Consider the following 72,089-nt stretch of genomic DNA (forward strand, 5'->3'; position numbering starts at 1 on the left):
AGTTAATGAACACTTACCTGAGACAATCAGACTCCCCCTGAGGATCATTTAAACTTTGCTGTACCTTAGGAAATAAGTATAGAAATTGTGGGACTGGCTCCTTTACCTTCAGATGATAACAAATGATCTGAAGTAGGCAGACTTCATTTGTCTGCAACCTGTGGGTATCGGATCCGACCTCGGATCCGAGCAAAGCTTTAGGCTCCGAGCTCCTAGCTCCTCCCTCTTACCCATAACCCCTTGCCAAGCCCTGACTGACCTCAGATTTTCCAGAGCTCCTAGTACAGATAAGCTGTTTTTGACAGAAAAATTTTCAAAAACTTTAACTTTTTTAATTTTATTAGTTAGAAGCGATTGTGTTAGGCTTTCCTCTCTCTTTATTTTAAACTTTTCACGGGTTTGTTTGTGTGTGTGTGTGTTTGTTTGAGGCCTGTTAGGGCTTAAAATGTCTGAAGCCCATAAGGCTGTTTTCTCCAAATGTACCAAGTGTGGTCATAAGCTGTCCCCAGCGGATGGCCTTGAACACCTGTCATCTGGTTGTACCATTTGTGCAGGGCTGGTGCTGGCGGGACTTCTCCTCCAGATTACTCAGCAAGCAGTTGCTGTGGGCTCTCCTCCTCCGGCTGGGACTCAACCTCCCTCTAAAATGCCGGAGGAGAGAGTCTTCTAGGAGAGAGAGACCTCCATCTCCTCCCCTGTGCCTTCTAGCTTTCCTCCTCCTCGGCTCCACTCCCTCGGTTCTCTCCTGGGGTGGCCTCCACCAGATCCACATTCTCCATGAGTGAAGCAGATATGGACCGGATGATGAGGAAATTCATCCAGGCCCAAATGCAAATGGGAGTGCTCTAGCCCCCATCCGGGAGGGCCGACCCCTTTTTCCCCTTTGGCTCCTTCTCCGACCCATACCATGGGTGGGCAGAGTTGGATCTGGGTCGGATCCGATCTGAGCGAGGACCAAGCCTCGGGTCGAGGAGCTGGTGTGGATCCCGATCCGTGCATCGGATCCAGTGGGGTCAGCTCGGGGTTTAGAAGCTGGCTCCCCTCCGGGACGAGTGGAAAGGGCACTGTTTTGGACTACGGACCCTCCATCACTCCCTTGCAGTTGGGCCCGATGTCCCAAGTAGTTCCCTTGGAACATCCAGCTGCGGAAGAGTACTCCTCGGACAGCCCGGAGGCACATGGACTCCCGAGTCCGTTACTGAAGACACAGACTTGGATGAAGGGAGGGCTCCCAAGGTCACCCCTGAAGGCGTCTCATTTGGAGACATTATGGAAATGTTGAGGATCGGGGGTGGTCTGCCCCAAGGCCTCCTCAGGCGAGTCTGTGTTCTTGGCCCATCTACCTCTTGGGTGTCCCCTCCTGCCGACCCTCTGGTGGACCTTATATCCATCAGGCGTGGAAGGATCCGGACACCGTTGAGCCTGTACCTATCCTTTCCACTCACTGGAGCAAAGGCCCCCAGTAGATGCCATGATGATGGCTGCAGCCACTAAGAGGGAGTTGGCCCAGGAGAGTCCCTCTATGCATCCTCCGGGCAAGGAGTCCCGCTCGATGGATCAGTTTTCAGTTCAGCAACCTTCTCTTTGAGAGCTGAACTACATGGCACACGTCATCAGGATGCAGCGGGATCTGATTAAAGAATACGCTGCATCTCCCCAGAGTCCATGTCGGTGAGGATAAACAAGTATACTCCACCCGAATGGCCACTCTCAGATCAGTTTGAATACATCTATGCGGCTGCTTTCTCACGCTACTGAGGGCAGGCCTAGTCATGAGGCGACAGGCCTGGCTCCGCCACTGTGATTTTGCAGAGCCCTTCAGATGGTTCTGCCTTGTTTGGCAAGACTGTTCAAACATTAGTCCAGAGTCCGCTTCTCAGCTCCCCAGAGGTCCTTCTCAAGAACCAAAAGGGACAGAAGAAGATGTGGTTCGCAGTCCCAACCTGCTCCGGATAACCAGTCCTTCCGTGGCAGAGAGAGGCAGGGGCTCCTAGCAACTTTGGGTCCAGAGAACCTTTCTCTGATAGGCCCAGCAGCCCTGAAGGGTTGCCTGGCTGTCCATCTCTGGAGGCAGTGGGGGGTGCCGAGGCACCTGACTTCTTGGGAGTCCATCACAACAGACCGTTGGGTGCTTCGTGTAATATCCAGAGGTTATACAATTCCCTGTACAAGGTTCCCAGATCAGCCTCCCAAATGTTCCACTGGACAGCTGCTAGAAAAAGAGCTATCCAGTGCATCCCCAGATCAAACCGGGTCAGGGTTTTACTCCAGGTTCTTTTAGTGCCAAAGAAACGGGGACTTAAGACCGATCTTAGATCTTTCCCTGCTGAACCTGTCAGTAACCAAGCAAAAGTTCGGATGGTCACCTTCAATCTATACTCCCCTCTTGAGGAGAGCGACTGGATGTGCTCCATCGACCTCCTACCACATTCGCATGGACAAATGGTCCAGGAGGTTTCTTCGCTTCCGGCTGGGAGCCAGTCATTATCAGTTCAGGGCACTTCCCTTTGGTCTCACCTCAGCCCCCAGGGTGTTCACCAAGGTCTTAGCTGTTGTAGCGGGCCACCTGAGGCTCCAGGGATTACAGGTCTTTCCGTACCTGGACGACTGGCTCCTGACAGCATCATCAAGGCATCTTCTGTGTTCAGCCAGGGACTACTTTCTTCGACTAGCCCCAAGGTTGGGCATCACTGTCAACTGGGAGAAATCTTTGCTGCACCCCACACAAGTTATAGATTTCATAGGAGGAAGGCTAAACACCAGGTCAATGCGAGCCTTCCTCACTCCAGACAGAATTGCCAACCTGAAGTGTCATGTAGCAGTGGTCCTGCAACCATTTCAGACTGCAGCTTCGGTCCTGAGGGCCCTAGGTTCGATGGCGGCAGCTATCCCGCTTCTTATTCATGCGCGCCTCGCCCGCATGCGGGTTCTTCAATGGACCCTTCAGGTTCAGTGGTCCCCTCTCAGTTCCCCTCTCAACTCTCCGATAGCGGTCAGCAAAGCGTGCAAGGATTCCCTTCTTTGGTGGCTTCTGTCTCCGGAGCCCCTGACAGGGAGACCTGCTGCTTTTCCCGAGCCACAGTGACCACGGACGCTTCCTGCCTCGGGTGGGGGCATTCTGCGGAAAGATTGTCCAAGGCACGTGGAACCCCACAGAGGCGTCGTTGCATATAAATGTCCTGGAAATGAGGGCGGTGCTCCTAGCGTTGCAAGCACTTCACCACGTTCTTCCTTCAGGGACTATTGCGATTCAGACAGACAACATGTCGGTAGTCTGGTACATCAACAAACAGGGAGGAACCAGGTCCTATCCCTTTGTCGAGAGGCCATGAGAGTCTGGGAATGGGCTATTTCACATTCCGGAAAATCCAACATCCTTGCGGACAAACTCAGTCGCACCATTCTGTCACCTCACGAGTGGTCTCTCAATCCTCAGGTAGCGAAGAAGATTTTTGCCATTTGGGGGCAACCCTGTTGCGATCTTTTTGCCTCTCCCTCAAATGCCAACGACAATTTCTTCGCTCTGCTTCCCCACCAGGGAATTCGAGAGATGCGCTGGTGCATGCTTGGCCTCCCGGTCTCCTTTATGCCTACCCTCCACTACCTCTGATGCAGAGGCTTCTGCAGAAAGCCAACAGTTTGGGGAGCAGAATGATTCTCATTGCCCGTTCTGGCCTCGTCAACCCTGGTTCCCCTTTGTATGGTCTCACAAAATCAGTCCACCCTGGATTCTGGATCCGATTCCGGATCTCATCTCCCACCCTCTGGGAATTTCGGTTCCCAATCTACACACCCTGAAATTGACAGCTTGGCTGCTCCAGTTCCATCCTTGATTAGGACTCGGTATCGGTCAAGGCCATTTTAGTGGCAGCTCATAAACCTTCCACCAGGCAGGTTTATCGGAGTAAATGGAAGAGATTCTCTATTTGGGCGGTTCAGAGAACTTTGGATCCTTTCTCAGCACCTATGTCAGCAGTGCTGGATTTTTTAACAGATCTCTTTCATCAAGGGGCAAGTTCTTCCACGATTAAGGTACAATTGGCAGCCATCTCGCATTATCACATTGGTCATGAGACAGCTCCCCTCATGACTGCTAAATTGTGCAAAACCTTTCTCAAAGGGATTTTTTTATTGAGGCCTCCAGTCAAGGAGATTGTACCACCTTGGGATCTATCTTTAGTTCTGCAAGCCCTTACCGCTCCTCCCTTCGAGCCTGCAGCTTCTACAGACCTAAAGTACCTTTCCTGGAAGACTGCCTTCTTAGTAGCTATCACTTCAGCCAGAAGAGTGTCTGAACTTCAGGCTCTTTGTGTCAAGCCGCCTTACCTTTCTTTCTTTCCAGATAGGGTGTGCCTCAGGACCAATCCATCTTTTCTTCCGAAGGTCTCTTCAGAATCTAATATCAACCAGTCAATCAATTTACCTGTGTTTTTTCCCAAGTACTCAAACAAAGGAGAATACAAATTACATTCTTTGGATGTTCATTGACAATTACGATTTTATATTCACAGAACAGCTGGTCACAGGCAATCAGATCAGCCTAAATTTGCTTTGGGTAAAGCAGTGTCTAAAGTCACACTATCTAGGTGGATTGCTAATTGTATTCTGCAGGCTTATGACACTTCAGGTAAACCTGCTCCACAGGGCTCATTCTACTAGGGCAGTCTCGCCTTTAAGTCCCGTGTCATTGGATGATATCTATACCTTTATTTCTCATTATAAAGTGGATGTTGTTTCCAGAGGAAGAGCATCCTTTGGCTCAGCGGTGCTCGGAACATCCTTCCATGAAGATTCAGGTAGCTGGGGACTCTGTCCCACAGGTTGCAGACAAATGAAGTCTGCCTACTTCAGATTTAGAAGTTATGTACTCACCATAACGTTCCATCTGAGTAGGTGACTTCATTTGATGCTCATCCTCTCCATCCCCTGACCTTTATAGTATTTATGCTTTTGTTCGTGTACTGTAGTCAGTATTATTTAGGCAAACTCAATCTGAGGTCAGTCAGGGCTTGGCAAGGGGTTATGGGTAAGAGGGAGGAGCTAGGAGCTCGGAGCCTAAAGCTTTTGAAATGCCGGCTGGGATCGGTTGCATCCAAATGAAGTCACCTACTCAGATGGAACGTTATGGTGAGTACATAACTTCTAATTATCATCAATAACACCCTCATCAATGGCTGTATCAAGAAATGTATCAATTTCAACTTTAAACCATACAGTAGGATCAGTGGGCATAATCATGTAAAATCTACCATCATGATGTTGTCTGTTAGCCGTAGATTCATATTTAGACCAATCCATAACTACTGTGGCCCCTCCTTTGTCCGCCTGAATAATTACCAAGTTTTTATTGTTATAAAGATTCTTTAAAGTTGTCATTTCCTGCAGATTTAAATTGTTAGGTAACAAAGCATCCTGAAAATCACCACCAAAATGCAACTCCTTCAGTATACATTTTTGAAAAATGTCCACGTTTATTTATGGGTGGCATGAAATTTGAAGGATGAAACCTGAAACCAGCCTCATTAGAGCCCCTGGTATCATCTGAATCCCTAAAAAACAATTTAAGATTAAGTAATCTGCAAAAAGACAACAAATCCTCCACAAAACAGTTTTCTGAAACAAAAAAGCCTGGAATGAAATTAAGACCTTTATTCAATATAACATATTTAAGCTCAGATAACACCACAGATGAAATATTTATGACATTATTTGTATCGACTTGGGTTCCAGAAGTTGTAACATGCTCTTAAGCGTTAAACCTGAGGTGACATTTAGTTTGTGTTTGTGTCCCCCACATTTTTTGTTCTCCCTAAAGGGTTAGGGTCCACCCCTGTTTCACTCTCATTAGAGAAGCTACGTTTATGTGCTGGTGATGTTTGGGTATTTGTTAGAAAGGAAAGTTTTACCCCGGGACAGAAACAGAAATGGACAATCTGATTGTCTCAGGTAAGGGTTCATTAACTAAACCAATTTCTGTTTATCTCACTAAATATCTTAAACTGACTGGCTTCTTTGCACTTTAGATGTAACTTCTTTATGCACCAGTATCCCTCAATGGGCTGGTTTGATGGCCTTGGAATTTTGGTTAAATAAATTAGCCCTTTATAGCCCTGGGTTCAACACTTTCCTATTATGTTTAACTGATCATGTATTGACTAAAAATGCCTTTTATTTCAATGGTATTTGTTATCTCCAGATGAAGGGTATGGCTATGGGGGCTGCTTTTGCCCCCATATATGCTAACCTATTCATGGGTTATTTCGAACATGTTATGATCTATCATAATAATCATAATATTTTCATGGTAGAAATTGATAAATGGAGGCATTTCTTGGATGACTGCTGGATGATATGGAAATCAGATATTACATACATGGAAGAATTTTTAGAGTATCTTAATGACAACAAATGGGGAATCCATTTTACAGTTAACTATGACAAGAAGTCTATCTCTTTTTTGGATGTCATGGTAAATAAACAGGAGGATGGTACTCTTACCAGTTCTGTATATGGGAAGCCCTTTCACTCTAGTTCGTTGTTACATGCATTCAGCTATCATCCAAGGCATATTATTAGAAACATTCCGAAATCTCAATGCATGCACATTCAACGTATTTGTTCAAGGGAAGATGATTTATTACGCTATAATGTTGATCTCACTGCTAGATTTATGCAAAGAGGGTACTCCCCAATTCATTTATCATCAGTAAAATCATTGTCAAAAATTGTTGACATACCATCATCATAAGCCTAGGGATGATACCAAGATTAAAGACAAAAAAATGAACGGACAAACTGTTGATAATATAACCAAATGAACCAGGAATCCAGGACACCAGTTGAGAGATGAAAAAACAAAAAACTTTTGGTTACAATAAACAGATTTTTGTTTTTTCATCTCTCAACTGGTGTCCTGGATTCCTGGTTCATTTGGTTATATGATACCAAGATTAGGTTCATAACTACTGTTGGTAGAAATACCCATCTATTGGTTAAACTTGTACAGAGACATTGGGATATTTTACTAGTGGATGAATATCTTGGACAAATACTGGATGACAGGTGTGACTTTTCGTTTCAAAGAGGGGTCACCTTGGGAGGTCACTTTAATTTTTATAAACATGTTTCTTTCTCCAGTATTAAGTCCCAACATACTTTGGATGGTACCACTCTGATGGGGAGTTTCCCTTGTGGTCATTGCAGTTTCTGCAAACGTGGTAAAAACTAAGGAGTTTAGTAGTAAGAATACACCACTGGTTTTTGAAATTAAATCTTTGACTAATTGTAGTAGTGATTGGGTTATTTATTTGGCCATCTATAACTGCTCTGCATTTTAGATTGGACAAACGTCCAGACCAATGAAGCTGCGTATTTCGGAACATCTTAGCAATATGAGAAATAAAGTCATTACCAATGCTCTATATAAGCACACTCTTGTGCATAGTAATGCTTGCTTTTGATTTACTGTCATTGACAAAGCAGGTGGACACAAATTCATTAAAGCCAGATGGCATGAAATGTTAACTAGGAAGGAAAAAGTTTGGATAATTAGACTTGGTGCATTATTTCCACCAGGTCTAAATGAACATCTGTAAAAAGTGATTAATAATTTATGCATCATTTTTGCTTTTTGAATTGATATTTGTTCTGACAGGGCTATTTATTTTTGGTGGAGGGTGTTTATTTAAAAAAAAATTCAAGTGGTTTTTGTTAATCTAATTAATTATTAATCAATTCTTGTATGCCATTGGTTATTTTGTAGTGCTCAAAGAATTTATAAGAGGGTAGCCCTGACCCTTTTCTTCTTTTTTACGTTGATAAAGGTTCTTTTGGGCCAAAATCGGTCTGTTTATAATAAAAGGTATTCATTTCCCCATTTGGTGCTGGCCGTTTGTTTGATGCAATTATTGAATTCCCAAATTATGTCAGTATACGTCAGGAGGGTCTTATGCAAACCGACTGGTGACTTAGTCACGGTCTCAAACTGAATGCAAAGAAATGCATTATTATTCCCTTCAGCAAAAACAATGTCCCTTCACACTATCAAATCAACAACAATACCCTAAGTACCTATGAAGTGGTAAGGGACCTGGCATCTCAAGCTGACTGTGACCTTAACTTTGACCACCATGTGTCTACTGTAGTAAGAAAGGCCTTCTATGCAGCACACTTGATTAGTAAAGGCATTGCCTTGAGAGCAATGGAGGTTATAATCCCTCTATACTCAGCACTAATCAGGCCCATAATTGAGTATAACATCTCATTTGGAGTGTACCATACAAAGCACCCGCAGCAAGTGGAGAGACCTCAGAGGTTTCTAACAAAGAAGATCAAGGGACTCCAGCATGTGCCTTACACAGACCGAGTAATATCTATGTCACTATGTTCTGTATCATATAAACTTCTTAGGGGAGACTTATGTCTGGCTTATAGGGCAATCTCAGACCCAAACCTAATCAACTTGCTACATATCAATAAATCAAACAGGACTAGAGATATCCATTCTAGGGACCTAAATATGGCCTGCAACTTAAATAAGACATGTTGAAGGGAGAGATTTTTCTCACAGCTATTGCCGTGTCTTTGGAATAGACTACCAATTCATGCAAAACAGAACACCTCTATGACACTGTCCAAAAGGAAGATGGGGCACCATAAATTCTTAGCTGAGATATCGCCCACAACCCTCCTGAACATGGGGGGGGGGGGGTCATTACTAAATGTAATCCTGAGTACTGACTAGCGTATCTATGGTATTAAATTGGGATGAAATGGCTAGGCTTGAAATGACCTCCAGGTCAGTAGCCTAGTAAACTCCTATGATCCTCTGCCTCTGCTCCCAAGGCTCATTCTCAAGTTCCAGAAAGAATCTCCAAAACACCTGATTCTGGTACCTTTCTGGCTAAGACAGCACTGGTTTTACTCCTGTTTTACCTATCAAAGGGAAATAACTGGCGAATCCCTCCAAAACCAGATCTAATCACCCAGCAGAAAGGGCAGCTCCTTCATCTCAATCTGATCTCACTCAGTCTAACCCTCTAGATGATAGGATTCTAATCCCTACAAGAATAACTTTTCTGAAGAGATTGTTTGAATCCTACAAACAGCCAGGAAACCTAACACCAGGACATCTTACACAGCCAAGTGGAAGAGATTTTCCATCTGGAGCCTTAAGCACAAACTCCAACTCTTTCTATCGGACACCTCCACAGTATTCCAACACTTGTGTGACTTATTACATTGAGGATTGGCCTACTTTTCCATTAAGGCTCACTTATCTGCCATTAATGCTTGCCTACCTTTGGAGCCCCCTCTTTTGTCCAGGATAGAGGTCAAACCTTTTCTGAGGGGAGTTTTATACCTTAAACCCCCAGGGAAACCTATCATCCCTCCTTAATTTTGTTTAGGGAAAAGCTCACTTTACCATCTTTTAAACCAACTGCTTCAGCTACTGCATTTGAAAAATAGTGCTCTTCCTGGCCTTGACTTTATCCCATAGGGTGGAACTCCATGTTGTCATGGCAGTTTTACTCTTCCTCATCTTCCACAAACACATGGTAAGCCTCAGAGCCAATCCATCCTTCTTGCCAAAATTGGTTAGTGAACTTACCTTCATCCAAGCAATCAATCTGCGGACCATTTTCCCCAACCCTCAGAGTAGGGGGGGAAGAATATTATGCTCTTTAGACATTCACAGACGGTTGAGGTTTTACCTGGACAATACTAAGGATATCAGAAAAAACAGATCAGCTGTTTGTCTCTTTTATGGAGTCAAGGTTAGGACAATGAGTTTCCAATCTATTGCTTCCTGGATCTCAAAGGCTATGTTTTTATGCTACTCTCACCATATAAAGACTTTATCCATGTGGCCAAAAGCAGACAACACTTGAGCAGTGGCTTCATCAGATGCTTTCTACAGGGGGGGTGGATACCAGGTCCAGTTTAGAAGCAGCTACTAGTCATCTGTTCACACTTTCACTAAACACTACAAGCTCAATGCCTTCTCCAGATCCAGGGCAGTGTTTGCCAGAATTATTCTGTCTGGCCTCATGGACTCCTTGTCCACTTTTACCCTTAACCCTGCCACCCTTATTTCACTCTACAGCTCTGAGAATCACCCATCTGTTAAGAATATTGCAACAGTGACTCAGTCAGGACATAGTGCAGTTTTGTAAGAGCTTACCATAACAACATATGTCCTACTGACCACTATTGCAGTATTCCTTATCACCCACTTTATTCCCCTTCTCTTTTCTCCTTATGCCTTTCACACACAGGCACACATTCAATATCCCAGCATTTTACAGCCTTTCTAAGGGGGGATTTGCTTATTGTTTTCATACTAAGCCCCTCCTAGCTGACCTATCTCCTTTTTTGGTTGTCTTCAGGCCACTTCTGTCTTGCAGATAGTCTGCGGATCTCATACATACGTCCGTTTTTATACCCCAATACCTATGAGGTTAGGTCATCATCCAGACATATATCCTAGAAAGGTAAAGCTTCGGTAACCCTGGCCAGACATCAGCAAGCTACAACCTGTCTATTAACAATACTGCAACAGTGATCAGTAGGAGATTTACTGTTATGGTAAGTTCTTACAAAGCTGTACTTTTTCTCTGAACTGAGGAGACAGTGTGATGTACTACAAATGGGTGTACCAAATTCCTCTCCCATCCCTCCTGTACTGCCAGCCCCAGAGAATGTATTGAATATTGTCTGTAATCATCCTAATACCAGCCATCAGTCCCTAAAAACACATTAGCCATGTAAGGTACCACAGGCTAATGAATTTCTTTTACCTCACCTTATGTCTGATCCAGTTGCCATTTCAACTGTGTCCCATGCTGGCATTAGGCTGGCCCTCAATACTGACCCTTCAACTGCTGATAAAAAAGGTAAAATATTGTTTTTTTAATTTCTCCAAATCTTTTGGGTTTCTAATACCATGTCGGGATTGTGGACCCCATTCCTAAGTCATAGTATGATTAAAGTTCATGAAATTAGTATTGTTTCACTCTTTGATGTCAGCCAATAGTGCTCTTCTCAGCACCAGCAACGTGCCCAACAATGACTCCTTCTGCAGTTCGTATAGAGTTACATGTATTGGTAGCGTATCTAAATAGGATTGTAGACTCTTTTTTATAAGACCAATTGCTCTTACTACTATTGGAACTATCTGGGTCTCTTTCTTCCACATTGCTCTCATTTCTGCTTGCAGATCCTGATATTTTATAACTTTGTGTCTCTCTGTATGCAGTACACTGTAGTCACTGGGTGTGGTGATTTCAATGATCAATGCTACTTTTGTATTCTTTTCTTCGACTACTATATCCAGTTTTCTAGCATCTGTCTTTTGAATTGTTGGTAATGGATGATCCCGTGTGATGTAGACTTCATTATTTTCTATGATGCTTTGTGGTTCATGTTTCCAGTGCTCTTCAGCCACTTCAAAACCATAATGTTTGCACAATCCCCAGTGCAACAGTCTCGCCACATCATAATACCTTTTGGTATACAGACCTTCTGCCATTAGTATGTCACAACCAGCAACAAGATGTGTGACTCTTTCCAGTTTGGTTTTACAAAACCTACATTTGTCTGTTTCTCCCACATGGTCAATGGACTTTGTAAACCAGCGTGTACATAGACCAGTGTCTTCAACCGCCAGTATTAACCTTCCATCTCTTGGTTTGAATTCACCTCTCCTTAACCATTCCTGATCAACATGAGGTTCTTCCAGAAGTTTTCTATACTTGCAACTATATTTATGAGTTTTCCACATTTCTTGCCTTTTCATCTGGTCCTTTGCCTTATATTCTTTCTTTTGTTTTTTTTTTTTTTGGCATATTCAGTTGCTGCCTGATTTTTATCTACTTCTAGTTTGATTTCCATTCCTGCTTGATGCCGATATGCTTCTGCTAGGTTAAGCAGAGAAGTCATCTTAGATTTATTCTCCTCATATTTCAAAATTTTCACTATGTTTGGGTCTTGTGAGGTTAGCAGATATCAAACAATCAACTGAAAATATCCACAAACCAGGTAACCAAAGGGAAGAAGAACAGCAAAGTCCTTTGTAGAAAACACTCCTTTATTGAATAAAACCACAGTAGTTAAGCGCTTTCATCTCTCATAGGGACTTCTTCAGAACAATACCATCAAGATTTCCCAGCATTCATATACAGTAGCTTCTTCAACCAGCCTTGCAATTTTCCTTTCCTGCTGATGTTTATACTATTGAATGTTTGACAAAATTTCTTGGAACCAGGAGATGGATGTGCCACAAATGCCAATGGTCTGTGCTGTGTAAACGTCTCACCAAACAAAAAAAAAACAGAGTAAAGCAGTCCAAAAAAGTAGAATGATGAGATGACACCAGGCTCTCAGCATAAAATTAACAATCTTTTATTTTAAAACAACATAAGCACTTTCACAGCTCTTGGTGCTTCTTCAGATGGTAAAGGAGTGTTTTCTACAGAGGACTTTGCTGTTCTTCCTCCCTTTGGTTACCAGGTCAGCAGATATGTGTGGAGTCCTATGAATGCAGATCTATACATGTAATCAGTTTCAAGCATGAAGCATCCTTCATGTTTTAATATCTAATTTATCCAACACATTTTGGGGTCAATCAATCACTCCAAAACTGTAAGTTAGGACAGGAAGGGCAAATTGGTTTATAGCTTGGATTTTATTTCTAGACATCAGTGCTGTTTTCAGGATTAATTTTAGTCTTCTGAAGTATTCCTTACTGTTTTATACACATTTGTTCATGTTTTATTGCTGATCCTTCATCAGTTCCCAAGTATTTATACACTGCCTCTTGCTCAAGATCGTTTATATCACATTCTTGTCCCAAACTGATGTTTTCCTGGTGTTGCAGTTTTCTTGCTTTAAAGGTTGCTTTTGCACATTTGTCAAGACCAAATGACATTCTAATATCTGAAAAAGTTTTGACAACCTGCAGCTGTACTTTCAGTTCCTCATCTGATGAGCTATACAGTTCTAAATCATTGACAAAAAGAAGATGAGAAGTCTTTAGACTTTGTTGTTTTCTAGGAGCCAAATTAAAGCCATGACCTAAGCTGTTAAGTAGACAGCTTAATGAGTTAAGGGCAAGGCAGAATAGCAATGGTGAATTTTTATCCCTGAAATAGTAATTTGTCCTTTTTCATGATTTAATTGCAGTGGTCTGCCACTGTTTCATGGTCACTGTAACATAGTCGATCAGTATAGGGTGTATCATATACATTTTAAGCATTCTTCTATCCATGAATGTGGAATACTATCAAATGCTTTTTTGTAGTCAATCCATGCCATACTTCGATTCTTCCCCTTTTTACAGTTCTCCATTACGACTTTAACAACAAATGATCCTTTGTTCCATATGACTTTCTTTTATTGCCATTTTGCTCTACTGCCATTATTGAGTTTTCTTCTAAAAGACTATAAACTCTGTTGGCATCAATTCCAGTGTATAGTTTATACGTCGTTGTAAGGCAAGTTATTGGTCTATAATTTTTGGGGTAGCTTGCAGGTTCACTCTTAAGTAGGAGCATTGTTTTTCTTGTTGTTAACCAGGTTGATGTCTGTTTGGGATACTTATATAAATAGTTCTTACTCATGGCTAAGTCTTCGTGGAAAGATGTTAATACTTTTAACCAAAAGTTAGGTACTACATCTGGGGCTGGGGTTTTCCAATTAGAGGCTTTTCTTAACTTTGTTTCAAACTGTATGGCTGCTATTTCATCCCATTTCATATCCTGTATGTTTAAACTTATTCTTTCTTTTACTTCTTTTATCCATTTAGCATCTTTGTTGTGTTCCATAGGATTTTCTTAGATACTTCTCCAAAATGCATCTATTTCTTCTTTTTGTTTTGCAGTTTTTCAATTCCTTTTACCTTGTTTCCCTATTCTCTATAAAACTTTTTTTTGGGTCATCAATAAATTGCTTATTTTGTATTTTTCCTTTATATTTATCTGTGTATCTTCTAAGTTTTTCTGCGTGTGCTGAAATTTTTAGTTTATTTGTGATAGTGCATGATAGAGCCTGGTCTGTTTTAATATTGTGCATTGCTTTTATCATGTCTCTTAGTATATTTGTTGATCTATTCCCTCTTCTATAGTCTTCTAACAGTGACACTTCTTGTCTTAACTGCTGTATAGTTTTCTCTATTCGATACTTCCATGATGGTATTCGATTTCTCCCCTTCATTTGCCTCACTACCCTGTGTTCTTGTGATAGACCTTTATCAATTATTAGTTTAGCTGCAATGTAATATATCCTGTTTACTTCTGTTATATCACATGGATCTCTATGGTCAGTCCTAATTACTGTGTTCATTTGTTTTATCAGACTTCTAACTTTTGGGGTTTTATTGACCTTCTGCAGTCAATTTCCTTCATTGATCTTAATATATCTATCTATGTTCATAAAATCAAGCAACTCTTCCCTTAGTTCATTTTCTTCCAGACTGAGGGCACATCCTTTGTTTTCCACTTCCTGCGGGCATTCTATAGAGAGTTCTATAGCATCTTCCTGTGGCACCTTCTCCTCAATTTCATCCTGTGTCAACCTTTGCTCTGTCATATAGAAACTCGCTGGCCTATCACTCCTCAACATTGGCTGCATCAGAGTTTCATGTTCCTTCCCTTTGGCCTGTTTGGGTAAGAGAATATTTTCCTCTTTCACTTCAGCTTTCAGAATTCTTCATTACCTGGCATATATGGACAGTCTGAAGAAATTGGCTTATACTCTTCCTACAGAAGAAAGCACTTTTTTTGATCCAGTCTGTTTCTACCATTTCTCAGGTACTTAAACATGCTTTGAACAGTGTTTATGATTGTGCAGGCAGTGTGTTTAGGGTCAATGCTGCAGTGTTGAGAAGATCTGCTTAGGTATGTAAACAAAAGTTATGTACTCACCTATTTGTTTTCATTCTTCAGTACAAACACAAAAACTTCTTAAAGAAGTGAAACTAAGTAAAACCACACAAAGCCACAGTGGTTGGATTGCAAGATGAAAAATTGTAATGCTTCTGGTACCTCAGCTGATGCCTTCAGGGAATACTTTGCATTAACAAAGCAGTCAATTTGTGTCTATATTACCTGATCAAATGTTTAGGTTAGCGAATACTTAAATGTTGATCTGGTAACATCGAAAAATTAAAACAACGAATGGCCAATTTAATGTAGGGAATGAATTCCCTTGGCCGCAAAAAAAAAAAATTTTAAAACCAAAATGAAGTGGGGGGCTGTGCCCCCATAACTAAATATACCAACTCTGACATTGCTCTACAGTGGGGAAAGGGGCAAAATCCACATAATGGCCCAGGGAATTCTTTCCCTGTGTTAATTCATGGTTTTTTGCTTTCACTATTACCAGATCGACATTTAGGTATTCGCTAACCTTAATGTTCGATCAGGTAATAGGAACCCGTCAATTTTATACAAATGTAATGAATTAATAAGTGAACAGTTAGCACACAATAAATCAAATGAAACCAATTACAAGTGTTGCAAATGACTTCCCACCAACAAACCACTTAAAAAGACAGTGCATATCCCACAATGTGTATATCAAGCAAATTCAACACATTGCACTTCAAAATTCTAATGTTAAATGTTGAAATTAACCTCCAGATTCATACCATGGGGATATGCTGTTCTATAATTTATGACAAATCTGGTCTCTAACTGCATTAATGTCTGTACAAAATATTATTGCTTACTGAATCACATTGTGGTCTGGCTAACACACTGTAGAAAAAACTGTCAACCAAACCAGAATAGCATACCCCCATGGTACAAATTTGGTGAGAAGTGGTTGAGGTCAGATCTGAAACCCAGTGGTTGAGCCATGGAAGGAAAATACAACATTAGATCCATAAGTTTGCTGATGAGGTGAAGTCTGAAATCTTGAATTCAACTTTAGATAAGGAGGTATTGTTTGGTGGTCCTGCTACCCAGGTTCTCAAACAATATGCCGAAAGAGGAAAATTAATTCAGGGAGCTTGTAAGATATTTTATGTACCCAAATACAAATCTTATAAGCCTCCGTCTTACACAAAAAAGCCAAATAAACAATAACGGTCTTTTTCTAGCAAGCAAAATACAAAGAAAAAAAGAGATGACCTGAGGATAAAAAAATGGGTCTTTTCAGAAAAAAAGGACAGACCAGCAGTACAGAATGACTGTGCCAGCATTCCCTACTTTCTTCCATCTCCCCAGGCCAATACTTTTGCAAACCTGTCTCCCCAAGAATGGACCTCAACATTTCCCTCTGGCAATAGATTTGTATCAGATTTTTGAGTGTTAAAAGTAGTGCAAGAGTATTACAGATTGACATGTTATTCTGCATGGAAAACAGGATAACAGATGTTTTTATACAAAGAGACAAATAAAGTCAGAAAAGCTGATCTCTGACAATGTGTTTTCAAAAATATGTTTCTGCATAAAACAGGATATGCTTATCAGCATTGACATAAGAACATATGTTTCTATACACAGATTCAAATAGAATACAGACAAGATTCCAGCCAGCAAGACTGAGTGTCTTAAGAACACTGCAAATCTCAAGATATTTTTTCACAGATGGCTTTGGATAAATAAATAAAAAACTCTTCAGGGTGCTACCTCTCTACCCCCAATCAAAATAGATTTTTTTTTCTTCAAGTTCTTCAGTCTTTACACACCCAAGGCTCATACAACCAGTGCCTTTAAGTGAAAGGGGCAAGGGGTTCTGCTCCAGAATGTTTCTGGTACCAGAGAAAGAAGACTCTTGGACGCCAGTCCCAGATCTTTCATTTCTAAATCCAGGCATGAATTTTGCAAAGTTCAAGATGTTTACCTTATAGAACCTGTTACCCCTCATTCTTCACATGAGCTACTTGGTAATGCCAGACCAAATGATGCTTTTATTACATTCCCATAGCCACAGGCTTTAGGAAAGTTTTAAGATTATGTGTTTTTGGGTCACATTATCAGTTTTCTGCTTTATCATTTGGTTTATCTGCGGTAACCATCTGAAATATTGAGACTCACTAGAGCGAGCCCTAAAATGTTGAGACTGAATGGCCGGAAGAACAGACTTACATATAATGTCTCAGATTTCATTTGTCAGAATATTCCCTTTTGTCTAATGTATGGCAGTCTCAGAGTTGGTATGTATAAGTTAGGGGGGGGTGCAGGGAACTTGCCCCCCAGATGTCTCACTGCAAAAAGAAATTTCAAGGAAAATAGTGATTTTCAAGATTCACTCTTCTCTTGGTTTTCAGTGTTTTTTCGGCTTTTCGGCACTCAGCATTTCAAGTGCCGAAATTTCAGTCGGGAGCCTTATCTACAGCTCCAAGGGGATTTTCAGACTATAATCATAGCTTATTGTAGACTGAATGACATTCACATATTTCCTTATTTAGCAAAGTGCTTATCTTTGCAGAATCTTTATCCAGACATTGAGTCAGTAACATGGGTTATGTCTCTTCTGACAAATCTGGGCTTCCAGATATATTTTGCAAAATCATCCTTGACTCCTTTTCACAGGATTGTGTTGCTAAGATGCCTTATAGGGTTTTCCCTTCAAAAGGTCTTTTTAACACTAGACAGTGCGGCTCTTTACTTGGAATATGTCCATTCTTAGATCACTGTTGTAGTATTCAAAATTGGGTTATCTAACCAAATAACCTGAATGTCCGACCAGTGTACCAAAGCTAGAACTTTCAATAGACCCATAGTCCATCTTATGACCTAACACCGCAGCTGTAAGGATACATAAATGGAAGTTTATGCATAAATCCCCAAACTATCTCGTTGCTAGTCTGAACACAGATTTCATATGTGTTGGTTTGTTCTATGTGTGGTCATTGGTATCATTGTCCTTCACTGGTTCAGATAAGTGCCTCTTTTGGTGAACCTTCCTTATTTTTTTCTCAGTTGTATTGCTGCTTACTGCTCTATTAAATGTCTGCTAGGAGGAGAAGTGTGATTGCTGTAGGCAGATTCCCTACAAGGATCACCACTTCCAGTACCTTTTATTCTTAGGGGTAGAGCATGACTATAAAAATTGTACAGTCTGTCAGTCCTTTGTCCCAAAGACCTTAAGAACTCGACTTTCATCTCTCAAATCAAACTTGGAAACTCGGTGTCTCAAGTGCCTTGCCCAAGCAAAGATAGGAGAACCTTCTACTCCTGATGTCCCACCCATTCATAAGGAAAAAGTTTAAGAGGCCTAGGCTTAATATTATGATTGTCCAGCCAAACTTAGGTGTACATTCCTAGGTTTTAGAACCCAGGATATACCCAGCATCTACTCAGATACCAACTACCATGACCTCACTGGAGGCTGGTATGGCATTGAGGTTCACACATCTGAAACAACTGAGGTTACAAGTTACCAATGATGGCGAGAAGGGCAAACTCCTCTTAATCATTTCCAAAGGACCCAAAGGCATACTGCAGATCCTTGTTAGGGAGGAAATTCCAGGATGACTCATAGGTTCATAGGTTCATAGGTAGGTACTAGGCTATTGGCCCTAGGGCCTATATAAGCCTAGCCAAACGGTACCCTGGCTTTTGCCACCCAAGAAAATTATTTTACTGTGCCCCTGTCAAGCAGAGCCACAGAAGTGATCCCCGGAGTGAATTTCCTATCTCCCATCCAATCATCAAGATTTTTCTTGAAGAGTGCTAATGAGGAGCTTTGTTTGATATAGATAGGTAGTTTGTTCCAGCGTATGGGAAGTCTCTGAGACAGCAATCTGTCCATCCAGCATGTTCTGTTTATTGTGGTGACAAGGTTTAGGTCCCTAGAGTGTGTAGCTCAGATGGATTGGGATTTCTTTACGTGGAGCATGTCCAACAGCTCTGGGTTTGACATAGCTTTGTATGTTAGGCAGAGATCACCTCTGAGTAGGTGATATGCGACAGAGTAAAGCTGGAGTTTTTCGGAGACGGTCTGCGTAGGGCATCCTCTTTGTGAGATATTTCTGTGGTCTTTCCAGTTGTTGTAGATGTCTTGTGAGGTACATACCAAAAGGGGCGTTGTACTCTATAATGGGTCTAATGAGTGACGAGTAGAGGGGAACAATGACCTCTTTTTTCCTGGATGAGAAACCTTTTGTGATGAGGTGTGCCATGTAGAAGGATTTCCTAGCTACTGTGGCGATGTGATTATCAAAGGAGAGACTACTATCCACCTGTGTCCCGAGGTCTCTTATCACACTTTTGGTGTTATGTAGACTACCGCCTATGTGGTAGTTCTTAGATACAGAGTTTTTACCAAAAGGGATGACAATGCACTTTTTGGCATTGAGCTTGAGGCCATGGCTTTGACACCAGGCATCTGTCTCAGTGAGGCCCTTTTGTAGGATGTCCACATCATTAAGAGATTTGATTATGGCTCCTAGTTTGCAGTCATCTGCAAACTTTGTTAGCCAAAGACCTTCTGTGTTAGCCTGTACTTCAGAGAAGTAGATACCAAACAGGTTCATTAGGGGTCAGAGCCTCAAGGCAGATGTCACTCTGAAAAAAGAAACAAAAAACTAAAAATGTTTCTTCTCCTCAGATTTTCAAAGAAAAGTAGTGGATGGATTTTTCATATGGCCTATTTAAAGCCATAATGACACATAGGCCACCATCTTTTGCAGGGCCTACTACTACCACACCTTCTCCTTCTACTCCCCCCAAAGCAGGCACTATTCTCCTGAGGATGAATGTTATTTTGATGAAGACTTCTCTGCTTGCTCATCCCAAATCCACTCTCCAGGCCAAGTGGCCTCAGATGATGATGATTCCCTTTCACCCCACTCCCCTGTTGAAGAAGCTTCATTTGGTGAAACTGTTGCTAATATGATAAAGCATTTGAATGGGAATCTAAGCAGATTTACTGATTTTCAACAGAGATACTATTATCTCGTTGAAGTAGGCACCCCTGCTCCTGCACCTGTACCTCCTGTTCTGGAAGGTTTTCTAGATTTATTTGCACCCACTTCCACTGCACCAGAGTCCCAGACACCTGCTCCTGATAGGCCTGGCATGTTTTACAAGGTACCTGATCACTTGAAATTTCTCTACAAAAATCTTGTGGCAGAACATCTGTGTTTCCAGTGTCTACAGACAAACCCTGTAGGGTACTACCTGCTACCAATGCTCTTTCTTTTGATAAAGACAGCATGGCAATGGATAGACTGAGGAAAACAGTTTATTTGTCTTCTACTCTAGCCTTAAGAGCTCTGAATTATTAGACTCCAATGACTAAGTACTTTTTGTCTATTTTGGGCAACCTAAATAAAACATTGTCCTCCCTAGAAGAATCTGCTAGTAAACAACATGCTTTAATAGGTGGCTTGCACTTCACAGGTGGCTAGACATCACACTGAATGCAGCTATGATGCAGTAGAAGCCTTCTCCAGGGCAGCTGCTACAGGTTCTGTGATCAAGAGGTATGTATGGCTATGTTCCAACCCTTCCCAGAGGATATTAAGGCAAAACTCCTTGACTCTCTTCCTTAAACAAGGAGCTTTTGTTCAGGCCAGATGCTGCCGGTCTTCTCAAACATTTGCAGGAACAAGGTAAAATTATAAAGGATGGTAGACAGATCTTTATTACTTTTATGCAGAGATATAAAAGGAACTACCCTGCAAAACTCACTTCCTTCATTTGCAGGGAATCTAGGGCTTCTCATAAGGCCAAGCAAATGCCTAAAAAAAGATCCCTGGACAAACCAGACAGGAATTCTAGATCTGGAGGCCTTCTTGCCCAGACAAGTCTGCCTAACTACCTTCTGTCCCCATCTCCACCCCTTTGTCCTGTCCATCCCTTCCCCCATCCAAAAGACTGACCTCAGCCCTAAAAAAACTGGCCACACATCACTTTAAATGGTTTCTTTCAGTCATTCAAAATGGGTACAAAATGACCTGAAAAGAAGTGCTTCCATTCATTGGCATCCTTCCTCCACAAAATTGGGTATAATTGCTCTACTTCATCATTCAAGTTTTGCTCAGGTACACTAGAACTGGTGCCCTCACAGTATGTGGGGAAAGGGTTCTATTCTAGACTTTTCCTCATCTCAAGAAAAGGGGGAGACTGGAAACCAGTTCTATATCTCTCCACCCTCAACTCCTTTCTCTGTCCCATCTTTCAAGATGCTGTCCCTGCAAACTCTTCTGCCATTCATTTTCCCTCTGTCCTTTCTGGTGTCTGTGGATGTAAAGTATGCCTATTTCCACGTTCTTATTCATTCAACTTACAGGATGTTATTTAGGTTTTCTACTGGCTTATCACACTTTCAGTTTTCTGCTTTGCCTTTTGAACTCTGTGCAGTCTCCAGAGTCTACACAAAGTACCACATTCCAGTCATAGCTTACTGCAAGACACAGGAATTCAGATATTCTGTTACCTGGGCGATCTGTTAATATAGGCATTTTCTCAGCAGGTACTCCTGACTCATCTCATTTTAACTCTGGCCCTTCATTGGGGCCTAGGTTTCACAATCAATCAAAAAAAAGTCATCAATGAACCCAACTCAAGACCTTGTTTTTCTTGGTGTGCAGACTAAGCACCAAACTAATGCAGGCCTTCCTTCTTCAAGACAAAGTACAAAGCCTGATGATTTACTTCCTGTTTCTTTCTCTTCAGTCATGTACTGTAAGGGAGTTCCTCAGTGCTGTGGGATCCTTGGCAGCAACATTCTCCCATGGTCCCTTTTGCCATTCTCCATGTGAGAAAGATCCAGTGTTACCCAAAATCTACCTGTTCTCAACATTTTCATTCCCTGGACCCAGGGTCCTCTCCTCTCCTACCCTGCCTGAAGAAGGAAATACTGTGGTGGATATCACAAATAAAACCTAACATATTCTTCCCTTCAAACTGCAGATATCATAACAACAGCTGCACACAGGCACATTGGATAATGCTTGCGGACCATGGGCAGACAACCTGAGAGGGACAGTGGCCTACAAACTTAAAATCAGAGCACATCAATCTGAGGGAGATGAGGGCACTAGTACATGCCCTGCAGATCTTCTCCCATTCTTGGAAACCAGGTTCCAGAGTGTTCACAAACAACACAATGGTCATATGGGGGCACCAGATCTTACCAACTGTGCAGACTGGCTCTTTTGGCATGGGAGCAGGCCAAGAAAGCAACCATCTCCCTCTAATTTGTTTATATTCTTTCAATGGACAATGTGCTTGCAAATTTTCTGAAAAGAAAAATCAAAAGAAGATGCCCGTGATAGGATGCTGAACAAGGAGATCTTCCTAGATATAGTTCACAAATGGAGGATGTCACAGAATGGTCTCTTTGCTTCCTTTCACAACAAACAACTTTCACTCTTTTGCACCAGAACCTACTGCCTCAAGCTTGGAAGATGGACACAGTGCTCTTTTCTTGGAGAGAGAAGTTCTTACATGCTTTCCCTCCACTTCCGCTTCTTCCCAAGGTCTTGTTAAAGATACAAACAGAATACCCAAAGATCTTACTGGTGACTCCCTGTTGGCCAAGGTAGCACTGGTTCCTGCTTCTCTTCTACCTAGCCAAGATCCATCAGCAGAAACTCCCGACCACAGTATACTTGCTCACACAAAAGAAGGGCTCACTGCTTCATCCTGTATGTTGAATGTATGGCTCTGTGGAAGGTTCTGGCATTGGTACCCCAGCTGCACATTGAGGTTATTTGGTGAGATAACCCCCAGCAGTCTGGAGTACTGCAACAGTGATCAACCTGATGTTATAGATGATAGGATTCTGATCCTCTTTGGGCACCACTTTTCTGAGAGCAAGTTTAAAGTTCCCCAGGTGGCAAGAAAGCCTACTGCCAGAAAAATGTTATGTAATAAAATGGAAAAGATTTACTATGTGTTGGTGGACTTAAAAACAGGACCCAGTACATGATAATACCCCACTAGTCCTCTGTTATTTATGTGAACTGTTGCAGTTTGGCCTAGCAAACTTGTCTATTATGGCACATATTTCAACCATATCTGTGTGCCTACCACTGATTCTTAAAAGGTGTACTACACCTAAAACCTCCCAGGAAAGCTATCCCTCCTGTTTGGGACTCTATGCTGGAAAAAGTCAACACTTCTTCCTTTCGAACCAGCAGCTATTGCCTCTCTTAGATTCTGTACTTGGAAAACTATTTTCTGGTAGCCTTCACATCTGCCAGATGAGTCTGCAAACTACAAGCTCTTATGGCAACACCTCCCTTCCTTATTTTTCATAAGGACAGACCCCAGGATTCATGAAGCTTGCGCCAGGTGCAGGCATAGCGTAGGCGGTATAATGCCAAATATGTCCGTCGAGCGATTCAGGTACGATCCAATTCCACGTGCACTACCGGCGTACGCCAGAACTGCGCAGCCCCGGCTTAGGTATGCTAATCACCCTATGCGCAGTGTTGCACCATGCAAATGAAGGCATATAGTGATTCATGAAGTGGTGCAGGCGTAGGGTAAGCCCACAGAAATGTAAACCAAAAAACATGGTTTACATTTTCCCAAACAGAACATCGGAGCTATGGAAGCGGGCCAGACCCATGTATCACAAAGTTAACATATGCCAATGGCGAAATACACAGCCAATGGCATAAGAAAAGATGCACAACATGTAAAAAAACAACATTTAATTACATGTCCACAGTAACGCACAGCACAACCGCAGGGCATGTGTGCGGAAACTGTAGCATAAAGAAATAATATAAAAATGTCATAAAATCGCAACATAATAGAAATCAGGTTTACAGCATAATACACAATGGTAGGCATGGAACACCACAACCAAGGTGCAAGGGTTGCTAAGGGCCTGCGATAGTGTCCGGCGTGGTAACTATGAATTAGTAGTCAATACCATGCAAATGAGGCAGATAATACTGAATCGCAAATGTCCCGCTGGATGAAGGTTGTACCATACGGCGCAGCGGTATAACACCGAGGAGTGGCTCAGAGGAGATACATGACATCAGCAGAGGGGTGTGCCACCGTAGCAGTAAGCACATTGGAGCAATGCAAATCTGGCCTGCCCGTTGCTAAGCAAAGCTGCAGGACAGGGGTGGGGAGGAAGGTATAGAATCGTTTAGCTGAGAGCACACATGGTGCCCAAAAGTGCATGTGTACGGGGATGAAAACGTGCCCAAAACCCAGTAATCAGACGCACGCGCCACGAAAAATAGCACAAACAGGAAGGTCAGGAGAAGAAAAGAAGGAAATGCTGAAGTAGGGTAATTGGAGTACTAATGAGCAATCAACACCAATCAACTCACGATGGCCAATCGACGGCAGCTGACAAGTCTGCTTGCAGAAACCTGCTAAACAGGATAGGGGAGGCATTGGAATGCAAAGAAAGGAGGGGAGGTATTGGATTGCAAAGATAGGAGACCTGACACAGCAGAGCAAAGCAAACCAACAGCAGACCGGCAGTAGCACACATAACGCAAGATACGCCAGGTCCAGGAAAGTACAAATGAAAGTAGGCTGCTGGACGCATGCCAGAAAATGGTAGGTGCAACGTGCAGAAATGTAAAGGGAAGGTCAAGAGGTAATCCACAGCAGCCAAATGTAATTCAACACCAAAGGCACCACAATAGTAGTTCCGGCAGTAAAACACATAAGATACCCTGTAGCTACGATCGTACATACACACCCTATGACATAATCGGTGTTTACAGCACAATAGTATAAAGTGTGAAAGCACCCTACACACACCTGTGTATTCCCAAACACTGCAGCATAGGTGTAAACACATGGGGAACTTTTAAAATGTACATGTTGGGAGCTGCCATAGCTGTGATCCATCAGCATGTGGTAGAGACTGACGGTGTTGTGGAGGATGATGCCGACATCCACCGCAGGCCTCGCAGGAGAAGGAGAGTGTTCAGACCAAGGGTAACCTACCAGGGGCTACATGACCTGGAGATAGTAGAGCGTTACAGGGTGGACAGGGACATCTTACAGCAAATAGTGGAGCTGTGCCGGCCACGCCTGAGAACCAGAAACAACAGAGGGGAACCCATCCCAGTGGACACGAAGGTATGTGTAAGCCTGTGAATACTGGCCACAGGTACCTTTCAAAGGCCAACTGGAGATATAATGGGGATCTCACAGGCATCAGCATCCAGGGTACTACACCAGTTCCTGGATGCCATGTTACCACATGCCAATGAGCAGATATACTTCCCCCGAACTCAGGAGGAGTTGGCCAGCAATATGCGCCACTTCCACCGTGTGGCACACTACACGGAGGTACTGGGTGCGATAGACTGCACGCACATACAAATCAAGTCACCACCCGGTGAGCATGGTAGGCGCTACATAAACCACAAGGGATTCCACTCCATCAACTGCCAGGTCGTGTGCAATGCCCAGGGCATTATCATGGATGTGTGTGCTGGCAGCCCTGGAAGCTACCATGACTCCCATATCTGGCATGCCTCACAGCTGTACCAGGTATTTTGTCAGGGAGGACATCCCACATGGCCATCTTGTGGGGGATGCTGGCTATGCACTGGAGCCATGGATGATGACTCCCATCAGAAATGCACACACACCCATGCAAGAACGCCATAATGAGGCACACGCACAAACCAGAATCATCATAGAGCGTGTGTTCGGGATGCTGAACTCACGGTTCCGGTGCTTGGATACATCTGGTGGAGCCTTGCAGTACTCTCCAGGCATGTGTGCCCACATCATCATAGTATGTGCCATGCTACATAATATGATCCTGCGGAAGCAGCTGCAGCAGGGACAAAATGGTGAAGGCCCTCATAGCCCACCGCAATTGCCAAGGCCATTACAGGCACAGAGGGATTCAGACCATGAACACACTGTGCCAGCCCCAGTAGGCAGACGTTGGCGTGCCCAATATGCCTACATCTTGGCAAAGAGGGAACGTATAGCACATACTCTGACAGTGTAGGCCCCTATGGACTGACACCTCTCCACCTGCACACACAGTAAAATGGATGGCACACAAACATGACCACCTGTAAATTGTAATGTATAGGTGGCCCAATGTGTGACTCCTACATAGGCAGCCCTCAAACATTGTACACACAACAGCTAGTGGAACGCGGAATGTCAACACCTGAACAGTACATGAGCCTTACAGCATATGGTGGTGCTGTGTGCCTGTCACGTTCCCGCCAGATATATATATATATATATATATATGTATATATATCTATATATATATATATATATATATATATATATATATATATATATATATATATATATATACACATATGCATATATATAATACAGATAGAAAGGGCAATAGAGTGATATATGTTGATATAGATGGATTCAGCGATATCTGCAAATATAATAGATAGGTCAACGACATTCATAACACCTTGGAGGTACAAATAAATAGGATACCGCCAACTATGGAATGTGTAACATACCAACATGCGTAACCACGAGGCTGAAAGACCAATAGAACACAGTACCGGAACAGTACAGCCGCGAGTAATAGTATGATGATATGAAGGGACATTTAGTCACTGCTGCCGGTGTTGCGGTCCATGTAGGTACTGTGTTCAACTGTGTTTGTGAGTGCCGTAGTCTGTGTATGTGTGCATTGAGGGTGCCGTGTGCATCTCCGTGTGACTGTAATGTGTGTGTGTGTCCGCAACATGTGTCTGTTAGTGCCAAGTCAGAGGTAGATCAGTACAGTAGGTGTGGGTATAGCTAGCCGTAGGCATACGGTTACCACCTGTCCCACAGTAGGAGGGACAGCCCCACCCTAGGCAGGTGTGTCCTGACATAAAACAGTACAAAGGGCAAATGTCTGAGATTTTAGGACATTAATATGTCCCATATATAATGTAATAGTCGTATTTAATAGTTATGCCTGTATGTAAGAAACGTAAATGTTACATGCAATATGATAAGTAGCCAAAGTCCCACAACAATAGGTATGTATTGAGGATAAAAGTATGTGCTAACCTGTGTACTGACCGTGGCTACATGTTGGCCTGTAAACACCGCTGTGTGTCCTGCAAGTGTCCAACAATGACCATATGAAAAGGTGGCAACCCGTGGCAAACAGGTTCTTTTACCAACACAACTACAATGGCTGCAAATATCTGGGACCGAAATACAAGGGATAGCTGTCACTTACACATATCCCTTGATATATCGCTGCATTTCCGGAGGTATATAAGTAGCAAGCTCACCTGCAGATGATATAGAAACCAATTAACAATGGCCCAACATACAATCCCGTAACATAAGTCTACTAACTGTTAGCTCTCTAATTAGGGACGGAGCCCACACACATATATATGGAATATGTAGAAATGCAAGCCCCACAAACCTGTATATGCTACATACACCCACCAACATCCCCCACACTAGAAACTAAAGCAATACAGACTGTAATAGCAGCACAAACATCCAGTCAGTCAATTACATCTGCAGAACCCTCAACATACCGTGTGAGAGACACAATTGAAGGCGTCATGCAAAATTGCAGGCGTTGTATAATGGAACAAACAGCCATGTTACAGGTTTTGTTTGCAATAGTCCGTTATCAGACGTTGGGATGACAGGTACACCCACATGTTGAACCACATACTCTAGCTGTCACACACAATCCACGGGGGACATGAATCCAAAGTATACTTGTCTCCATGCATAGCAGTTGCAATTACACATAACAAAACACAATACAGACTGTCTCCCCGAAGGTAGGGCAAATAGGCAACGCCCAAGTGGAGAATTCAATTATACCCCACTGTTGCCGCATAATTGGTGAATGGAGTAGCTGCACAGCTGATATGCAAGTAATTAGTCACTTAGGAACACCAATTGGCGGGATGAAACCACATGTTACAGGTATCGACGTATATAAGGATGACTTGCCAGACATTCAAACCGTATGCTCATACTGAATACCAGTTGAAACACTGTGAGAGAGATAGAGACGAAACTCCGTAACGATAACAAGGTATGTAGAACACCCGATATGTAAGGTTATGTATAGCATGATCTGTATTAATTAGTTTTACTGTATGTATAGCCTGGTTTGCATGAATTAAACGTGTCCGCAATGCATAAAGTGGGAAAAGGTATTTATGTAGTGATGTCTTGCTGAGCATACTAATGCTTGTAGAAACTGTGCGTCCAGCAGTGGGCCACAAGGTACACATCACAGACACCACAAGGGATGCTACATGAGGGCGTTAAACAGAAGAATTTCATACAACCCGCCGTCAGTGGTAGGGTATGTCCAACAAGTACGTGCCATAGCAGGGGATAGTATATGTTGATATACTGTCACAGCACGCATGTGTATGGGCATATAACGTCAATGACATATCTAAGGTGGTCCCGCTGTGCAAGTATGATTTGCATTATGGGATACTATGTGAAATATGTGTAATGTATAGTATTGTAGGTAGATATGACAGATATTCTATACAGCATAACATATCATGCATACCAAAGGTATCATCTATTGGCATGTACAATAACAGGATACATATGGCTTGTAGGCATGGGACATTGTAATAGCACGATAGCTAATCTAAATGGAAGGGCTACAAGTAACCATGCACAAAGGACATGTAATCGCTTCACAGGTGCATAGTGGGGTACTATGCAGTCTGGCAAGTCCATATGTAAGCACAACTACAGTGTTCACACCAGTGGCACCTCTCTAGGGTAGTGTCCTGTGAACAGCAGAGCCATGTTTCACCTGCACCTCTGCACAGTACAGCCACTTCAGTGATCCCAGGCCTACATGTGTCTCCCAACCACCAAGGGAGGTATCACATAAACAGTGCTACTGAGTGTCCCTGCGTGATGTACATAGGACTCATGTTCCAAAGCATGGTGAGTGTCTGGTTTGGGAATGTAACCCTCAAGCATATCCCATTCATTGTGGCGTGTGTGCACATATCCATGAGCATGTTGCTCACAGTGGCTTTTGCTTATGTCGCGTATGAGGAGTATATCCATTAATAATGTTGTGGACATGGGCCCTGTCTGATCAGCAGAGGTCACCCCTGAGTATGTAGTATGCAAATGTGTACAGATGTGGTGTCCGTAGTGCAGCCGCATACTTAAACTGTTGGAGCTCAGTAAACGTCATGGCGTGTTAATGTTGTGGTATGTAAAGCTGTAGCTGTTGTGTAAGGTACACCCTAAATGGGGTGGTGTACCCTTGAATGTGTGTAGAAGTCTTGAGTTCAGAGGTACAATGGGTGCCTATGTACCAGCTACACACCCAGTACAGATAAGTGTAGCCACGTAGAAGGATATCCATGCCACAGTGGCAATACGGTAACCACAGGAGTGGGTGCAACATATGTGTGTACTGCAAACATGTACAATGTGATATGTATGTAGGGGACTACCACCCATGTGATAGTCATTGGGTGAATGGTGTAATGCAAAGGTGATGTTCATGCACCTTGTGTCATGCAGCTTGATGCCATGATAGTCATATCAGGTATCTGTCACAGCGACACCCATATGGATAGAGTCAGTATCAGCTGGTGGAGCAATCATGGCACTTTGTATGCAGGGGTTTGTAAAGCTAGGCAGGGAAAGTCCCCTGTGCTAGCCTGTACCGCAGGGAAGCATATACTGAACATGAGGGGCCCTATGACTGAGGACTGTGGTATGCCAAATGTAACTGACATGTAGTAGGTACTATGGTATGCTGGCCTCACTGTGTGTGTCCTGTCCATGAGCCACATTACATAACATCCTGAGACATAGGGTACGATGTGCAGGTGGATGTGTATGTTGTCAATACCAGAATGGAGAATGGTGCTGAAAGGCAATGAGAGGACAATGTAGGATGTGTGGACTCCTGTACCATCAGCAACTGCCCTGGTAACTGTATGAAAGGAGTCCACCAGGTGTAGGGGCCATGCTCTGGCCCTAACAAGCCCAACCCAGGTGGCATGAAAGGACGGGAGCCCAACAATGTCTCTGTGAATGACGTCCTTGATGATGTGCCCCATAGCCATGCAGAGCAGTCCAGTCAGGTGTGTAGGACTATAGTCCCACTTGTGCATTGTGGTGCCACCTGTGTGTAGTGTGATAAATGCTGCTGTGTGCCATTCAGGGGCTACAATGTCTGAAACAAGGCTATTACTGAATATGGTGGCCTAGTGGGGAGACATGTCATTCAGAGGTTTGTATACATCACAGCCTGGGATGTTGGAAGGTGACATGGGGCCAGTGTCCCAGGACATATAGAGTGCAGGTTAGTACTGTGTAGGTGTGACCACAGGGACACCACAATGTTCCTGTATGGATTGTGGCCCTGTAGTGAGTGAGAGGGTGTAATGTTAGCATTGAATCCATCCTCCAGCATGTTGCCAACATCACCTGGGTCTGTAATGTTCCTGAGTGACTGTTGTATGTGACAGCAGATGTGGGTGTTGCCATCGACTACTGACATACCACCATAATGCCTGGTGGTACACCCCGGAATGTGTCGCAGTAATGTTTACGTAGCTAGTCTTGGAGTATGTGATGAGGGGTCCTGTGGCCCTACCAAGGCTGACCAGTGAGCTACCCCACCCATGGGAATGTACACCACTGTGCAACAGCCTACACCTGTTGTTGTACATCATATGTCCATGGAACATGACTACCAGAGTGGCGTCTGTTATCTGGTGTGTACCATCATGGCTCTGTGTGGAATAGCATGATCCATGCAGTTGTGTACATGCTAATGAAGTGCACTGGGGTATGTTTCAGCATTTGTATGTGCATCGTTCATCTGCACGGGTGTCATGACGTTAACAACCGCTGTCAGAAGACGTCTGTAGTAGGTGTTGTAGTACTCATGTACTGTGTATGCTGTGATGGGTGTGGTGCCGGGATGTGGCTAACAAGGTTGATTAGCATATGTTCGGAATCCACCAATGAAGGGATAACCCCAGGTGTGTAACACCAGTCACATGGTGGTAGTGTACATGTCAAGGTTAATTTTGGTCTTGGAGGTGGTGTGTATGGGTTGATCCAGCAGAGCGGAGGTTATGACTCATGGATGTGTCAGTACATGAGTGGCTATCCCAGTTAAGTGTGGGGTAGTGTCAGTCATACATCAGTAGTAGCTGTCTGAGCCCCACTTTCCAATATACCAACAAATGAGGTATGTTAACCGTGGGGTATGATGTTGACTCTGTAGCTTGTTACAATGTGTATAGCGGTCCCGGACACAGTTAGTTGCACATGGTGCACCTCTGATGCATTGTGCTAAGTAACTAGCCAGGATGTGTGCACAACATAGTGGGATATGGGAACCCCTCAGCTGTGGGTGTTCTGGTCCAGGTATGTGCCTGAAAGGTATGGTCTGTCTATAATGTGTCATTGCAGGTGTGCTCTGCAGAGCCTAGAGGCAGGTCCCAGTCACTGCAGAGATATTGGAGTGGTGCATTATAAGATGTGCCTTGCCTGCGTGCGTCACAGAGGAAGATGCAAGCAGTGTGTCACATGACCCCATGTCGTGCTTGCCAGTTCCCGTTCTGACGGTGACTGTTATTGGAAACTGTGCAAGACAGGCAGTATAGAAGCAGCAAGAGCCTTACATGTGAGCTGTACTCCCAGGGCTGACAGGTGCAAGTCATCTGTGCCACGGCATTGTGTTTGACCAGGTCAGTCAAAGCGGACAGATACCAGATGCCTGTGGAATGACAATAGGAGCATAGGCAACTGTTGAAGTGACACAGTCGGTCGTTGTACAGTGGTATCGTGTCCGGACGAATGCATAATGCTCCCCAGGGCTTGGCCCACACCCTCAGGGCTATAAGACTGGTGAGCTATTGCATGTCCCTGCACACGTAGTCTGTGAAGTGGCATCTCAGGGCAGTCACACTAACATGGAGAATGACAGTCACATCATACCTGGTGAGGTGTGGCATGGGTGCATAGGTTATGTTGCAGAACCAGTTACCCAACAGCAAGATGTAAGCGACTATCGCCTTGTGTAGCCTGCTGTGTGGAACTGCAGTGTGACTCCCTACAGAGTCACCTATGACTGGTGTGTTGTGAATGTTATAACTCCCTGTTGGCTGTATGTAATGGGCACACATGAGTCTGTGGGCTATAAGTTGGTGATGTTGTTTTCCATGATGGGGGCTACCTCTGGTGCCTACACAGAGTATGGTGACGTACTGCACAAGTTGTCCTTTGTAGGTGTGGCCTGTGGTGGAGATGATGTGAGACTATGTGATGGGTGGGGTGTGTTGTGAATGTTACACATCCCCACATGACTGTCAGGTGCAGTCAGGGTTGGTGACAGCATTACCCCCAGCCATAGCTTACAACTTCCTGTCCCCAAAATAAGGAACATTAGCCCTCATAATGTGTGACAAATGGGCAAAATGTGGAACACTTACAACTGGCTTACTAACAGCTTCAACTAGGAAGGGCATATGATGGCTAAAATAGGCTGGTTTTACGTATAAAAAAGATATTCTAATGAATTAATATGATTCCCATCTATTTAGCCATGGCTAGCAGTTAAACAATTTCCAACAATGAATGTGTGACAGACCCTTTCAATGTGGAACCTTGAGGAACATGCACTTTGTAAGACCCCAAATGAGGTATGTTCCTCGTAATGAGGTACAATTGAGAGCTATGCCCCCAGCACGGCTGCAGAAGTGCATCCCCCACAGGCTGTAGTGTCGTATGTTGGGAGGTGAGCATTTAATGTGTACATGAGACAATTGTTCTATTGCCACATGTACGACATATCCATCATATAGACAGGCAGTAGCACTGGTACGTGATAGTTGGACATGCCTGTATATACAACCATGTCCCACAAGATATGTGCGTTACGTGTGTACAACAGCTGTTGTGCCACAAGCAAGCTGGGAAGTGTAGGACAGCCAGTGTACATGTGGGAAATGGTGTTAAATGGGTGCTATATTAATCAGTAGCTCATGACATGCTCACAAGTTCTGAACAAGTGCCTAGCATGACCATACAATACAGATAGGGTGTTGGATAATATCAACCCACAAGTGGTGATGACAGTCATTATGGGTGGCACCGCACTATAACCCTGCTGAGTATGGTGTGCATGTCCATGAACCATCATCACTGTAGATGTTAGCAGTACAGATGTACAAGACAGCAAGGATGTTTGATTACAAATACCTTTGTATGTCACAGGAGTGTTCCACCAGTGGCCTGTTGACAGACTCACAACTACAAAAGGTGCAAGAGTGACATGTGCACATCACACCAGTGCCAGCTACAGTATTACAGGGTTAATGTGTTGTACTCCACCCTCATTGTAGCCCATACCACACAGACAAATGTTAGGCATCTGTGTATGTATGGCCATGACCTATGAGTATAGCTGTGTCAGTGTTGTGAACAACATACAGAATGGGCTGTGTGGGTGAGGTGTGTGACATATGTGCACAGTCTGATGGATGATACCAGCATTGTCACCGCTAGGTGAATATCCCTGTATCCATTAACTACTACCTAGGCTGTGGTCAACATTATGGATACTGTGTAAGGGATGGTGCTGTGCAGTGCACCCCCCGACTTGGTGACATCTCCAGGCCCCTTAGGTAGTCATATGAGGTACCCATGTCATGTCAGGGTGCCATCCATGAGCACAGAGATCACTGGACAGGCATATACAGCACTGTGGTGACCAATATTGGATTACATACCACCTTTAAGGGGTAATGGCCATGCGTGGATGGGCGATACCAGCCTTCACAATCCTCACCTCCACTATGCAGCATGCTGTCTACCTTGCAGAAAGACATTTGCTACACCATGATGATGGACATGCTACATGTCCATATCCTGATCTGTAAGACATATGTCATGGACAGCCACCATCCTAATACTAGGAACGCCACAAGCTGGACAGATCCCTGTGCAATATATGTGACATACTCACGCCATACCATGCAACCCTGTCCATCAAAGCTGCACATGTCATCCCAGTCATACATGGTGTGATGGCCACATGGTAGATGTACTATCAACTGACTGGATCAGTAATGTGGCACTGATGCACCTTGCGGTGGCATAATGGCTGTCTGTTACAGCTTGGAAACCATGCCCGCTCATGCTATGGTTGATAACCATCCCTGCGAATGACGTCTCACTAGCCATTGTCCCATGTCTATCACATGTGCAACACAGGCGATCCATGGCAGGATGTTGAACAGTTGTACAGTGCTGTGTAGATGTATATGGCAAAACACATGCATGTACAGGTGTCCATGCGTATGTGTGCATTGTCACTGTTCAAGTCCATTACGGCTGTGTCTGTGTTGATATGTGACATATACACAGCATCAAGGTCAACAGCATTACCGTGGACACATCCAGGCATGTGCAGATAGGTAAGAACACAAGTGCAGGCAAATAGACATGCCCACAGCAAGACAGCATTCACATGGAGTATGAACACTGTAATGAGGTGACACACATATATGGTGATGATATCCGATGCATAATGGGTGTGACATGTGTGTGACACAAACACGTCAGTCATGTCAGTGTCATGATGCTTTGCAAAGATAACTGTGCAGATGTAGTAGATGTCATAGAAATATATGTGCAGCAGTATCTCTGTACATCTCTGAAACTGTGACCTGTCACCATCATGTCTTACAGATAATGCCCCGTACACGCCTTCCAGCATACAGCCGTCAGGAGGATGATGTCCTCATCCCACAGCTCCATGAGAACTATGACTTGTTGTTCAGCCATGTGCCACAGCATGCCCAGCAGCGGGATGACCTGTGACAGGATCTACACAGGAGGGTGAACGATGTGGGTGGCCATAACTGCACCTACCAGCAGGTTCGCAGACACTGCACGGACTTGATACGACATGCAAAACAGCGTGCCACTGCAATCGCCAGGGAACAAGGTGGAACAGGTGGTGGGCTACCAACCCAGCCCCCACTCACACACACCGAGGAGCTACTGGCCAGTCTGGGGTCACCCAGGGAACAGCATCCACAAACACTAGCTGCCATCGTGGATGTGGGTGTCTCCCAACCAATGAGCCTGGAGTTGCCTGGTAAGTCAGTACTGCACATATGGCTATTATATCCCATTTAGTTGCATGTGTCACTGTACATTATGTAAAGTAACAACATATGCAAGGTATGTGGACACACATGCTGCATACTACAGTATGCTACTCTGTGTATGCACACATGTGCATACTATATGCTATTACACAGGTGAATGTGTTAACATGCACAGTGCAACCTGTGGCTGTCATACAGTCATGGATAATGTTCATACTGCTGTGTCACCCCTATACAGGTACCTCTGGCGTGCAGCACAGACATGAGTCCGTTGCAGGTGAGACTGTCATCAGTATCAGGCATGTTACAGTGTAGATCTATTTGCCATGTGGCCAGTTAACACTTGCACACTTGATGTTTGTTCCAGTCACGATATACAGGTTGCATCACCCATCATTCACACAGGCCACCCATGTGCAATATATACAAATGAAATGATACACCGACTTGAAACCACAGTACTTGTCATTGCGACATGTGTGGTCAGCTGTGCATACAATGGTGGAGGTGTTCTACAATGGAGGCATATGTAGTATACATTGGAACAACATGTGTGGTACGCACATGGTACCACACAGTGAGCTGTGATATGGGCAGCCCACAGGTGTCACCATTGTGTCATATGCCCCTGCATTGGGTGCACACATTGTGATGTGCCACCTGACATGTCCCAGACACGTAGTGTTCTGTCTGCAATAATGTCACACTATCGCATGACCTATACCCCACATACCAAACATACAACCCGTTGTCTGCATAGCCCTGTGGATTGTGACATATCTGACATCTATGGGTGTATGTCATATGGGACAACACAGACATGTGAGATAGATGGCCATCACACACATTTGGCCAACACATGTGCACACATGGCCATGGGGGATGGCCAGAGACATGTAGCCACACAGTACATGAGATGTGTATACACCCTGTTGCACATTGTCCACACATGGTCCAATTATAGCCTTAGTTGACCGATTATACAGTTGATGTGGTATACTGGACATCCTAAAAGCCTGTGCACAGCTACTGGAGGTGTCACTGAAGTCTACCATATACGATCTGTTGAACATCATGACTGTGTCATAGCATGCAGTTATGGCAATGCAATGTGTACATATTATGCATTCTACAGCAATATAGATGCCTCATGATGCCATGCAATGGCACAGTGTCTGTACTTCACACTGTATAGCAATGTAGACGGCTCACACTACCCTCCCATGCTCATGCACATTTGCTAAACATGCATTCTATCTGTAGGGCATACAGACAACACTGCAATGTGAAGCCCATTATGATGCTGTACATGTGTCAGGACACCATTGTGTCAGACATGTATGCATGTTAATGCACATGTCAGCAGATTACATGTCAAGGTCACGTCAGCCATGTGTACTGTTATCCTGTTCTGGGCCACATGGTGTATCATGGGGATGCATGCATACTACCATGATTGTGTGAACTGCATGGCTACTGATATGACACCTGCTTGCTGTAGTGTGCACCCCAGGGAGGTATGCTTACTAACACTATTAATGTCTGAGCTGCATGCCCTCTGCTGTATCACAGACATGCTGCATGCCATCTGTCAAATCACATGCATGGTGTGTGTGTGTGTGTGTGTGTGTGTGTGTGTGTGTGTGTGTGTGTGTGTGTGTGTGTGTGTCTGTGTGTCTGTGTGTGTGTGTGTGTGTGTGTCTGTGTCTGTGTGTGTGTGTGTGTGTGTGTGTGTGTGTGTCTGTGTCTGTGTGTGTGTCTGTGTCTGTGTCTATTGTACTTTACAGTATTTCTTTGCATTCACAGGTGATGTAGGTGCGTTACCCTCCTGCGGTCCATCTGATGTTAGTGTCCCCACAGATACTAGCAGAGATGAACATATGCATGAGGTACAGGCAGGGTTGTCAGGGGCTGAATCTGTGCCAATGGTTACCATCCCAGCTATGTCCCCCTCTTCCCTGCACACAGTTCTGCTGCCAACACATACCGCATCACCAGTGGCCATAGAGGAAGGACAGTCAGCATCTGTTAGCGTGGAACAGGAACGTGTGGTGGCTACAGAAGGTGTGTCTACACACCATGGTGTCAGTGTAATGACTGCAGATGTGCCACACAGGCATGTGGCCGGTGCTACTCGTAGGAGGACCTCTGGCAGACATGCACCTGCAGGACAGAGCGCAGCAGCTGGTATCTCCAGACGCATGTTCCAGACTGTAATGGCGGCACAGGCACATGCTGAATGGCAGAACAGAGAAGGGCAGAGGCTGCAGAGGGCTGCTATCCATACCCTAAATGACAACATCCAGGCATTGGCAAATGCTCAACAGCAGATTGCTGATGTTCTGGATAGGCGATTGGGTGACATGGTCAGAATCCATGACCGTGGCATGGCAATCCTCGAGCGTGAGCTGTCTGTGCTGGAACATCTGGTAGGAGTGAGGCGTAGGCCACGTGGATGTAGGCCAGCAACACCACCTAGTGTAGGTTGATGTGAGCGTGCCACCTCATATGCCCGCTCCCATAGTGCCAGTAGCAGTAGCAGTGCAGCTGGTGCTGCGCTGTCCACACTAGGACACAGCAGGCCACGTGGACATGGCCCTGGACATTCTCAGCAGGGACACGGTTCCAGCGGACATGTGTCGTCGGACAGTAGCCACTCTGTACCTCCACCTAGTAGTGCCCGTGCAACCCCAGGCAGGCACAGGTCATGTGGCTGTGGATGGACACAGTGAGCTGTACAACCTGGTCTGTACAATCTGGGGCTGTCAATTATACCCCGTATAGGCCTCACAAATGGCAGAACTGTGTACACACATACACGCACACAGCAAACACAACTGTAGGGCTCCACAACATCCACATGCATTCTGAACAGACATGCCCAATCAAATCACTGGCCCTTACACACACACATGATGTCATCCATTGATTCAGCCTATGCCCCTGGCAAACATATCACCCTGTGCATATGATGAAGCCTGTGCTGCATCCCTGTCATCCAAACCATCGGTGCAGGGATATGCTGAAATATTCTGATGCACAGGGTGAACAGAATAGTGAGAGGTGTATGTAATATTACCTTTGTATGCATAGTGAGGGATGTGTATGTTGCAGTGGTTGTGTGTGAATACTGAGAGATGTGTATGTGACATAGGTTGTGTACTGTCGACATGCACTGGTCATACCATGTAGTTCAGGTGCAGCATGCATTGTGGTGTGTTCACGGTATGTGTCTCGGTTACATCTGTAGCACCATGTTGGTTGTGATACCCTGGTTCCCTCCTATGGTGTACTTGCATGTGCCTACAGGTAGCAGTGTTTGCAGTCCCCCACGTGTAACTGTAGATTACTCACAGGCACGTCTGGCAATATCAGCATGCTACATGTACCCTCAACCTGACTGTTGGAGACACCAACATGACACAGATGTCCGCACATATACTGCACCTGACGCATGTGGTCAGTGCCACAGGCTACACTGGACAGAGATGTGACATACATAGCAGGACACATTACAGGTATGGTGACATGGTACAGGGGTTGTACACAGCGGTCTGGTCAATGATGATGTGAGGTGTCACTTGGTAGCTGGAGGCCACACTGTGTAGCAGTAGGACCCTGTAACAGTACGGGAACATGGCCACATTCACGGGGTGTACACCACTATAACGCACACCCCATAGTGTTGAGGTGGGGACCCTTGCCTATGTGGTCATCACCCTCACAGTACTATGCACCCACACGATGTGTCACAGAGAAGGAACATGCACAGGTAGTCAGTATGGCTTGGATCTATGTCATCAACAGGGTAGTGCACTGCATCACCATTACGGGTTAGTCACCACGTGGGGTTAGTGATCATTTCTCACTGTATATTAGCATACACCCTCACACCAAGCACCAGACATACATACACACACACACACACACACACACACACACACACACTGTGGTGACCACACGTGTATATGGACAGCCGACGTGTGTGATGCACCACACTGGCCGACGTCATGCTTCCCACACTGACGTATGTACAGATCTCTACAACGGTGTACAGGGATGTGTAACAACCGGGACATAATCCCTGCGATATGTGGCATCTCTGGTCACACATTCGGACACACATGGCAGTGCTGGGAATGATACACCTGCCATATTATGACACGTTTGATAGACATGCAGCGGTATTGATTGCATTATGTGTACCAACGCTATGTCTGGCAATTGTGCTGCTATATGCACACGGGAGGTTGTAGGTGTTACAGGTGCCATGTGACATATAGTTGGTAACACCTGACCGCTGTGTATGCGTTATGTCAGCACCATCACGTAACAGTGACATAGCATACTGTTTGCACATGGCATGATAAGATGGTGTGTGACACAACTGTGAGCCACTCCCTGCACACATACATCTGCACAGGTGTTTCACCACTTTATGTACACACATCCCTCCATATGTGCTGTTTGTATGTCACCGTATACTGGTGTCAATTGCGACTGCATGTCATAGTTAGGTGCAACTATGTTACGGACATCGGCCACTGCACATGCATGGTTGCTGCATGCATAGTACAGATGTCACATGTGTCTCCTGTTGCCATGTTTGTATGCATTGCTATTGTTGGACATGTGTGTTGACATACATAACACATGGACTGTGGTATGATATCATGGGTGTCACAGGCGACCAGTACAAGGGTATGTGTCCTGGTCAACATTGCTACCCCCTGTAGTGTGAGCATTCAACAGACATGGACCCACCTTCCATTTGCATGCGTAGCATTGCTTAGGTCACTGTTATGCACGAGGTACATCAAAGGCTATGCTATGTATGTATGTGTTGTGTGTGCAGTCCATGCACACAGCCACACAATCACATGTATGACATATCCAGATGTGTGTTCATTGGTGTACAGCAACAGTCATGTGTCACAGCTGTGTAAGGGCCGTGGTATGTCTTGAGCTGACCTGTTCATGTATACTGGTATCGTTGCAATGCATAACACCTGTTGGATCCCTGTCGGTACATGTGTACTCTGCACAGCTGGTGTACACCTCTGTACAGCCCATGTGGTCATGTGTCACATGGTGTTGTGGTACTGTAAGGCTGTGTATTGCTGCACCGATGACATGGTGATGACTTGACAGCTACAGTGTACACTGCAGTGTGTACATGTGTGACCTGCACCTGTGACAGCTGTGATGGCAGCTGTGTGTGTACAGGTCACTGCATGTGTGTGACCGCCCTGTGCGTGAGGACAGTTATACCTTACTGTGCCCTTCTGTACTGTGTCCCTCTGTGTGTACACTCCATCTGCATGCACGACAGCCCTTTGCAACAGCTAAGTGTGTGAGCATGCCCAGTATGCTGTTGTGTAGATGGACACACAGTACAGTCCATGTACGCAGTTGTGTAGATGGACACACGGTACAGTCCAAACTGAGACCTTCCGTGTTTACACTCCATCTGCATGCAAGATGGCCCTATGCAACAGCTAAGTGTGTGAGCATGCCCAGTACACCGTTGTGTAGATCGACACACAGTACAGTCTGAACTGACATATATTACCAGGTGTGCAGCCATGGCCAGTGACACCTTGTGTCGGTGATGTCCCTCTGTGCATGGGCATGGCCGTTGACATCCTGTATTGCCATGGTGGTCATCCAGGCAACAGATTTCCGTCTTCAACGTCAGGATGGATGCCTACCGAGTACACACTGGGTGACTATCTTGAAGGGTGTACTGTCTGTGGTGCGTACTGTGTCTATGTATTGTTGTTGTAGTGCTCCATACATGTATAGTTGCCCCAAGTACACCACTGCCGTGTGTTTGTGTACATCTACCGTGGGACAGTACTATGTCTGATCGTACACTCTCTATACAATCCCTGCCGGCATCCTGGCATTTGCGGATGATGACACGCGCCTAGAAGAATGCCTGTGGGACTGCTGTGTTTAGTAATCTCTGTAGCACGTTCTGTAAACGGGTCATGCTGTAGTGTGATAGGGTAGTTAGGTGTAAGTTCGATTCCCAGCCCTGCCAAGTGTGTGTGTGTGTGTGTGTGTGTGTGTGTGTGTGTGTGTGTGTGTGTGTGTGTGTGTGTGTGTGTGTGTGTGTGTGTGTGTGTGTGCACATGCTCCCGTCCACCTGGGGACTCAGGTTATGCTTTTAGATGCTTCACACCACAGATATATCCTGCTGACATCTTTGCCTTTGTGGATGTCAACACACACCTAGAAGAATGCCTGTGGGACTGCTGTGTTTAGTAATCTTGGTAGTGCGTTCTGTAAATGCATCATGCTGTAGTGTGATAGGGTAGTTAGGTATAAGTTCGATTCCCAGCCCTGCCAAGTGTGTGTGTGTGTGTGTGTGTGTGTGTGTGTGTGCGCGCATGCTCCCGTCTGTCTGGGGACTCAGGTTATGCTTTTAGACGCTTCACACCACAGATATATCCTGCTGACATCTTTGCCTTTGCGGATGTTGACACGCACCTAGAAGAATGCCTGTGGGACTGCTTTTAGTAATCTCGGTAGCGCGTTCTGTAAATGCGTCATGCTGTAGTGTGATAGGGTAGTTAGGTGTAAGTTTGATTCCCAGCCCTGCTCAGTGTGTGTGGGTGTGTGCGCATGCTCCCGTCCGCCTGGGGACTCAGGTTATGCTTTTAGATGCTTCACACCACAGATATATCCTGCTGACGTCTTTGCCTTTGCGGATGTCGACACGCACCTAGAAGAATGCCTGTGGGACTGCTGTGTTTAGTAATCTCGGTAGCGCATTCTGTAAATGCATCATGCTGTAGTGTGATAGGGTAGTTAGGTGTAAGTTCAATTCCCAGCCCTGCCAAGTGTGTGTGTGTGTGTGTGTGTGTGTGTGTGTGTGTGTGTGTGTGTGTGTGTGTGTGTGTGTGTGCATGCTCCCATCCGCCTGGGGACTCAGGTTATGCTTTTAGATGCTTCACACCACAGATATATCCTGCTGACGTCTTTGCCTTTGCGGATGTCGACACACACCTGGAAGAATGCCTGTGGGACTGCTGTGTTTAGTAATCTCGGTAGCATGTTCTGTAAATGCGTCATGCTGTAGTGTGATAGGGTAGTTAGGTGTAAGTTCGATTCCCAGCCCTGCCAAGTGTGTGTGTGTGTGTGTGTGTGTGTGTGTGTGTGTGTGTGTGTGTGTGTGTGTGTGTGTGTGTGTGTGTGCGCACATGCTCCCGTCCGCCTGGGGACTCAGGTTATGCTTTTAGTCACTTCACACCACAGATATATCCTGCTGATGTCTTTGCCTTTGCGGATGTCGACACGCACCTAGAAGAATGCCTGTGGGACTGCTGTGTTTAGTAATCTCGGTAGCGTGTTCTGTAAATGCGTCTTGCTGTAGTGTGATAGGGTAGTTAGGTGTAAGTTCGATTCCCAGCCCTGCCAAGTGTGTGTGTGTGTGTTTGTGTGTGTGTGTGTGTGTGCGCGCATGTTCCTGTCCGCCTGGGGACTCAGGTTATGCTTTTAGATGCTTCACACCACAGATATATCCTGCTGACGTCTTTGCCTTTGCGGATGTCGACAAACACCTAGAAGAATGCCTGTGAGACTGCTGTGTTTAGTAATCTCAGTAGCACGTTCTGTAAATGCGTCATGCTGTAGTGTGATAGGGTAGTTAGGTGTAAGTTCGATTCCCAGCCCTGTCAAGTGTGTGTGTGTGTGTGTGTGTGTGTGTGTGTGTGTGTGTGTGTGTGTGTGTGCGCATGCTCCCGTCCGCCTGGGGACTCAGGTTATGCTTTTAGATGCTTCACACCACAGATATATCCTGCTGACGTCTTTGCCTTTGCAGATGTCGACACGCACCTAGAAGAATGCCTGTTGGACTGCTGTGTTTAGTAATCTCGGTAGCTCGTTCTGTAAATGCGTCATGCTGTAGTGTGATAGGGTAGTTAGGTGTATTTTCGACTCCCAGTTCTGCCAAGTGTGTGTGTGTGTGTGTGTGTGTTTCCAGCTGCATGACAACAGTACATTGGTTTTACAGTATTCACTCACCATAACATCTGTGCGGCGTCTTTGCCTTTGATGCCGCTGTCTACAGGCTAGATGTATGCCTGTGTGATTTCCATGATCTACTAATCACGGTTGCATGTTCTGTCACTGCGTAATGCTGTTGTGTGGTACAGTGGTTACGTTCGTGTTCTGCTCACAACCCTGCCACGTGTGTGTGTGTGTGTGTGTGTGTGTCTGTGTGTGTATGTGTATATATATATATATATATATATATATATATATATATATATATATATATATATATATATATATATAATTTCTGCACATAACTCTGCTCTTGCATGGACAGCTGACTGTTTCATGTATCGCATATTTGCATAGCTTTCACATACCAATGGGGTATGTTGCAAATCCCAACATTGTCCATGCAATGTTCGTGTTACGGGCGGTGTTACACGCCCTTACAGGCGTTTGCTGTATAGCTTGGCAGACATCTATCCTTGCTGTACTCTCACTCTACTCGTACACGCCGGAGACTTCATGTATCATGGCCTAGTTTTGCTGTGTGTATGTCTATTTGTGCTGTGTGCATGGCTGTGGGTATGTCCCACTATCATCATTTGTAAAGGTGACAGCCCTATAGATACTTCATGTAGACTGCTGTGTCATTTGACATGTCAGTACATACCTGCGGACAGTACTGAGCATCCTACTGCAGTGCTTTTCATACCTTCTGAGTTATCTTGCAGTCGATAATGCTGTTTCCTCACACATGTATCTGTTTCTGATCATACCACTCCACCTCCTAGAGCAAACATCTGGACAAAGCCTTAACTGATAGTGGGACACATAGGGGCAGAATTTAAATATTGCTCTTACAAACGTAGATAGTTGACACAATAATAGGTTTTGCATTAGTATGACTTTTCTGACGGATTTGGTGTCTTAAACTCACATGTTTGTCATTATTTAATGACTTCAGTTCTCAGGAATTTGCCAGAATGGTACTGATTTTAAGAGGAACACACCAAACGTATGAGGCAAAACTCTGCACATTCTGCGTAAATCTGTACAGTTGCGGAGTATGTGTCTGATACAAGATATCAATTTTCTGACACCAATACACACACTGTATGGCGGCATCACAGGCCAGATGCCATTACATTTATCTTGCAGGACACACCCACCCAGAGGGTTGTATTCCTCACAAAGGCCAACAGCTGCTTATCCACACTAATTATTCTATCATGTACCTTATGTGTACGCCGGTATTTGCGCTTTCCGTCAGTGGCAGAGCTCACGTACGAGTATGGGGGACTGGACATTGTAATGGTGACACTGCATGACACCCTGAGGGACACATTTCTTTTGAGTCTATTAACCTTCCACATTGACTTTCACAGGGCATACATTGTCATTCACATTTGTCGGAGTACATGCTTATGACTTGTACATGTTTTGTCATTTGTCCTGACATCTTTCTTCTCACCTGTCCACCTAGTATCACTAGTTCTGTACATGTATTTTGGGCAGGTTACCTTCATACCTCTCACCTGTACACATTATTGGTAAACGCCCTGACGTTTGACCTTTGCTCTTGTTACATTTGTCATAATAATGTGCCTTTCTGGTAAATTACTGGCAAGGCATTACGAACTGTGCGGTTAGATAATAGTGACTGACATTTCTATGTCATGATTAGTAACACTCATAACATTCATATTCCTGGCAACGACAGTATTCTATCAATGTTCTGACTTTGTCTGGGGTATATCTAATATAGTCCCTATTTGTATTTCATGTACTATGCCTTAGTGCAGCTGTCTTATTCTGACAGTTTGCCAGGTATGGTTACCATCTTGGTCGTACGCATGTCCATCCATGATAATCACCTACATGACACTGATATAGGGCCCTGCATATTCCCACAATGGTTTACGCAATATTCAGTGGATGGTTTGCCCCATTATTGAGAATATAGGCGTGTGCTATACCCACATCACTCCCACGGGGCGGACCTAATAAATCTCTGCCAAACAACACCTAGGCCCATTTCTGCATACCCATGATTCCCATACCTGACACCCCTCCACAGTACCCATTACACATGTTTAATGTGAGCGGTACTAAAGTGTGGAGACACTTATAAGCACTCCCCACTCTCCGGATATCAGTTCATACGTCATACATTCTATCGACACATGTGTTATTACCCTTGCACCTGCTACTGTTACATGTACAGCTATATCGTATTTGCTGAGGTCACTTATTTTGCGTCAATGACGGTTGACACTACGTATGGATCAATTTTTGGGGTCCTGCAATGGACACCTATATTCATATTTAAAGTGTAGAACTTGCCAGACTGTCACTTTCTGGCCAATGGTTTGGAAAGCAGAGGTTTATTCACCTTTCGTGCATGTCTGTTTGTCTACCCATATTAGCTATGCCGTGTCCTATTTATGTACATATGTCATATCTACGGGACATATGTTTGTTGTGTATACATATATACATGTACAGTCCTCATTTCATAATTTGCTTTGGTTTATGTCTGTGGATTATGTGTATACACATATATCTATATCCATACCATACCTTTCCACTGTACAGATTGTCGCAGAATGTACAGCTGGTTGCCTCTTTATCTTTGGTGTGTTTTTCATAACCTTGTGTCTATCTGGCAATTTAGTGGCATTTCATTAAAGACTTATATTGAGAAATACTGGCAAGCAGTTCAGGTTACGACTGCATACCCTTCAGAGAATCCATGCTACTGACACACCCGTTATTCTATCCACTTTCTATGTTTGTTCTGGCACATATCTGAGGATTGTCCCTATTTGTACCAGTAGTTTGCATGGCTTTGTCAGGTTTCATACTTTACGGGGTTAACAGGTTTGAGCCATGTATATATAACGTGGGGGAAACAGCATTCATTTACTATGCTGTGAGCGGATCACACACGCACAGGCGCACTTGCATTTACATGTTGTGGGTTACATCTGTTTAATAGATATGTGTGCTTGCGCAGCCTTTCATACTTCTGACCATAACACTTACTTATCTGTAGTCCAGTTTATAGACTGGTGTGAAACACATGGTTCACCTTTACGTATTTAACTGTGTGTACAGCATGAACGCATTCATTACACTTTACAGGGATATCTGCAGTAGTCGTAGGTCAACCGGGACTGCATTCACATTGGACGGATGCCGGAAACAGTATTCTGTTGCTGTTCTGCCTCATTGATATGCATACCCATAGTACTTAGGTACATCAACATACACCTCACCGCTTCACTTACAACACAGGCATCCATTCCCCTGCTGTGGGAAATGCGGTACTACATATTACACATTCCCTATTGCCTACTGCTGTGGACCCCAGCTGCATTGTTAATCACTCCTAGGCCCATTTCTGCATACCCATGATTCCCATACCTGACACCCCTCCACAGTATCCATTACACATGTTTAATGTGCGCGGTACTAAAGTGTGGAGACACTTATAAGCACTCCCCACTCTCAGGGCATATAGTCGTATCACATACACGTTTCTGATTGTCAGGGTGTTCATGTAGTGATCTGGGAATAGGCTTGTCCGCCTGGTGAATGAAATTTCCCTGGCCGAGTTCAAATGTCAGATGAAGCATGTGGACACTGAGCTTCTCCCTATTATGAACATTTTACCTGTATTTATAGACACATGTGTTTGGGCACCTATCAGGAGCTTATTCTGTTGGCTGTACATATTATGGGTGGGGTTGTTACGGTCCATACTCTACGGTGAAGGGGGGGGGGTTTCCCATTCACATTTGACTATTACCTGTATTCATTCATACGGGGATTATTTTCTTGGACATGTTGTGACTACAGGTATGCAGTTGTACATTACACAAATGTCATGGGTTGTTACTGTACATATGTATGGACCATACCTCTCGACCTCTTTGAGCAACAAATCTGTGCAAACCCTACATGATGGGGAGAGTAAGAGGGACACATTTTAACTAGTTTCCTTACAAGCTTATAACGTTGATAGAATACTAGGTTTTGCATTATCATGACTCTTCTGCGGGATGTGGAGTGTTATACTTAATCCTCATTATTTCGTGACGTCAAACCACACCTATTTACCAGACAGACGCAGATTGTCGGAGGCACACAACAATATGAGCCAACACTGGTCATTCTGCGAATATCTGGACAGTTGAGTGATATGGTACGAACCTCTGTAATACGCTGTTGTGTTCTGGCACAGCAGTAGCTTGGCATTAGGGACAGATGTCGGGACGTGCTGGCAGACAGTTGAGTTTCAGACTTCATACTCCGGACATTAGTGCCATTGTGCAAACTGTCATTCTATGATAAATCTATGTTTATCCATCCACATGGATATATTCCTGCTTGCGCCTGTTATACATTCTAGGGATCTCACTCCTCTGAGCTCTCCATACTCCTGCTCCTCTACCCTCCAGCTTAACCAGACTTAGCTGACACTCACTTGACTCCAAGTATGTCATTGTTGTAAATTTCTGTATTACCACTACAAAACTCTGGATTTGCACTGTCTTATTATGCACATTTTATGCATGTGTATTTCCTGACTGTATGCCTTTTACTCTTGTATTTTACCTTTAACATTATGTAGCCTTTATTTCCTTGTATTGCTTGTGGAGCTTTTCTACCCGGGCCTCTGCTGTTACTGGGCACTTCTTTGTCCAGTGGACTTCCCGGGTACTCAGACTGCACATACATGAATAACTTCTAACAGCTATCTTTGCATATTGTACCTTTGTCTCACTTGTATTCATGGCTCTGTCCAGATATCTAGCTCACACAGGTTGTCAGGTATGGTCGGTCATGCCGGCACACACTAGGTATCCCTCACACTTCATCGGGGTTATCCTGTTAATGTCAGGTGTCTTCCTCACCCTTCTGCCGTTTGCCACTATGCGAGTGTGCAATATATTCTCCCGCATATTTGTGTGGGGACACGTGCATCACGGGAAGGTGTTTTATCCTGGGTACTAGGTTATGCATGACCACTCAGGTCTGGACAGTGTCTTGGACCTGTACTTCACATTCTGACTTGTGTCCAGATATGTACAGGATTGGACATTTTGTCATCATACCCATTCTACTATTTACACAGGTTATTTATCCCGTAAGGGATATTCCAGAAATTGGACCATTCCACACAGAAACGATATTGAAATGTATTTTGGCTTTATGAAAATGTGCAGGGGGTTTAACATGCAGGGAATAAATGGTTTGCTATCCTGACACTGCCTAGGGTGACAATACCTACTACATATGTGTAGGGGTCGGTATGTGTAGCTGTGTCTGCAACGAACCAGTGGGCCACGTACGGGTGGATTTGGTGGACGTTCTGTTATGGGGGTGGGTTGTGCGATGTGGAGGGTATGCTGGGTAGCCCATTATGCAGCCAGATGTGTTGCATTTGTTATGGCCAGTTCCATCAGGACCAACCTGTGGGTATGTGATGGTGACATATCTATACATTTTGATCGCACATTTACATGATACATATGTTTGTGGGATTGTGTTCTACACTATGGCCTGTCTGCTTGTCTTGCAGCTGTTTCTCCATGTGTTTGTGTATATGTCCACTTCACCTGCCCCTCCTATACCTCTGGTTCACCTTTTCTGCATATGACACAGTATCGCCTTTGTGGGTTTTACCATTACCCATCCACCCCTCACATGCAAATTACTCACATCCGATAGCTCACTACTTTTGTTGTTGGGCCATGACATGGCCAGAGTAGCACATTGACTGCCCTACAGGTGTCAGGTACCTTTATGGTTGTGTGGACTACCCTGCCATGTTTGCTTCCCACATGCTATACCTCACACACATAGGTACACGCCCATACTTCACTTTCATTACTTAGTTGGTATACCTGGGTACTACCCGTTCGGCTGTGTCACATACTAGTTTGGCTTCTACTGATGACTCCTGGGTTTTGCAGACCTGTTGTACTTATTGGGGGGATGGCACCTTTTCCTATGTCCATGCTATTCCTTCCACATATCCGACTGTTGTGGACAATGCCTCCCCACAGTCTACGGTACTGTTTCCACCTTTTCAATTGGCCACAATGTAACATTTGCGGTGGACACAACACATTTTACATGCCGACACATACCCATGGTCAGTTCGGCAGATAGAACTTACAACTCTTGCCTATATCTAAGCTTTAGTCTTGTAGCATTTCAGTGGCTTATTCTTTTTCTTATGACATTTATGTAATATACGTGTGGAGAACAGCTGTTTAATGCCACTATTACATGACGTCTGAGGGATAACTATGTCCTATAATCTCTGCACATTTGCCATGTTTACAAGCTTGTGTCAGGACACATCTGGCCGCAGTGGTACTGTCGCTCGCAAAGTGGGACAGATGGTATTCTTAGTCGATGGTACGGGTCATACTATTCCTTTCGGCCTACATGTGTCCTTATTGTTGTAGCTGTTTCTATGCTCCTGATTTGTTTACATGTGTATTCTATTCCCTATCACATTTGTTATGTGGGATACAGACATACTTTTTGTATGTGACTATTACATCCCTTGTGGGATATGATTCGGACATACAGTCACTACATATATCTACATTTCTCCTCGTGTATTTTGTTATGGACACATCTGCACAGCTATGTACCCTCCCTCACATTATGGGTCAGCTGGTGACCTTCTCCATTGGGCTGGACGTACCTCCTGGTGGCACTCTAGCATATGATATGTTTCACTTCCACATGGTATAGCTATCAACACTACGTTGGACTACGGGTACATGGTTTTTCTGTCATTTGTTCAAGGGTTGGGACCTGTTATTCCCTATCGTGCATTTGTGTTTGCTTCTTCATTTTCTGTTTGCAGAGACTATCTTGCATGCTTTGTATACGTTTCAGTCTCCACGGACACTGATAGGTGCGAGTATTACTGCAGGTGGACTATAATATTCAGCAGTTTAGTTTGCTCATCGACAGCCAACATTGACACGCCTCCCTCCGCAACTTCGTTACGCCCCATGCACTTGCGCACGTTTCCTATGCACGTGGCTGTGGCGGCTGCACGCCTTCATTAATATGCATATGGCGCTACTACTCCATATATACGCCACACGGCCAGTGCAAGCCTTACACCGGCCTTGCGCCGAGCTTCATGAATCCAGGGGAGAGTGTCTTTAAGGGCCAATCCTTCTTTCATGCCTGAAGTAGTAAATGAACTCTCTCTCAGTCATGCTGTAAATCTTCCCACTTTCTTCCTTAGTCCACAAATAAGAAAGAAAGAATCATACATTCTCTTGATGTACATAGACAGCTCAGATTCAACCTGGATATGACTAAGACACAAAAGACCAAGTAGCTCCTTCTAAAATTGTTCTAGAGTCAATCCCCTTTTAAAAGGCCCCAGATGAAGCCAATGCTCTAGCAGAATTAGCCTTTGCTGGAGAGGGTAAGGATTTGCCATATTAAGTGTAGAAAAACAAAATGGATTTAGAGATCTTGCTAACAATAGTTAGCTTTGAAACCATGTTTCCTAACTTTGAATCTTTGAAAGAGACGAACAGTTGAATTTTTCCAAGATTCAAAGTTAGGAAACACAGTTTCTCTTGTTCCTAGGGTTTGTGGCTTTACGAGGCTCATGATACCTCTGGCCATATTAAACATGAGAAAAAAATACAGTGGTTTCTAAAACAACACACGGACCCATCATTTGCATTCTCTGGAGAAAAATTCTTGGTCTTTATATGAAGAGAACTGCATTGGTGGAGACAAATTCAAAGGAACTCAGGTCTCCCCTTCTCTCCTCAGACCCCAAACTCATCTGTCACTGCAGACATGTCAGATTTTGGGTGGGGAACAGTTTCCAGGGGGGTAAAAGTGCAAGACCTGTTTAAACCTTGATACAGATCAAAGCACATCAACTTAAAAATGATGTTGGCTGCAGTCCATGCCTTGAAGTCTCTCCATCACCTTTAGTTCCCAGGACCTCTTTATGTGATTAGAGTCAATGTCACTCATGTGATATATAAATAAGCAGGAATGTACAAAGTTATACCCACAATACTGGCTGGCAGTGATAGTTTGGGAGTTTGCTCTTCAGCACGCTTTAACCCTCCACACATCTTACATTCCATCAGAGCAATACATAGTGGCACACAAGCTCAGCAAGATGAGGATAGACCGTCATGAACAGAATTTGAACAAGGGGGTCTTCCAGGAAATAATCCATTTGTGGGGAAATACTCAAACAGATCTGTTCACCTCCTTTCAAAATTTGTAACTAAACAAGTTGTGTTCCAGGGCTCCTTGCCAACAAGCCTCTGATACATTTTCATTCCCTTGAAAGGGAATGTTCCTTTGTGTTTCCATCCTTTCCACTGATATCCAGGGTAATTCTGAAGATTCAAAAGGATATCCCAGAAATTATTGTGGTGACCCACTTTTGGCCCAGGCAACATTGTTTCTCCTTTTTTTATGGAATTGCCCAGGGCAGTTACCATGAGCTTCCTCTGATTGGCTCTACTCATACAAGATGGGAGGAGTTTAATATTCCAACTGCAAAGAAACCCTGCACATACTGCTACTGTCAGGTCTCAAAAACCATGAAGAGCAAAGAACTAACAATGGGACTAGCAATTCAGGCAGCAATCATTCCTTTTATTTAAGTGCAAAAGCACATACAAGAGTGAAAGAACAGACCGTTTTCGTCTATAACATTAGTTAGCCTACCTCAGTGTAAATGAAATCAAAAAACAAACACTCTTTATATAGCTTTAACAAGACATGTGACCATTCAAAATTGTTCATTTAAACCAGGTGTGAATAAAGTCCCTAACTTAATTATCCACTTCTTTTCTTTTTTATTTAATATATCATGCCAGCCATTTTTATTGTTCCTTGGTCCACTAATTTTGTCATTTATTGTAAAACTGAAAGATGCTTTAGCATGTGTTAGGGTATGTTTGTATAGGGCATTCGTAATTTTATGATTTTTAACTTCACTAAGGTGTCCTGACATCCTAATTCTTAGTGGTCTAGAGGTCTGTCCTACATAAAAAGCAGAACATTGACAACTAACTAAATAAATGACCCAATCGGTATTACAATTGGCAAAGAAAGATCTATCAAAAACATGGAATGTATTTTTACTACTGAAAGTCCTAGTTTTGAGAATTTTTGGACAATGAGCACAATGTCTACATGGGTGACAACCTATTAAAGGCCCACCTGAAAGGATTGTCTGCACTTGTGGGGTTTCCCTGAGTTATCCTTTTTTTATAGTGGCTAAGGATGGATCCCAAATTCCTCCCTTTCCTGAAAGAAAAATGGCATCTATCACCTAATATTGCACTGAGAGAGGCATCCGCCAACAATATATTCCAATGATGTTGCACATATTTCATCAGAGCGCCTGTGTTTCTACCATAAGTGACCACAAGCCTCGTTTTTGTGTTTATAGAGGAGAAGACTGTTCCATGTCATATTATCAACCTTATTCTGTGCTTGTAATATATCCCCCATTTTATACCCTCTGTCCTTAAATCTAGATCTCAAGTCATCCCTATAGTATTTTTGCTTGGCTGGCTCAGAACAAATCTGTTTAACCCTCATAAACTGTGATTTGGGAATGTTCCTACAAATACGGGGTAGATGATAGCTGGTGGCCTGGAGCAAAGAGTTATATTCGGGGAATTTACAATACACTTCAGTAATTAATGTGTTATCAGGAGCCCTTGATACCAACATATCCAAAAATGTAATTTTGTCCCTATGATGGCTCAACGTAAAGTTCTCATTTAAATAACTCACAAATTCTTTGAGATATTCAACGTCTGATCTCCAGACCAACCAACAATCATCCAGATATCTTCTCCAGATATCCATCTCACCCATAAAAAGATTATGGGAGTCATCATAAATAAGCTGTTCTTCTATATATGCCATAAACAAATTGGTATATATTGGCGCAAATGATGCCCCATAGCAGTACCTTGAACTTGTAGGTAACATTTATTTTGATAAAAACTAATGTTCTTAGTTAATACATGTTCCACAAGAACCAGCAAGAATGTATTGAAACCAGGGGGGTAAAGCCCAGATTTGTATAGCCAAAATTCAAGGGCATCTATACCAGCCCAGTGAGGGATGTTGGTATAGAGGGCTGTCACATCCAATGTACATAATAACCAATCAGGCTCAAGTTGTGTTTCTGAAATCACTTGAATTAACTTGGTAGTATCCCTGATTCTACCCCGTACCCATTTCAATAATGGTTTAAGGTATTTTGTAAGGAAATGTGATTGGGGTTCCATCAATGAGCCCCTCCCAGAAACAATGGGTCTTCCTGGTGGATTGATAGGATCTTTATGGATTTTAGGCAGAAAGTAAATGTATTGTCGACTGGGATCAGAAATAGTTAAGTGTCGTTTGGTAGTTTTAGTAATGATGCCTTCCTCCATGGCAGACTGAAGAAACTCATCAATCTGTTTTTTGAAATCCAAGGTGGGATCAATGTGCATGTATGTATAATAGCGGGCATCCGAAAGTTGTCTCATAGGTTCATAGGCTGATACTAGGCTATCTTCCCTAGGGCATTTATAAGCCTAGCCAGAGTGTGTTTGGCTTTCGCCACCCTTTTAGATTAGTTGACTGTCCCTCTGTATAGTAGGTCACAGAAGTTAGCCCTTTTAAAGTTAGTTTACTGTACCTCTGTCAAGCAGGGATACAGAAGAGATCCCAGGGGTAAACTTATGATCTCCCATCCACTCATCAAGATTTTTCTTGAAGAGGGTCAGTGAGGGGCTCTGCCTAACATGGATTGGGATTTTGTTCCAGAGTGAGGGGAGCCTCTAGGATATGAATCTGTCCCTCCAGCATGTCCTATTTATTTATGTGCTGAGGTTCAAGTCCCTGGAGCATGTAGCTCTAAGGGATTTGGATTTCCTGAGTTGAAGCATGTCCATTAATTCTGGGTTGGACATGACTTTATACGTCAGACACAGATCGCCTCTGAGTAGGTGGTACGCAACTGAGTAGAGCTGGAGTTTCTTTAGCCGAGCTGCATAGGGCATCTGTTTGAGCCCCTTGATCCTCTTGGTGAGGTACTTTTGGGGTATTTCCAGTTGCTGCAGGTGTCGGGTAAGGTACATCCCAAATGGGGCACTGTATTCAATTATGGGCCTAATAAGGGATGAGTAGAGGGGCACAATGGCCTCTCTTGATCTAGATGTGAATCCTTTCATGATAACGTGGGCTATATAGAAGGTCTTTCTAACCACTTTGGCAACATGATTGTCAAAGGAGAGATTGCTATCTACTTGGGTCCCCAAGTCCCTAATTACTTCTTCCGTACTTAATGGACTGCCACCTATGTGGTAATTTGTGGGCACTTTGTTTTTCCCAAAGGGGATGACTATGCACTTTTTGGCATTTAGCTTTAGGCCATGGCTCTGGCACCAGTTATCCATCTCTGTGAGACCCTTTTGGAGGATGCTTGTGTCAGCCGGAGAGTCGATTATGGCCCCCAGTTTGCAGTCATCTGCGAACCTGGTCAGCCATAGTCCACCCGTGTTAGCCTGTACCTCTGAGAAATATATACCGAACAAGAGAGGTCCCAGGACTGAGCCTTGTGGGACACCACTTGTAACTGGTTTAGAGTCCGACATGGCACCTGCTATTCTGACCATGTGGGTTCTATCCCTGAGCCAGTTTGCAACCCATCTTGTGACATAGGGGTTGATATTTAAGCTGGTGAGCTTATTTATGATGCCCGTGTGGGGTATTGTGTCGAAGGCTTTTGCGAGGTCCAGGTAGGCTGTGTGGACTACCTTCCCTTCATCTATGGCTTTGGTAACTGTTTCAAAGAAGTCGACCAGGTTCAAGAGGCAAGATCTGCCCTTAACAAAGCCAAATTGGGTAGGATCCAGTGTCTGGAGGTTCCCAATGTCTTTGTTTATGATTTCCATGATGATGCACTCCATAGCTTTGCAGACCAGGCTAGTCAGGCTTATAGGGCGATAGTTTCCAGGGTCTGTTGTGGCACCACCTTTGTGGAGTGGGACCACTGTTGCTGTATGTCATTCCTTGGGTACATATCCTGTAGTAAGGCTGAGACTGAACAGTGACTTTATATGAGGGTTTCGTTCTTCTTGGAGCTCATGTAAGACGCAGCCCGGGACACCGTCTGGTCCCATTGATGCTGTATTTTTTGCTTTGGAGAGGGCAGCTCTCACCTGTGCATCTGTGATCTCAGGAAGGCTACACTCTTTTGGGATAGACATTTGCTCTTTTGGGGGGGAAGAAGTTTGCACTGAACCTTTCTGCCAGGATGTTGGCAATGTGTGTGGGTTCAATGTATTTTTTGTCATTTTGCACTAACTCAGAGCATATCTGGCAGTTGCCTCCCAGGTTTCTGACATAACTAAAGAAGGCCTTGTGATTATCTTTAGTGTCTTGTGCAATTTTTCTTTTGAAGCTGGCCTTAGATGATTTTATGAGGGATCGTAGTTTCTTGCTAGTACTGATCATAGACGCCTTCCCTTTTTGGGATTTTGCTCTATCATGTAGTAGCTTTCTCCTTCTGTTGTATAGCTTATTTATGGCCGGGGTCCACCAGACAGGTCTCCTGCCTTTGGAGGAGTGAGTCTTGGTTTTATTTGGGATAGCATGCTCCATGCATTCCTGTAGGTGTCCATAGAATGCTTTTGTAAAGGATTCTGCATTTTGGGCCGTATTTTCCACTGGCCCGTGGGCTTTTAAGGATTCCACCTCGGTTTTGAGAAGTGTGAAGTTTGCTTTTGAGAAGTTCTTCACCGTGGTTTCCTTGGCTAGGGGTGGGGACAGAATATGGATGTCCAGTGAGATTAGTTTATGGTCTGATCTTACCAATGAGGGATATACCTCTGGTGTGGAACATAGAGACCCCATGTTGGTGATGACCAGATCTAATATGTTTTCCCCTCTTGTGGGAGTGTTGACCAGTTGTTCCATAGCATTTGAGTTTATAAATTCTAGGAACCGTTGGGCGAGGGTGTTTGGGCTTGAGTAGTTTTCCCAATCAATGTTTGGGTAGTTGAAGTCACCCAATATAATGGTGTTTGGAGAGACCTTCATACTCTCCAGTGTTCTCAGGAAAGCCGAGTGAGATTCCTGTGTTTGGGAGGGTGGTCTGTAGCAGGCTACAAACTGAAAGGCAGTTTTGCCCACTGTTAGTTGCACATGGATGGTCTCTGATGCTTCATGCAGTGCCACTAACCTGGAGGTTTGGGTATATTTGATAAATATGGATACCCCCCTCTTTTTGTGGTTTGGTCCAAGTTTTGGGGCCGAAAAGCATGGTATGAAGTATAACCTGTTGGTGCTGGGGTGCTCTCGGGAGCCTTGAACCAGGTTTCTGTTACTGCACAGACATCGATATTCTCCATACTGAGGAGAGTCTAGAGTGCGTGCATCTTCAGGTTTAGACTTCTGGCGTTGAGCAGCATTATCCTTAGTTTTTTTTTCTTTGTGTTGTCTATGGAGGTGGGTTTGTCTTTTGTGCCTTGCCTAAAAAAGGCACTATGGGGGAGGCAAGAGCCTTTGCCAATATTCAAAAACTCAGGGGTGACAGGTGCAAGCCGTCCCTAGCGAAGCAACGTGGCTTGTTGAGCATGTCATCCCAGGCTGACAGACACTGGATCCCCTTTGAATGACACCAATACTTTAGCCAATTGTTAAAATTGATCATTTTGTCTTTATACTGTGGCATCATTCTTGGTGAGGGTAAGATGCTTCTCAAGGTCAGGGTCATACCAGCCTGGGCTACATGATCTAAGAGCTCCTCTATGTCTTTTTTCATGTAGTCCAGGGAGGTACATCTCAGGTCATTCACACCAGCATGGACAATGACGGAGTCATATTTGTACTTGCTTTGGAGTGACCCGAGTGCTTGTGTTATGTGGTGGATCCTGGCACTCGACAGGCAGCTTACAGTGACCTTCTCCTTGTTCAGCCTAGTGAGTGGGACATCAGTGTGTCTGACAACAGAGTCACCTATTACAAGTGTATTAGGTGTGTTGTTTAGCCTTAAGGGCTGTGACTGTATGGCACACTGACTTTGTGAGCTATGTGGGTATTGTTTCGTGGTAGGGGTTGCTTGGATGTCTGCTTTGGAGGTCTCTGCTGCTTAGGCAGATTTTTATTTAGAGCCTCCGAGTATGTTTTTGTGTGTTTATGTGTTTGGTTTGCTGATGCAATAGGTCTATGTGAGACTGGATTTGTGGTGTGTGTGGTTACCTCCTGACAGGCTGTGCCAGTACTGGGTTGAGAGAGCTTAGTCTCCAGTTTGGCTATATAGTTGCATGGCCTCTTCATCATACTGTATCCATTCCTGGACCACCACAGCCCCACCCTTATCAATCTCTAGGATGACCAGGTCATGATTGTTAGCTAGTTTTGAAATACAATCTGTTTCAATCTTAGAAATATTGTTCGGCTTGGGTGTGAACTCACTAGAGAGGAAATGTAGATCTTTAAGAATCATATTTTGAAACATAAGTACATTGTGGTTGTGATTGGCTCTACTCATACAAGATGGGAGGAGTTTAATATTCCCCAATATCGATCTACTTCAACTGACTGCCTGGAAGATTAAATTTTAGTATCTTTTATGCACTTATTTCATGAGGACCTGCTGTTGCTAGTAAAGGAGAACAAAACGCCTACTGCTAGAAAATCCATTGTTGGTAAGTGGAAGTGATGTTTTAGTTGGTGCCTAACTAGTAACCAGGGGCCCACCAGTTTTTTAATACCACTGGTGCTCAAATATTTGTGTGAATTACTTCCTTCTGGCCTCTCTTATTCTCTTATAATGGTATATCTTACAGCCATTTCAGCATGTCTGCTCATGGAGCCTACTCTTTTTTTTCTCTGTTTGTGGTAAACCAGTTTCTGAAAGGGGTTCTTCACTGAGACTTCCTTGTAAACAGATTTTTCCTCCTTGGGATATCAACTATGCCCTGGAGAAATTGTGCACCAAGCTGTCTTAAGGTGGAGAACTGTATTCATCATTGCTGTGACGTGCAGGAAGAATATCTGTGTTGCATATTCATATGGTGGGTGAACACTATCTGAGTTTCCACAGAAATTATGTCTCTTTAAGAACAAACCCCTCATTCATGCCCAGAGTGGTTTCAACAGTTTACTTTGAACTAAGTCATCAATCTCCCAGCTTTCTATCCAGTGCCTAAAAACAGTGAGAAAGGATTCTGCATACTCTGGATGTGTATAGGCTGCTCATGTACTATTCTGACTGAACTAAGCCCTTTAGAAAAGCTGATTGGCTATTTATTTCCTATCAGTGGGTAAAAAGGAACACCCTGTGTCTAAACAGACATTTTCCAGGTGGTTGTTCTCATCTATTGTTTTTTTGCTTTTCCCACCATAACAAATCCATTCCAGGCAGTATCAAGGCACTTTCCATTAGAACCATCTTTTTTAACACCTTTATTAAATTATCACTTAAGACATAGGCAAACTTACATTAACAGTAAAAAAAAAAAAAAAAAAACAAACCAAATTAACATTTTTCCATTTACATACACTATATATCATGGATCTTTTCTTTCCTCGAAACTATCATCATTCTAACATTACATAAATTGCGAGTTTCTATCTTCCTTTTAAACAGCACTCCTCTTAAACATTATTCTGCATGTATTGTTCTCACAACTTCCATTTATTTCTATATAATTTGTTCCTTCCCTGTTATAAAGGTCACTCTTGGGGTTCTTCTATAATATTCAGTACTTCAAATACAGTTGGTTTAGATTTTGATTTCCATTTTCTAGTAATTGTTATTTTTTTGGCAGCCAACAGAACTAAAGTTAAAAATGCCTTACTGTGTCTAGGCAATTTAGATCCTGTGTCCAGCTCAGAAGAATCATTTCCTTAGTTACAGCCAGTTGCTTGCCCAGTATTACTGACAGAGTACTTTGCAGGGAATTTTTAAAATCTGCCAGCTCATTACACTCCCAAAACATATGTTCCCAATTGCCTCTTTCGTCCACATCACATCTCCAACATTTGCTATCTGCATGAAGAAAAAATCTCTGATGTTTGCTTGGGGTATTGAAATACCTATGCAAACACTTCCAAGCGAAGATCCTAAGCTTTCTGGACTTGGTTGCATGTTGGGAGCCATGCATATGTCTTTTCATTTTTCTCTTGTAAATTGCTTTTCCAGACTGTCACAGCATATTTTCCAGATACTCCCTTATTCTCTCTCTAACACTCTGCATTTGTGCCTCTTCTTTTTCTGTAAGATTTCCCTTCTTTTGTAATACTTTAACCTTTGTCAGTCCCTCTAATTAATTTCTATTGCTTCTTAACCATGTGTCTTTCTCTTTTATTTCTACCATATTTTAAACTCCATTTTCATTTTATCCCACTCATTATCTATAACACATCGAAGCATTCAATCAAATACACACGTTCCTGTGAAATATAATTTCTGTCTAGTCTAGCCCATTTACTGCACATTGGGAATAATATGTTCCTACTATTGTGTTCACATCTTCCATACCAAATATTTTCATACATTTCTTCAGAAATATACCCTCTTTTGCTTTATTTTCCCTTCTAGGTCCCCCAATGCATCCTCACTATTGCAAATCAAGCTGCAGTCCCCATCTAAAAATAATATTTCTACTGAAAGCTGAATATTTTCCCCAAATTTTCTTAAGCTCTATAATAGCAGTTTTTGGTGGAATATAAATCGATGCCAATGTAATTCTCCTGTCTTGCCAATAACCACTTACTACCACAAATCTACCATTATTGTTTTCCCCCTTCTATCACTATTGGAGCCCCTCTAGCAATCAGTATAACTGCTTCTCTTTTCCTTTGTCCCTCATTTTCTGATGAATATCCATCTTGAAATACTTTCTTTGTCAAATATACTTGCTTATTTTTTCTAAATGTGAATCCTTCAGCTTTGTTATTCGCACTCTGCATTTCTTAATCCAGTTTAATAATCTTTCCTTTTTGTCTATACCTGTAAGACCATATAAGTTCCAAGATAATATGAATAACAAAGCCACTGTGATAGAAAGCTGTTGTTCCCACCGACTGTACATGTCTGCTTTTTTGAATGTGCATTTCCAACTTTCATGTTACATGCACACACTCATTTTTGGCAGGCTGATCTTTTATACATTTCTGTCTTCTCATCTCCATTTGAACCTATATCACATTATCAAAACTTTTTATTTTTATAGGATCATAGGAAGTTACTAGGCTACTGGCTCTGAGGCCCTTATAAGCCTAGCCAAGAGTTTAGCCCATGTTTAGATAAGTGAGCATCTGATGCCCCTGTCCTTCAGGAACATGGGTGGAATCCTAGGGATGTATTTTTTGATTTCCATACAGTTATCAATGTTGCACTTAAAAAGGGGTAAAGAGGTACTCTGCTTGATGTGGAGAGGGAGTCTATTCCACAGATGAAGTCTCTGGGACACAAATCTGTCCGGCCGACAAGTTCTATTGATGCCACAGACCAGGTTGAAGCCGTGCGTGTGAGTTACTCGAGTGGAGCTTGAGTTGCGGATATGCAGCAGTCCTATCGAGGTGGGGTCCGAGATTGCCTTGTATGCCAGACACAGGTCACCTCTGAAGAGTTTGTATGAAACTGAGTAGAGGGATAGAGCTTTTAGCCTATCTGTGTATGACAGATTTTTGAGGCCCTGGATTCTTCTGGTGAAGAGCCTCTGTGGTGTCTCCAGCTGCTGTATGTGCTTTGTGAGGTACATGCTGAACAGGGCATTGTACTCAATAATGGACCTTATAAGGGGATAATACAGGGATGTTATGACCTCCTTGTCCCTGGATGAGATATCCTTACTTATGAGGTGGGCCATGTAGAAAGCTTTCCATACAACGGAAACAGCATGGTGGTCAAAAGTCAGGTTGCTATCAATCATGGTGCTAAAAATCCCTCACAACTGATTGCATGCTTAGGACATTGTTATTAATGTGATAATTTGTGGGAACATCACTCTTCCCAAAGGGTATGATAATGCATTTTTTTGGTATTCAGCTTGAGGCCATGTTTCTGGAACCAGTTATTTGTTTGGGTGAAGCCCTCTTGGAGGATGTCCACATCACTAGGGGAATTGATGACAGTTCTCAGCTTGCAATCTTCAAACTTGGTCAACCGCAGCTCACTAGTTTTGGCCTGCACCTCAGAAAAGTATATCCCAAATAACAGAGGTCCCAAGACTGAACCCTGAGGTATGCCTCTCATTACAGGTCTACTGCTTGAGGTGGCTTCCCCTATTTTGACTAGGTGGGTTCTATCAGTGAGCTAGTTAGCTACCCATCTGGTAACATATGGATTGATGCCTAGTTGAGAGAGTTTATCTATTATGCCTGAGTAGGGAATAATGTCGAAGGCTTTGGCCAGGTCAAGGTAGGCAGTATTCCCCTCATCCATGTCTTTGTTGACTGTCTCAAAGAATTTGACCAAATTTAAAAGACATGACCTCCCTTGATGAAGCCAAATTGTGTGGAATCAAGTGTTTGTAGGCTGCCAATGTCCTTATTAATGAGGTCCATGATACTCTGTTCCATGCCCTTGCAGATCAGGTTAGTTAGACTGATGCATCTATATTTCCTGGATCAGTGGATGCTCCACCTTTGTGCAAAGGGATGACACTAGCTGTCCTCCACTCAGCTGGGACAAAGCCAGTACTCAGGCTTTGGTTGAATAGGGTGCCTAATGGTGCTGTAAGTTCCTGTTTAAGTTCATGTAGGATGCAGCCTGGGATGATATCAGGTCCTATGGAGGCTGTATTTTTTACCTTTGAGAGAGCAGTAATGACCTGTTCCCTAGATATAAAGGGAAAGGGGAAGGTACTGGAAATGTCCTGATTTATTGATGGGGGACAGAGGGGTGAAGTTTTTGTTGAATCTGTCAGGCAGCAAGTTTGCTAGAGCTATGGAATTTGTATATGTGGTGTCCTTGACCACCAGTTCTGAATAGATCTGGGTACTTCCTTTGAGATTGCAGACATGCCGTATGTGAAGAAGGCCTTATGATTATCTCTAGTAGATGAGACCAATTTGGACTCGAAGTTTGCTTTGGAGGATTTCACTAGTGCTCTTATTTGCTTGTTCAGGCTAAGGAGAGATTGCTTCCAATTGGACCCCTGCTCCTTCTTGGTCCTGGACAGCAACTTTTTCCTTTTGTTATAGAGTTTATTTATTGCAGATGCCCACCAGACAGGTTTACTCTACCTTGTGAAGGATGATTTAGTCCTGTCGGGTATTCCTGATTCCATGCATCTATATAAATGTTCATATAGTGCTTTGGTATAATTTTGGATACTGGTGCCAGTTCCTAGAGAGGGGGAAGGGGCTGTGAAGCTCTTTATACCATCCCTCAGGAATCTGTAATCAGCTTTGGAGGTTTTTTTTTTATTTGACCATAGCTAGAGGGGGGTCAGGGAGATGGTGACTTTGAAAGTGACCACTTTATGGTCAGATCTTACTAGAGATGCTGCAGTTAGTACCAAGTCCAAGATATTATCACCTCTTGTGGGGGTATTGACTAGCTGTTCCAAAGCATTTGTGTTGACAAAATTGAGGAATCTCTGGGCATTTGTGTTCTGGCATGAGTAGTTCTTCCAGTCTATTTTTGGGTAGCTAAAGTCATCCAAGATCAGGGTAAAGGGTTGAATCTTGATAGATTTGAAGAGGTCCAGATAGGCAGATTGGGCATATTGAGTCAGATTTTGGGGCCAGTGGCTAGCTATGATTTGTATAGGGATCTTGTCAGTGGTTAACTGCACCTGGAGTGTCTCCTGTGCATTTTACTGTTTGACCAGCTTAGAGGTGTGTATCACTCGCAGATATGCACTGAACTAGTGCAAAATAGTGCAAAATATACTGAACTTACTGATATTGCCAACATCCTGGCAGATAGATTCAGTGCAAACTTCAACCCCCTCTCACCTCCAAAAGGGCCCGCAACAATACTGGAAAAGTGTAGTGTCCCAAAAATCACAGACGCACAGGTGAAAACAGCCCTTTCAAAAACCAAAAACACAGCATCAATGGGACCAGATGGTGTCCCAGGCTGCGTCTTGCATGAACTACAGAATGAACTAACCCTCCACCTAAACACGCTGTTCAACCTCAGCCTCTCCACGGGCTATGTGCCTATAGAATGGCACACAGCAATGGTTATTCCTCTCCACAAAGGAGGGGCCACAACTGACCCTGGTAACTATCGCCCCATAAGCCTGACTAGCCTGGTCTGCAAGGCTATGGAGCGCATCACCATGGAACTCATTAACAAAGACATTGGGAGCCTCCAAACATTTGACCCGACCCAGTTCAGCTTTGTTAAGGGCAGATCATGCCTACTAAACCTGGCTGACTTCTTTGAGACAGTCACCAAGGCCATAGACGAGGGAAAGGTGGTTCACACAGCCTACCTGGACCTCGCCAAGGCTTTCAACACCATTCTCCACTCAGGTATTACAGAAAAACTCGCCAGCCTGAACATAAACCCCTACGTCACGAGATCGGTTGCCAACTGGCTTACAGACAGAACTCACACGGTAAGAATAGCGGGCTCCAGGTCCAACTCTAAACCAGTCACAAGTGGTGTCCTGCAAGGCTCGGTCCTGGGACCCCTACTGTTCGGCATATACTTCTCAGAAGTACAGGCAAACACAAACACAGGAGGACTATGGCTAACCAAGTTCGCCAATGACTGCAAACTGGGAGCCATAATTGACTCTCTGGCTGACATGGACATCCTCCAAAAGGGCCTTACTGAGATGGACACCTGGTGTCAAAGTCATGGCCTCAAGTTAAATGCCAAAAATGCATAGTCATCCTGTTTGGGAAAAACAAAACATGCACAAATTACCATATAGATGGCATCCCCCTTAATACAGAAGAGGTAATAAGAGAACTGGGGACCATGTAGATATTAATCTCTCCTTTGACAATCATATTGCAAAAGTAGTTAGGAAATCCTTCTATGTGGCCCATCTAATTACTAAAGGGTTTGCATATAGAAATAAAGAGGTTATAGTTCCCCTCTACTCGTCACTCATTAGACCCATCATAGAGTACAATACCCCATTTGAGATGTACCTCACAAGACACTTCCAACAGCTAGAAAGACCACAAAAGTACCTCAGCAAGAGAATTACTGGTCTCAAACATATGTCCTATGCAGCCCGATTGAAAAAGTCCAGCTGTACTCAGTGGCATATCGCTTACTCAGAGGTGATCTCTGCCTGACTTACAAAGCCATGTCCAACTCAGAATTGATGGACATGCTCCACCTAAAGAAATCCAAGTCACTGCAAGCCACGCGTTCTAGTGAGCTAAACCTCGCCACAAAAATAAATAGAACATACTGGAGGAATAGATTCCTGTCACAGAGACTACCCATGCTTTGGAACAAAATTCCAAATTACATCAGGCAGAGCCCCTCACCTATACTCTTCAAGAGAAACCTTGACGAGTGGATGGGTAACCAAAAATACACCCCTGGGATCACTTCATTGGCTCTGCTTGACAGAGGATCAGTTAATTAATCAATGGGGTGGCAAAAGCCGACACACTCTGGCTAGGCTTATAAATGCCCTCGGGCAGATAGCCTAGTACCTACCTATGAACCTATGAACCTATGAACCTATATATGTTGAAACTCTACTTCCTTTGGCTTTACTGCCCACAATTTGGGGTCTGAATATATGATAGGATGAGTAATCAGGTAAGGCTGGGGTGCTCTCTGCAACTTTGAATCAAGTTCCTGTGACTGCACAGATGTCAGCATTTTCCAGGGTTAAGAATGCTTGCAATGAGTGTAGTTTCATGTTTAGACTCCTAGCATTTAGCAGCATGACCTTTAATTTGTGTTTTGTTGAAATTTTTATGCTGGTAGTTTTAACCTCATAACTTTTCCTAAACAAGGCACTGTGGGGGAGGCAAGAGCCTTTGCCAGAAACTTGAAGCTCAAATGAGACAGATGCAGGCCACCTCTGACAAAGCATCGTGATCTGTCAATCATATCTTACCAGACTGTCAGGTACTGAATCCCCCTGGAATGATGCCAGAAACTAAGCTAATTGTTAAAATCAGTCATTTTCTGTTTGTATTGAGGCATCACTCTGGGTGACAGTAGAATGCTATTTAAGGCTAGGGACATACCCACCTGGGACACATATTCAGTGAGTTCAATCATGTCTCTCTCTGATTGGATTCACTGAATATGTGTCCCAGGTGGGTATGACCCTAGTCTTAAGCAGCATTCTACTGTCACCCAGAGTGATGCCTCAATAGTCCAAGGAGGTACGTCTGAAGTCATTCACACCAACTTGGACTATGACAGAGTCATAGCAGTACCTGTTGTTGAGAGACTTGAGTATGTATGTGATATGGTGGATTCTGGCCCCTAACACAGCAAAACATGACCTACTCCTTATCCAGCCTGGTGAGAGGCACATCTGTGTGTCTCACAATGGAGTCTCCTATGACTATTTTAATGAAAACCCTCAAAGAACTAAACAGATTTGCAATATTCCCCTCCCCTATTAACTTAGAACAAACACATAGAAATATGTATATCTTCAAAAAATGAAGTTCAATCCTCCATTTAGGAACAATTGCCCTAAATTGGCATTTGCACACACAGGAATTACCTAACCTAAAATTAAGGTTATCATGCTAAAGTTCACGCTACAGTATCAGTTCCCACTTCACTGATTACTGCCTGTTCTTTTCTTATTTCTATTCCGCTCCAAGATGTAAAAAACAGCTTGCTTGCTTTCAGAAAACCTTAACTTTTAGCCCTAAGAAAAAGTGAACTGCCTATCTTTAGATAAAATTAAATTGTACATTGTTCTATTAATTGTATTAAAGTATTAAGACTGATAGAAAGGCTGCTGTCTCTTCACTTCCCATAATTTCAAACTATTTTTTTGCTAAACTGCTTGCCATTGTACCTTTAAATTTTACATTTCCCTCAGCAATGAGTACTCAGAAGTCATATAATTAATTGCATGTACATGCAGACCACTCATCTCCATGTAAAAGTAGTCAGCAATGAATCTTTGTAAGTTTCACTCAGAAAGAATGTACAACTGCCTTAGCAGCAGATATCTTGATTCCCACTGAACATTTGCTGGTGGGAAAAGAAACAAGCTAATATATTAATTTGTCTTATTTTTCAAGCCTACTTGCTTAAAAGCACTTACTTCTAGCTTAAGCCAAGGGCATTAATCTAGACAATCACTCTTGTAAAAATAAGAGAAACTATCTTTATTCTACATGTAATATAATCAGTGAAGTTTTACACTTCGCCCCACCACTGCCCAAGTTCACAGAGTAGTATTAACATTAAACTTACTTTAGTGAAGCCTTTTTTCTCTTATTATACTATAAAACCTATATTTCTTACAACTAAAAAAGTACTTGTTTACTTTAATATCTTTAACATATACAATAGTTACTGAAGAGACTCTCCCCACATTTAGAATACCCATGAATAAACACCAAATAAAACTGCTTAACTATATATATAACATGTAGTTTACATTGCAAAACGATTTATACAAATGCTAATAATAAGAACAATTGTTTTAGTTGCATTAATGACATAAAGTGGGTAAATGCTTTACAGTCCACTCAGAAGTTTAGCAAAGTCAACAAAAGTCCAACTTTTTCTCAGCTATTTTTTCTCGCAAAGACATATTTTACAAATGTGAACAGTGCTTCATAGTCTCCCATTTAATCACTAATTTCAGTGTTGCTTGTTTTCCTGTTCATCTCTATTTCTCAATAACAGACTTTGGTTTAAGTCCAAGATATTCCTGGTTCTTGTAGTCAAATGCTGTGCTTTTTTTCTGTTTCTCAAACATTTTCCTTTGGAACAGTGGAAAAGGTTTCAGTGGCAAGGTCTCTCTATGAGCTTTATTTTCAGAAAAATGAGAATCAGAGTCACTTTCTGCTTGCTGGTTCACTTTTTGCTGGATAAACTTTTTTTATTCCCTCCTTAGCCTGTTCTGCATCCAAAAAATGTCTTTGATCCTCCAGGAAAAAATATTCTGAAGACCGCTGATACAGCAGCTTGAGTCTCACACCTTCCTCTTGACATTCCATAATTGCTAGAATAAGTTTGCATCTCTTCCCCCGGTGTACACCGAATAATCATTTTCTACAAACACTCTGCTGTCACCAGTTTTTAATGCTTTTTCCCCTTCTGCTACAGTTTTATAGCAACACTTTCTGCTGCTGTGATTGTATGTTTGCTAATACAGGTCTTGGGTGCTTTATCATGGCCAGGTTTGGAACATACACATGACCTAGGCCCTGGATGAGGGAACGTCAGTGCATAGAGCTTACCATGAATTGGCCAAGGCCTTTGACTCAATCCCCCACTCAGGCATCATCAAAAAGCTAACACAGCTTGGTGTAAATCCCTATCTCATCAGGTGGGTTGCCAACTGGCTCACTGATAGGACCCTCAAAGTCAAAATAGGCACCTCCACCTCTGATAGCAGACCTGTCACTAGTGGAGTTCCCCAGGGATCTGTCCTGGGACATCTACTGTTTGGCATCTATCTCCCAGAGGTCCAGGTAAAGACAAAAAGCCTGTGGCTGACCAAATTTGAGGAAGACAGTAAGTTGGGTGCTGTCATTGACTCCTCAAATGATGTTAACATACAGTAAGAGGGTCACATGATAAATATTTTTGCATTTAGCTTGAGGCCATGACTTTTGCGCCAGTCATTAGTTGCTCTGAGACCCTCTTGCAGTATGTTAACATCATCTGGGGAGTCAATGACAGCACCCAACTTACAGTCATCTGCAACCTTGATCAGTCACAGGCCTTTTGTCTTTTCCTGGACCTCTGAGAAATAGATACCAAACAATAGGGGTCACAGGGCAGATCCCTGGGGAACTCCACTAGTGACAGGTCTGCTATCGGAGGTGAAGGTGCCTATTTTGACTTTGAGGGTCTTGTCGGTTAGCCAGTTGGCTACCCACCTGATGAGATAGGGATTTACGCCACGTTGTGTTAGCTTTTTGATTATGCCCGAGTGGGGGATTGTGTCAAGTGCCTTGACCAAGTCAAAGTAAGCTGTATGCACTTACTTTCCCTCATCCAGGACCTAGGTCAAGTGTATGCTCTAAGCCTGGCCATGAGAAAGCAGCTAAGACCTGCATTAACAAACATACAATCACAGCAGCAGAAAGAGTTGCTATAAAACTGCAGCAGAAGGGAAAAAAAATATTAAAAACTGGTGATAGCAGAGTGTTTGTAGAAAATGATTATTTAGTATACACCAGGGGGAAGACATGCAAATTTATCCTAGCAATCATGAAATGTCAAGGGGAAGGTGTGAGACTCAAGCTGCTGTATTCAGCTGTCTTCAGAATATTTTCCTGGAGGATCAAAGACATTTTTTTTGGATGCAGAACAGGCTAAGGAGGAAATAAAAAAGTTTATCCAACAAAATGTGAGCCAGCAAGAAGAAAGTGACTCTGATTCTCATTTGTCTGAAAATAAAGCTCATAGAGAGATCTTGCCACTGAAACCTTTTTCAATGTTCCAAAGGAAAATGTTTAAGAAGTAGAAAAAAAGTACAGCATTTGACTAGGAGAACCAGGAATATCTTGGACTTAAAAAAGTCTGGTATTGGGAGATAGAGATGAAGAGGAACACAAGCTACAATGAAATTAGTGATCAAATTGGAGACTATGAAGCACTGATCACATTTGTGAAATAAGGCTTTGTGAGAAAAAATAGCCGAGAAAAAAAATTGGACTTTTGCTGACTTTTCTAAACTTCTGAGTGGACTGGACTGTAAAGCATTTACCCATTTTATGTCATTAATGTAGCTAGAACAATTTTTGTTCTTATTAGCATTTGTATAAAACTTTTGACCTGCTCTTTCTATTAACAGTTCCTGTGGTGGAATATCAGTCTAGTTGCTTATTGTGCTTTCATAATATTAATATAGTCTGTTCCTTCCAGTTTCTCTGGTAAAGCAGAAAATCTCAGGTTTTCTCTGCAAGCTCTGTCTTCTAATTATACCATATTTTGAAACATCTCTTCTTGAGAAGTTTCATACTCAAAACCAAAATGCAGCACTGAAAGAAGAAACAAAGTGCAACGTAGTAGAATATAGTTTTAATCTAAATGAACAGTTAAGTGCTTTTGTCAGGTTGTAACAAAAAAAAATATATATACACACACACACACACACACACACACACACACACACACACACACACACACACACACACACACACATATATATCCTTACTACCTAAAACTTCTTATATGATTAAACTACTAGAGAATGCAACTTTAAAACACTCATAATAGATAAATTCTCATTAAGACCAGGGTGAACACAGGCATTTAGCCTAATCTGCCATTTGAGTTCTCTAAATTCTATGATGTCATTCCATTGGCCACCTCTTACATCTTTAGCTACTATGTCCAGACCCATAAATTCAAAGGAGTGACTGGGAAAAACTGAAATATGTTTCGCCAGTGTGTTAGTGTTGTGTTTTCTAACCTCAAGCATAGCCTCATAGATTCGTTCTTTAAACTTCCGTTATGTTTTCCCCACATAGTAGCAGTTACGTTGTGTACAGTGGGCCAAATAAACAATACCCCCTGTATTACAGTTACAGAAGAGGTTGGTTCTTAACCACATACCATTAACTTTGACACCCTTCTTCTTCATAAGGTACTTACACTGGTTACAAGAACCACATTTACAAGTACCATTCTTCCTCTGGGTTAGGTTCCCATCTGAGTGGTTGTTCCTTTCTAATATCTGTTTAAACAACCACCCTTTTCTATAGACAAACTTAGGGATATTTCCAAAAATATCTATTTAGCCCTCAAAACAGGAAAACAAGTTCCAATTTTTCTTTATAATGTCCATAATTTGAACACTGTCATTTGTAAAGGTTATAATAAAGGAAGCAGAGAAGTTACTATGATCACATCTTCTATCCCTCAGGTGTAAAAGTTCACCTAAGTCTTCATTAGATTTAAGTATAGGTATGGGTAGTACCCATCCTTTCTTTTCTGCCTAACCTCAACAATAATGCATTGCACTAAATTCAAAAGATAACCACGTGATATAAATCTATCTTTTAAATCTTTTATCTCACAGTCAAAACGTGTCTTCCTCAGTAACCATCCTAGAGAGGCATACAAATTGTCCCTTTATTACCCCTCTTTTTTTGGTGTCCCAGATGACTACTGTCATAGTGTAGGAGGCTGTTAGAATAAGTCGGTTTTCTGTGAATGTTACTGATCAGTCTCCTACCACTAACATCCTTTTAAATATGTACGTCTAAATATGTTATGTCAAGTGCATTAACATTACAAGTAAAACTAAGAAAGGATGTAGTACGGCCTAAACAGTCAATAAAAACAATCAACTCTTCTAGTGACTTGTGCCAATCAGAAACACATCATCAAGGTAATGTATGTAAAAATCCCAGGTAGTAGGTTTGAAAACTTAAGCACAAATTTATTTTCCTATTGCAGTAGAACAATGTTGGCAAATATGGAGGCACATACTGTCCCCATGGCCACACCGTTCTGTAAAAAATAGTCACCACTAATAAATATGTTTCATATTCAACCAGCCTTTTCTTCATTTCAGCCTCTGATTTTTGCAGTTTTATGAGTTCATCTGAACAGCTAGTTAAAGCTTCTACTTTTTCAGCCTTTTGTTATTTGAGTTGATATACTCCTACAGTGTTTCATTTATTTCAGTCATCTCTGAGTATATTTGATTTATTTTTTCCTCTAAATTACTGGGAATATTCTCTTGTACCAAAGCTGAAGCTTGAACTGCTTTTACTGAACAGCTGCAGGATTTCCTAGCCAGTGTTTTCTCTTCTCCTTTTTTAGTTGATTTTCTTGCAGGTTCTCTAAATTTCTTCTTTGCTGGCATCCAAATAATGTACTTACTAGCCAGTTACAGAATGTTACTCAAGCTGACTATATCACTGGCTGTTATTTCTCGGTTTCTTTTTTCACACTGGGAGAGCTGAAATTAAGTTGTTGATCAGTGTGTAACCATCATTGAAGTTTAGAGCCCTGTCTTCTTCAGTGAGGTATTGGAAAGAGGTTGGCTTCAAATGCATTCTAGAGCAGGTGCATGGTCCTCTGTACATAATTTTACAAAGTATTACAAACTAGACTCCTGTTCTAGGTCTAGGTTGAACTTTACTAGGATCATTCCCCAGGGGCTTCTGGTTCTGGTTCCATATCATTCTTCCTCCCAAGTAGTATAGCCATTAGTAATCAACCCATATAGCCTAAGGGCTATTACAGCAGTAGGAATGATGAACATAGTACAGTTGTTTAAGTTGCATTTACCCATAAAAGTAGGTGTTCAAATTCCTCACTGTCACAGTAGCTGCACCCTCTATCCTCCTATAATATAGTTGTGTAAGTTGCACTAAGCTATAACAGTAGATGTCCAAATTCCTCATTGCTACAGTAGCTGCACTGTCCTCTCATTCCCCTACTTTTGTATATGGCAAGCTAGTACATACATGCATCTGGAGCATTTCTCCCTGAGCCACTGCTGAAAATTGTTCCTGGTTGGACTTTCCTGGTAAACAAATCTTAAATAAATTAAAAATAAATAAAAATATAAAGGAGGATTGTGTTTGTTTCTATTTCATATGTTTTATTGTTATGATTGGTTGCTTGTTTCAGGACTCTTAGGCTCTTCTCTCATTGTATGGGCAAGAAAGCCCTGAAGAAAACTTTACTCTGACCACTGATTTTCTTCCTTGAGATTTGTCCATCAGTGATCAGAGTGAAGAAGTGCCAGCACTTGCTGAAGCTGGCTGGTTGTTTCCTAGGCATGAAGCTTTCCAAATGGTCTAAGGGCTACTGCAGCAGTGAGGAATTCAACCATATATTGTTGTGGTTAAATGCAACGGCACTTTAATCTAGAACTTTGTTTGA

The sequence above is a fragment of the Protopterus annectens genome, chromosome 3.part0 (assembly GCF_019279795.1).
Source record: "Protopterus annectens isolate FY-2018-M chromosome 3.part0, PAN1.0, whole genome shotgun sequence".
NCBI lineage: Eukaryota > Metazoa > Chordata > Ceratodontiformes > Protopteridae > Protopterus > Protopterus annectens.